At 46.1% G+C, this 59,386-nt stretch overlaps 1 protein-coding gene across 7 annotated transcripts; it reads left to right on the top strand.

Annotated features, from left to right (window-relative positions):
• The first annotated feature begins 1,517 nt into the window (after positions 1–1,517).
• On the top strand, positions 1,518–50,741 carry gripap1 (GRIP1 associated protein 1). Of its 7 annotated transcripts, XM_023957063.2 has the most exons (31): positions 1,520–1,743; positions 9,627–9,693; positions 10,634–10,695; positions 10,779–10,805; positions 10,996–11,103; positions 11,179–11,341; positions 11,557–11,717; positions 16,628–16,661; positions 18,408–18,440; positions 18,504–18,574; positions 21,218–21,265; positions 21,337–21,368; positions 22,184–22,231; positions 23,022–23,121; positions 23,244–23,321; positions 23,722–23,814; positions 24,208–24,249; positions 26,262–26,396; positions 26,681–26,776; positions 26,862–26,972; positions 27,147–27,248; positions 27,332–27,445; positions 28,480–28,557; positions 29,951–30,046; positions 32,451–32,507; positions 32,637–32,736; positions 39,268–39,398; positions 45,790–45,906; positions 46,350–46,443; positions 47,048–47,220; positions 48,605–50,741. In XM_023957063.2, the coding sequence occupies exons 1-31, from the start codon at positions 1,696–1,698 to the stop codon at positions 48,689–48,691; spliced, it is 2,706 nt and encodes a 901-aa protein (XP_023812831.1). In that variant the 5' UTR covers positions 1,520–1,695; the 3' UTR covers positions 48,692–50,741. The 7 variants fall into 7 exon arrangements, with proteins under 7 accessions (XP_023812832.1, XP_078806167.1, XP_078806168.1 ...); XM_023957064.2 differs by lacking the exon at positions 18,408–18,440 and having other exon boundaries at positions 1,518–1,743; XM_078950038.1 differs by having other exon boundaries at positions 18,408–18,574.
• Positions 50,742–59,386: the final 8,645 nt, after the last annotated feature.

Genomic DNA, 59,386 nt, shown 5'->3' with positions numbered 1-59,386 from the left:
CAGCTTCAAAGCCTTAATCTCTCCCCTTCCTTCCTACCTGTCTGCCCTCATCAGAGTGGTCACACCTTCCCGCTCCCTGAGGTCTTCATCCTCCATTCACCTGACTTTTCCTTTACCCTGCCTCAACATCATGGGAGTTGGGCTTTCAGCTGCTTAAATCCATCGGATTTAAGAAACTCTAACTCCCTTTCCCTCTTCAAATCCATACTTGAGAGGTATCTGTTCAGGAAATCATAGCTTTAACACCTCTTCACCATCTCTGTCTGTCCCATCTGTGTTGTCTGTATTTACTGTGTTTACCTGTTTTTAATTCTACAGCTGCCTTGAAAGTCCTTAAAGGGGCGTTTTAAATCAAACATTCTATAAGTTATTATTATCATTATTGTTATTATTATTGTTATTATCACAGCGGACGACACACACGTGATGCTGCAAGAAAGGGATCATTCCATCATTGCAGTCCAATGTGTGGAAACACTTTGAATTTAGCATAGACATGTTCCCTTTTGGATTCTTTGGATGTGGAAAACAACAAGGAACCTCTAGGAAACTAAAATGTGTATGGATTTGACATTCATTCTTGTTTACACATATTGCTTATCTTGCTAGAAATTCAAGAAATCTGGAAAACTTCACTGTCACTGTTCAGTGCCAGGTATTTGTTTCTGAGTCACACTGGATGAATTTTTGGCTAAAGATGTTGTAGATCGATTCTAGGTCAGTAATCAGATCAAATCAGATCGTTCAGAATGAACCGATATCGACTATGAATTGGATCATCAACCACAGATTCAGATATGAATTGAATCATTGTTAAAATGAATCCTTGTACCCCAGTATTTCCCCAAAGATTACTGTGATTTTAAAATAAAGCTGTGAAATAACTTTCCAAACATATTCTTGTGGATACAGATAAAACTTTATTGAACTATTCTCAAATTGTTGTGTTTTATTCAAATGTGTGAACATACCCCATTAATGTTGAAAACTTTTGTAAAGATAGCAAACCTGAACAAAAATGTTGCACTCTTGAGGTAACTTAGTACATTTCAGTCGTTTTATTAGAATTAACTCCAAATTTTATTGTCCACCAACACAAAAAGGCAACTTTCCTTTTTTCCAGCATCACAGGCCACTAACCCAGTCACAATGTCTCTCTGGCTCTACTTTTGCTCTGTTTCTTTGTATTTAAAATCCAGCGAATGCCACCCGTCGGTGTCTTAAAATTCACAATGTGCAAGGTGCTTTGCACAATTATTTAACAAAAAAAAAAACAATTGCAAGGGCTTCCAAATAATCTCGTCCAAATTATAAACAAAAAATGTCAATTTTCCACAAAAATCTTTTTTTAAACTTTTCTAAACCCATTCAAAACTGCAGACAAAGTAAATAATGGCTGCAGTGATTTCCAGACTAAAACCATACAAATATTCAATAGTATGAGTTTCTTTTGAGTGTGTTTATCGTCATGTTAACCCAATCCCTTGAACTAAATCCTCCCCAGCTGTCCTGTAAATGTGTCAGAGTGAAGGCTCTGGCTGTTCGTGGCTTTCTGTAGCAACGCTGTAACTTTCGGTCCTGGAATCTGTGTCAGAGTGGGATGTGTGTCTGCATTTCCATCTTTGCGGAGCTCCGCCCCGTTAGCGCTGCATTTCCACTGTTAGCCCAGCCTGGTAGCTGGCTGCCGGGGTTATCATGGCCATGTCGCAGGCTCTGTCTGAAGAGGAGTTTCACCGCATGCAGGTGAGGGGCAGCTCCGGGGCCGGGCCTTCAGTCCGGTTCACTCTCAGTTAGCTGCCAGTGCCGGAAAACTTACGGGCTCCTCGGCAGCAACACGTTAGCGCACGATGCTAACCGCTAGCTGCTCCGGGTGGGAGCGGCTAACGGTGTCCAGTGTTAGCTTGTCAGCTGTGGATGTTTACTGTTGTGGACCTGGTGTTGAATAAGGAGGAGGCAGCTGCCTTCTGCTGTGTCGGGTTTGTTCACACCTGTCCCGTACCTGTCGCGGGTGAAGAAAACGGAGCATAGCTCCGTTGCTAACCGCTATGCCTGCTCTACAGCGGGAGAGAGAGAGCTAGCGTGACGGTCGGTGGTGATGAGAGTCACGGGATGTGCGGTACTTCTGTCCGTGTGAGGAGGCCACTGCCCTTATGAATAAAAGACACCCGTTGCCATGGTAACCGCGCACCTGTCGTCACCTCGCCTGCAGGATGAGAGAAGTGCCGCTGTCCTGCCGGCTTTGATGTTTGTTTGCAGCTTGAAACAGTCTGTTCAGCTCCATGACTGGATCATCAGGGGTCTTTCCATCATTTAAGTCTGTAAAGTTTAGACTTAAAACTTTATTCCTTAAAGCTACATAAACCGGTGCAAACGAGACACAAAACAAACCAGAGCAAATGTGATTTGTGGTTGATTTGTGAGGGGACGTTTCCTTCAGCTCTTTGTTAGTACTGCTTCTCCTGAAGGTCTGTGAAGCCCTGAACAGAGAGGAACAGGGAGACCTCTACCCTTCTGGGTATCAGCACCAAGGGGGCAGAACTGGAATTTACAGGGCTGCAGCCTCTGTTTGTTTCTCTGTGTTGAGCTACATCCTCGTCACAATAAACCAGGACATCAAGCTGTGCAGTACACATATTGCAAAAATTGAGATGTATTTAATGAATTGAATAAATTCCTTTACGTTGTTGACCAATCAGATGGAGCCCTTTTATGTTAGACGCTGGCCTCCTATAGATGAGGGTCATTTGGAGTGTAGTTTAAGTTATGTTGACTCTTATTTAAATTAAAGTGTTGCAGTGAAATGGAAATGATCCATTTAGTTGTTGTTAAAGAATCCATTTGGCCTTTGTAGATGTTGACATCAGGCTTTTATTACGATAATCGGGTAACTTTTAAACTTTTGTGAGGTTTGTATCACGGGTTTTTAAACTTTCTTTAATCCCCATATTCCTGTTCATAATGGATATTTAGTTAGTGTCACCTCAAAACAAACTGAAACGTCCTTCTCTTCATTCAGTGAACTGACATAATGGCTGACATTGAGACACTTAAGTCTGAAAAGTGTCAGAAGTCGTGTTTGTAATGAGTTTGTTTGACGGTTGGGAAATCTCCGTGTCCGCCTTCCTCCTTCATTTTGCAAGTAACCGATTTCCTGAAGCTCTGTACCTGCTGTGAGTGTTGATGCCATATTTGGACCAAATAGACTGGGACTGAGCCCGTGACCTCTGTATTTACAGATGTGTACATGGCAACTGAGTTAGGCGGCGGATGTTCACGGCTGTACTTGTTTAGAAGGATGTTCATGTTTGATCTGGAGAATCAATATTTGCTCTTCTGGAAATGTGAGACTGCTGTGTGCAGAGGCTCTGCGACACTTCAATCCTTTCAGATTAAAGCCTTTATGGTAGCAGTTCAGTGAAGCACCCCTAGAGGGCTGTTGTCCCTCGTCTTCCAGCTATTAAAGGGCTCATACCATGCAAAACAAATGTTTTGAGCTGTTTTTATGTATTTAAATTGTATTCCTCATTAAAAGGAATCCCAAAGCGGTATTTTTGATCCATTCATTTATTTCTCAGTATTCCTCTAAAAACCTGCGTTCTGAGCATCGGCCCCTCCCACCTCACAAAAACGAGTGGCTTCTCACGAGCTGACGTACAGTAGGGCAAAAAAGTATTCAGTCAGCCACCAATTGTGCAAGCCTGTAATTTTCATCATAGGTAAACCTCAACTATGAGACAAAATGAGAAATAAATTCAGAAAATCTCATTCTGATTTTTTTAAGGAATTCTTTGTAAAGTATAGTAAAAAAAATTATTTGTTCAATAACAAAAGTTCAACTCAATCCTTTGTTATATACCCATTGTTGGCATTGACAGCGGTCAAACGTACTCTGTAAGTCTTCACTAGGTTTTCACAAACTGTTGCTGGTATTTTGGCCCATTCCTCCATGCAGATCTCCTCTAGAGCAGAGATTTTGTCTATGGGGTTGAGATCTGCAGACTGGCTAGGCCACTTCAGGACCTTGAAATGCTTCTTATGTAGCCACTCCTTCGTTACCCGGGCAACAGTGTCTTTAGGATGGTTGTCATGCTGAAAGACCCAGCCACAATTAATCTTCAGTGCTGATGGAAGGAGGTTTTCACTCCAAATCTGACCATACATGGCCCCATTCATTCTTTCCTTTACACAGATCAGTCGTTCTGGTCCCTTTGCTGAAAAACAGCCCCAAATCATGATGTTTCCACCCCCATGCTTTACAGTAGGACTGGTGTTCTCTGGATGCTAAAAGTTCTGTTGTGGTTTCATCTGACCATAGGACATTCTCCCAACCCTCTTCTGGATCATCCAAATGCTCTCTAGCAGACTTTAGACGGGCCTGCACATGTACTGACTTTAGCAGGGGGACACGTCTGGCCCTGCAGGGTTTGAGTCCCTGGCAGCGTCATGTGTTACTGATGGTAGCCTTTGTTACTTTGGTCCCAGCTCTCTGCAGGTCATTCTCTTGGTCCCCTGTGTGGTTCTGGGATCTTTGCTCACCGTTCTTGTGATCATTGTGACCCCACAGGGTGAGATCTTGGGGGGAGCCCCAGATGGAGGGAGATTATCAGTGGTCTTGCATGTCTTCCATTTCCTAATGATTGCTCCCACAGGTGATTTCTTCACACCAAGCTGCTTATGTTGCAGATTCAGTCTTCCAGTCTGGTGCAAGTCAAGGAAATGTTGTTTGAATCCAGGCAAAACCTTTACCAGGGCATTTGGGTCATGAAATATGAAAGGGGAAAAAAGGAACTCCTCTTTTTGGTTTCTTTTCCCCTCACACTATCTGCATTTTCAGTGTTGTTCATTACTTTTTTGGGCTTTTGATGAAGAGAGAAATGTAAAGCTACAAGAGCATCATAAAAACCAGAAGGGTTTGTCTGTGTCCCACTCTGGCTTTGTGTTCGGTCATAAACACTCAGGGAAACCTTTTCAGGATTTGTTTCAGGAAAGAGAAGAGGCCAGTTTGAAGGTGTAAAACAGAAACACACTCCTGAGGCACAAAAAGTAATCACAAACCACCCCCACGTCAGCGGGGCCACACCTTGGACTTTGGCATTTCTCACAGCCTCTTCCACATAATTTCCTGGTCATAATGAGTTCTCAGCCTTGGTCCAGGGTTCAGGTCACAGTATCAACTGGTCTTCAGCTGAACTTTTGCCCCAGCTTTGTTTGTCTCTTGTTTCATAAATCAAGCTTCCTCCACCCTGGTTCTCCAGACTAGCAGTCTCTGTTTTGTTTAATAGTCGGGTCAGATGAATCCAGGTTTTGGTTGAGGAAACACACCTGATCTAGCAGTTATTGGAGCAGGGGCCACCTGAAATCGGCCAGTTAGATCTCCAGGACTCTGTCATGGACGGTATGAGCTTTCCTGCTTCTGCTCCACCTGCTGGGGTTTCTAGACTCTGCTGTACTTTAAAACTGGAAATGCACTAGGTCCCTGATCTGGATAAATGACACAACATGCCCCCTCAGGCTGCACTGCAGACAAGTGCAGAAAGGACAAACAGCCTTAGGGAGGGGGTTAAAGCGCTGCTACATGCTGACATATTCTCAGATCATCAATTTTTATCACAGTGTTTGGGGGGGGGGGGGGGGGGGGCTTGCTTATGTGATTACATCTTAAGTCTTGAACATTATCGTTCTGCACAAACCCATCACAGACGGCTTCACAAACACAGCCAGTCTACCAGTTGACCACGATCTCACGGTCAACACAAGACAATAATGGTTGTGTTTTTCTGTCCTAGAAAAAGACAACCAGTGTCATTTTCTAGGACATAGTTTCTGCAGAGCGGCAGGAGTTCATTACAAATTCATCTGAGGGTTTGGGACTGTTGGCGTGTAGCAACCCTACTACCCATCACCCATCTGTGGACCCACTCTCCTGCTGGCTTACAGCCCTTCACATGGCCAACCTAACATTAGCGGTGTAACAAAGACTGCAAACAATCCGTTCGTCCAGTTTAGATCCAGATTCCATGTCAGCGAGGGAAAGAAAGCCGTTCCTGGATCTATCTGTCTGACAGTGGATGCATCAGAATGGAGCAGAGCAGGGAGCTTATGGCCTGCTGTATGGAAGCGATTTTGTAGCATTAATAAAAAGCAAAGTCAAAACCAGAAATGCTTTTTCATTTTCAAAATGAAGCTTCATTTTTTGACTAAAAAATAAAATGAAAAAGCAATCCACCAAAATGCTTTTCCATTTCCTTCCTCAACACAGCTTATTCTGTCACTTAATTAAAATTAAAATTAAAATGGTATTTGACATTTCATTTTCAAAACGTTCCATGGTAAATGTGTAGCATAATTCATTTAGAAATGTCTAATTTGACATTTAAAATGGATTAATAGAAATGCTTTTTAATTTTCAAAATGAAGCTGCATTTTTTGACTCAAAATTAAAAAGAAAAAGCAATACTTCAAAATGCTTTATCATTTCCTTCCTCAACACAGCTTTTTCTGTCACTTAATTAAAATGATAAAAAAAATGGTATTTGACATTTCATTTTCAAAAAGGTCCACGGTAAATGTGTAGCAAAATTCATTTAGAAATGTCTTATTTGACAATTAAAATGGATTAACAGAAATACTTTTTAATTTTCAAAATGTAGCTGCATCAAATGCCTCAAAATTCAAATGAAAAAGCAATATTTCAACATGCCTTTTCATTTTATACTTAAAACCGCTCATTCTGTGTCATAATTAAAACGAAAATGCAAAGAGGGGATTGCATTTGCAATTTCAAATCCACCCTGCAAAACTTGGAGCAATATTCATTTAGAAAAAGCATTAGCAGAGGGGAGGCGGGGCGATGACGTCACTGCTTTCTCCGTGTGTCCGGCCGCTGACACACACACACACACGCACCAGGAGCAGACTGTGTTAGCGGCAGAGAAGACGGCTTTGAGTTGGTTGTGAACTTCTGATGAGTTTGCACAGCTTCTCAGGACTACATAGCAGCATGTCCGCCTTCTGCGGTCCTCCTCCTGACGCACCGCGGACAAGATTTTTTCTGCGGACCGTCAGCTGCCTTCGCAGAGCGGAGCGCGAAGCTCCGATGATCGCTGAAGGCGGAAATGCTGCTGCGATCTGAGAAACCATCATATGAATTTGTGTTTCCAGTGGTGTCCAGAACAAAATAAAGACTCATGTAATTTCCACATATTTACACATTTATTTGCAGCTTCGCGCTGAATTTGCTGTTTGATGACAGGTGGAGCCCCATCAACAGACAGCAGATTTCACCGTACTAAACGTTGCTGCTTGGACCAAAAACACTCACTCAGCGCGAAGCTGCAGGAGACTATCTTCATAATGTGCTTTTATTACTGTCATGATTATTATTAAGGGCCTGCTCTGCTCGATCATATGTTTTTAAATACGTGCGGTCAGACGACGCTGAAGAAGTTTGGTTGCGATTCACAGCTTCTGATTCACGAGGGAGCTAAGGAACATTCTGCTGCATTTCTCGCATTAAGATCCAGGAATCCAGGTTTGAGCAGGCCAGGTCCAGCGGTTTGTGAACAGGACCCGGTTTTAGGTGATCTTAATGCGAACACAGACATACCAGGTCTCTCAGCGACAGCTGCCGGACACACGGAGAAAGCAGTGACGTCATCGCCCCGCCTCCCCTCTGCTAATGCTTTTTCTAAATGAATATTGCTCCAAGGTGCGCGGGGTGGATGTTAAAATGCAAATGCAATCCCCTCTTTGCATTTTCGTTTTAATTATGACACAGAATGAGCGGTTTTAAGTATAAAATGAAAAAGCATTTTGAAATATTGCTTTTCCATGTGAATTTTGAGGCATTTGATGCAGCTACATTTTGAAAATTAAAAAGTATTTCTGTTAATCCATTTTAATTGTCAAATGAGACATTTCTAAATGAATTTTGCTACACATTTACCGTGGACCTTTTTGAAAATGAATTGTCAAATACCATTTTTTTATCATTTTAATTAAGTGACAGAATAAGCAGTGTTGAGGAAGGAAATGATAAAGCATTTTGAAATATTGCTTTTTCTTTTTAATTTTGAGTCAAAAAATGCAGCTTCATTTTGAAAATTAAAAAGCATTTCTATTAATCCATTTTAAATGTCAAATTAGACATTTCTAAATGAATTATGCTACACATTTACCATGGAACGTTTTGAAAATGAAATGTCAAATACCATTTTTTTTATCATTTTAATTAAGTGACAGAATAAGCTGTGTTGAGGAAGGAAAAGAAAAAGCATTTTGGTGGATTGCTTTTTCATTTTATTTTTTAGTCAAAAAATGCAGCTTCATTTTGAAAATGAAAAAGCATTTTTGGTTTTGACTTTGCTTTTTATTAATGCTACAGAATTGCTTCCATACTGCTGTAGTAGCTTTTGTCACTGCTAAAAGCTTTGTTTTCATCTGCTCCTGATTCACCACAATCTGAGTAAAGAAATACTCAGAAATGCAGTTTGAAGTAGAGCCCTGCGCGGGACTATTTTCTTCATCCCGCTCCCGCTGAATTTCTGACCAATCCCGCCCGCTCCCGCAACGTATGCGTTACACTCCCGCCCGCACCCGCAATATGTATGTCCTCTCCCGCCCGCACCCGCAAAACTCATAGAATTTAGTCCCGCACAGTAATAGAGATGCACTGATTTTGTATCGTCTCCCGTCCCGCAGGAAAAAAACACGTATTTGTATTGATATTATTAAAGAGATTCATGACCTCCAGCCTCATCTTTTCATGCATTCCTCTTTTGTGTAATGTGCAACTTAAATATTAAATATATTTTCACAAATCCTGTTCGGTTAAAAGTGTGCGTATGTGCGCGCGCAGACAGACGGCCTGAAGCCCGCTCTTAGTAAGAGGCGGGGCGGGGCGTTGCACACCCCCAACAACAGGTTAGATGACAGAGGCCATTGGGCGTCTCTACCTGGTGCCTTCACGGGCCGTCAGTACACAAGAATCCAACAGCCGCACAGCCTAACGTAGTCCGCTAATATATATTCATGAGATATTCATGGTAGCACTGATCCCGCGGGTTTTTTTTTTTTTGCCGCCCAATCCCGCGAGATGCAACCCCAATGCAGCCCTCTAGTTTGAAGCTGAATTTTCTTCACACATGTCCTCCATCATAAGAAAAATGCCACAAGAACATGTTAGAAACACCAAACAGACCATTTTCATTGGAGTTCATCTTTAATAGAACTTTTTTCCAAACTTACATGTTTGAATGAAGCTCTTGATGAGTCTTGACTCGTTTTCCAAACCAACTGTGCACAAAGTTCAGAGATCTTTTCTAGAAAAAGATGGTGGCTGTTTACTTTTTTTACATAACTGCAAAACAGTGAAACTGTGTTGGACAGTTATTGATCTGAATAAGTCCAACACACATCCGTTTAGTCTCTGCCTTCCTCTGTGGGGGAACCAATGCCTCCATAGATGTGGGGGAGCATCCTGATGTTGGAGCCCCTCCAGTGAAGCTTGTGTGCAGCAACAACTATCTGTGTGTTTCAGCTGAACATTCTCAGTGCTGCTGTACTGATCTTCACAGTAATGTGTCATGGACGTGTGTGTGTGTGTGTGTGTGTGTGTTTGTGTGCAGGCTCAGCTGTTGGAGCTTCGAACGCAGAACTACCAGCTGTCGGATGATCTCCGCAAGAACACTGCAGGTAAAACACAAAATATTTGAGAAAAAGGGAAGCTTTTTGGAGAAGGACAACATCATTATCATTGAGTTTTCACGTTGCCTGGATGTGTCAAAGCAAAAGTAAAAAAAGTGAAGAGAAAAGTTGCTCTTCCTGCAAAAAACGGATGTGAGAAAGCTGAAGCTGACGCCACTTAATCCAGATGCAGTCTGTTTGTCTCTGTCTTTTAAAATATTTATCTTTAAATTAAAATGTTACATTTTGATTCACCTTAAAAAAACTAGTTTATGTAAAACGGGACACGACCAGTAAAAGCTACATGTTTAAATAATGAAAGTTAAATTAAGCAAACTCCAAAAATGTAAAAAAAAAAATCCAGATCAAATGGGAGTCACAGCAGACGGCGCTGTGAGGTGAGCAGCAAAAGCCAAACATGCTTCAAAAAAATGAAAGGTGAAAGTAGGGGAATTTTTTTAAAGTTTACTTTGCTTTAAAACTATCAAAATAGATAAAAATAAGTAAAAAAAAGGTTAAGGTTAAATAAGGTTAAAAAAAGATACAAAACACTTAGAAATTCCTTTATAATGATAAACTGCAATTAAGTGTAAACCAACAAAAAAATAGTTTGAAGTTCTTGGCGCTCAAAGAATTCAATGTTTTGTAAAGAGGTTTTGAAGCATTTCCAATCCATTTAATAGGAAAAAAGACTTGCATCTTCCGATATTGAAATAGTTGAAATAGCTGAAAACCGCTCCACCAAATAAAGGACTGGAAGAGGATCCCAGGACTGTGAACGTTGTGGTGCTTTTGCTGTAGGAGCTCTGTGAAGGAGGCAGAGTTGGTACATTCAGTCATGTGACTGTCCTGTTAGCTTCCTGACAGCAGGTCACTGCAGTGAAAGCAGATTTCCTTGTTTCTGGATCTCCTGATCTGACCGAGCCTCTCGTTCACGTCTGTGTTTCAGAGCTGGGCGCGCTCCGGCAGAAAAATGGCCTTCTGGAGAGAGATTTGGTCAAAGCGCAGAAGGTGTGGCCGTAGATTTCCTTTTCTGATGATCAGCCCTCATGTTTGTCAAAACTAAAGTCCACCTTTTTCCTGTTTCTCCTCAGGCTTTGAATAAAAGCAAAAAAGCTCAGGTAACTTTTGCTTCTCTTTCAGTTGTCGTGGTAACTTTAGGACGTAGTTGCACTCTGGCTCGTGCACATTCTTTCAGTTTCTTGTTTTCAGTGTGTGTCCTGTTGTGAAGGAGCTTTCACTGAGGCTCCATGACTCTTCGTGGCGTGTGAACCCTGTCGGCGTGCTGAGCTCTGTTCTGTATGACTGCAGGAAGTGGACGCGCTGCTGAGCGAGAATGAGATGCTTCAGGGGAAACTCCACAGCCAGGAAGATGACTTCCGGCTACAGAACAGCACGCTGATGACGGAGCTGTCCAAGGTGGGTAAGGGGGTCTGCAGCCGCTCTGTCAGCTAAACCCGCACGCACCGCAACGCTGCTGCTCTGCTCTTCCAGCTCTGCACGCAGATCGAGCAGCTAGAGAAGGAGAACCGAGATCTAAAGCAAGAAGGAGGAGCTTCTATATCCAGCCCACCACCTAACTCCGCCTCCAGCCCCATGGATGGAGAATTGCTCCGTCTCCAGGCAGAGAACTCCGCCCTGCAGAAGAAAATGAAAGGTGAAGCATTCAAATAGAATATCTGAGTGTCCTGTACTCAAGAGCCGTAGGTATGTAGGTACCCCCCCCCCCCCCCCCATTTAAGCCTCGAGTGGGGAGGCGTCTTCGTTATGACCTCTCTGTGGAGTTGAACCCACAGTCCCCCAGTCTTAGGCGGACACTCTACCACTACTGTGAGTGTTTGGGTGGTGTGGACTCATGTGATTCTCCTGCAGCTCTCCAGGAGCACTTTGACAGGGAGCTGCAGAGGCAGACGGTCGCCCACGACAACCAGCAGGACGCCACAGAGTCTGATGGATCAGCCGGTGCCAATGGAGAGTCTGAAGTGAGCGGGGAGGGGTCGGTGGGCGACAGTGCCGGTGAGAGGGGGGAGAAGGTGAGAAAAGCCCCGACTCCCCAACAGAGTCAGTCCTGGTTGTTCTTAATAGCAGTAATTGCATCTGCAAAATAATTCCCCTATAATGACATTCTCTGATCATAAGACTGCCTCTGTGTTCTGGTCACATGACATAAAAGACATAAAGAGAAAGTGCTGCTTTAACTGTCTACAGTGGACAGCATCTCTTTTTGTTACTGATTGCAGGCTTCAGTCCTGAAGCGGACGTCTTTCTGCCATTTTGCTTTAAACCTTTTGTTTTCAGTGCACATCAAAATTTCTTCAGACTGATAACAAAATCAAGGCAGCAGACCATTTTCTAACAAGTATTCAGAGTATTTCTCCTTGGCGTGTTGTTGCTTCTGCTGCAAGGCAGCGGTTGTTGTGGCGTGATGCACGCTCTGAACACATTACCAGCTGCTGATGTGACATATTTTTAGAGCTTCTGTGTGTTTGCTGCCCACCTGAAGCCCTTTTCAAGCTCCAACCACATTCATGACCCTGCTGAGTGCTCCCCCCAGAATCAGTAGCCACAGTTCTCAGCTTAGAGTCCGGCTGTCATCTGACACACCCAGGGTTGGGGGTTGTATTCTTGGCTCCTCTTGTCGGATGTTCTTTTCTGAACATGCAGTAATCTCCTTCATTCTGATGTCAACATGATCTGCTTCTTCAGTAGAATTCCTTCTTGAACCTTTTGCTATTGCTAACATTTAAACATTAAAATCTGAATCTGTCATAGGCTCACTCTTAAAATGAATAAATCCGATTTTTAAAACTGGTGGTGGTCCATGGTCTGGAGTTGGGCTCCCCTTCCTTAGTGCAGTGTTTTTCAACCAGTGTGCCGTGGGAGATGGTCAGGTGTACCGTGGGAAATTATCCATTTTCACTGATCTAAAAACATTTCCCATCTCCAGGATATCAGGTGTGTGTTCATCCAAACAGGCCCTGATAAAACACTGAGTAGTTTGAAATATGTAAAATCATAAAATACTTTTTGCTTTGTGTTCATTTCATTCCATTAAAGACATTTTGATAAGAATGACGATACCACAATATAGCCGCAGGTTCAGCCCTGTTTACGGAGAAGTCCCGCCCCTTTAACTGTCTCTGCCAATCATTCTTGGAGGCTTATTCATTCATCAAGTGGTTAAAGTTTTAATTTCCTTGTTCTGATTCTGCTCATAAAGTCTCTCAGTTCCAACAAAAATACCAGCTAAAGCTCGTCTTTAGCGGTTTAGCTAGTTCTTTCCACAGAATCCGGGATCAGACCGTGGAACAAGTGAACAAAACAATGAAGCTCAGAGACGTGAGTCTGTCTGCCATCTACGGCAGTTATAGCACTACATCTCCCATGATGCATTGGGTTAAAGTGACACTGTCTCAGCGCACAATGAGTCTTCCCTGTTAAACGTCTTGAAACCAAAAGAACACACAGTTTTAAATCTTCTTGATGAAATCAGAAGTCAACAGTTTAGTTCTCCTTCAAGGTTTTTCTGTTTCTTAACAGCCAAACATCCCAGTTTGGTCCAAGTCATCTTTCTAACTGAAACACTTTTCTAATAACGTCTGGATTATTCTATATGTTAAACTTAAGAAGAAGTAATAACAACATTTAAGAAACAGGATGAAGGTGAAAAAAAGCCAACAGACACAATTAAACTAAATTCAAACAATTTAATCATCTAAAAAGAAAAAAACATTTTTGTTCAAGTCTTCAAAGACTTCTTCTTTGATTAAGACAAAAGAAAAAGTAATAAAAGTTCAACATGCTTACTTTTTGTGTAGCTACAGAAAACATAAATATAATGTTACTTTTTTGTGTAAGATTTATCAAACAATTCGTGATCATATTGTTCAAAAAATTCCAGTTGCCTTTGCACCAACATTGAAATAAATATAAACAAAATAAATCACTATTTAGAAAGAATATATTTGTTTTTTGTGAGGTTGCATAAAACTACATGTTAATAAACTGGAGGAAAAAACATTTACCAGGGTAAAATGTCAAATAATTTAGTTTAAAATTATTATGGAAAACTAACTTAACTTTTATCACAACTTTTAGAAAAAAACAGCTGCAACTTCCAGCTTTTTTTGCCACCATTATCAGAAAAATGCATGTGAGATCATGGAGGGACTGTAGATCAATACAGACTATAGAGTTTTCCCTTTTCTAATGTTTGGATGCTGGTGTGCCGCAGGATTGAAAAACACTGTTTTTGAGCATGCTGCTCATCTGCTGAAGGGGGGGGGGGGGGGTGCTGAATGTTATATTCTTTGAGCACGTAGACCTGTTGATGACGTACCAAACATGCAGGTTTTGCATTCAGCTCCGTGAAAAAATAAAACTGTCCATTTCTCCTGTAAAGCTTAGCACTTCACTTCAACCTTTTTTTTCTTTCTGACAACATTTTGGTCATTATGGTGTTACTACTGATCATTCTCAAAGCATCATAACAGCAGTGAGAATCTAAGGAGAACCAAACTGCATCTTTCCCAGTCAGAGCTGTTAGGTTTGGCTTTTAGCACGTGCAGAGATGAGCTGTTTTACCTGTTCTGCTTTTCCTTTGCTCCCCCTAGTGGTGGAATTGCGCATTTTGGTTATTTCTTTAAAAAAACATGTCACCACAGGAATGGACTAGAAATGTGCTTTTTTTTAAACATCTTTATAAATTTTACTCTTCATGAGTGGGCCGGGTGACACGTATGTTTGACACCCCTTATCTAGGGTCTTCTGATGTCAGTTGCTCACAGACTTATTGCAGCAGAGGACTGTCAACAACATGTTGAGTTATCTACTTTAATCAATTTCCTTCATTTCTGTTCCAGTGGTTTTGCTGACTTGTAAAACCAGTCAGGCTCCATTGTGATCTTCATTTTCTGACGTCAAACATCAATTTTTTTCAGTTCACAGCAAAAACAAAGCAGTTGGACTCACTGTCCAAGTACTTTAGGAACAAACGGTCAGACTTTAAGTTAGTTCAGCCAGTGTCCATCCGTCCGTCCGTCCGTCCGTCCGTCCGTCCGTCCGTCCGTCCGTCCATCCATCCATCCATCCATCCATCCATCCATCCGGTTTCCTGGGCCCGGCGGTGCTCTCTCCACGCAGGGAGAGGGTTCACATTACACCTGAGCCGGGGGTGTCCGTATCCCTGTTGGGTGGGTTCTGGTCCTTGTCCCTGAGTGCTGGGCCCCGCCAAGTCTCCAACTGTGGCCGAGCCTGGTCGGGCCATGTTCACAACACCCCTTGTGGGCCCCCCTTTTCCCCGAGGTGCTCCCCTCCTGGGCGGGGGCGGCTGGCCCCTGCCTTGCTCCTTCCTGGACCAACCGTGGGCTGGGTGGGCGGCTGCCTGAAGTGCGGAGCGGGTCTCCCTTGGGGGGTCCTGGCTTATACCTGGGGTTGGGGCAGGGGGATGCCCAGAACTCCTGGGTGGTGATGGGGTGCTCGTCTGGGGCTGTGGGCACCCCTCTCGGGTGGGGCCCTGCGTTGGGCCCTCCCGGCGCGGCGGGGGGGCTGCTCTCCTGGTTGGGCTGGGGTGGCATTCTCTTTCCCCCCGTGCCTCCCTGCACTCGGGCTCTGGGGTGGTTGTTCTCTGCCTGCTGCCGTGTGGCGTTTGGGGGTTCCGGCTGCCGCTGCTGCTGCGGCGGGGGTCTTTGTGTGGGGACGGCTGGGCACTCTCCCTCCTTCTTTTCACATTCCACCATCCATTTTAGAAGAACATAAACACTCACCTGAGCACAGGTGTTAGCTCACCTTTGCACTAATAGTTTGCATGATTGAATGAATGAAAACTCTCACACTACTTGGTTTAAAGGCATAGGTATGTGCGTGTGTGAACACCATCTGTTTTGTGTGCATTTTTGCAGCTAACATGTGTGTTGATAACATTGGAGTGTGTGTGTGAACAGGCCCCGCCCTTTTTGTACTACATTTGAACCTTACTGTAATGATAAACATCCAGTAAACCTGTCTGCTTTATGCTGCTTCATGGTCTTATCCCCCCCCCCCCCCCCCCCCCCCCCCCCTATAACATCCGTCTCTCTTCTTCCCCTCTTTCCTTTTCCGTCCGGTCCAACACCAAAGATTTACAAACATGATTGAAATTAATAAAGTTTGGCCTCAATTCCAAAAGGGATTTATTCAGACATACCTTTGGTTTGTCTGAAGATGAATAACCCCTCTTGTTAAAGTAAAATATGTCCAACACAAGAGGCCCTCAGCTCTCATCTGCCTGCCCAGCTGTTGGACAGGACAAGTTAAAAAAAAAAAAAAAGAACTGCCACCTTAGCGCGTTGAAGGCGTTTGAGAGCTCGAGTGATCCCATGAGCTAAGCTGTCTGGTAGGGTCTCCCATTGAAGACAGGTACTGGGTGACAAACTAGACAAAGAGTGGGTCAGAACCTCTTCATGAGCCACAAAGATCAAGACTCTGTTACACTGCCCTGATTGGCGTCACTAGTGCCCCGCCCTAGAGCCAGACCTGGGGTTGAGGCCTGCGGGTGAGCGCTTGTTGGCTGGGGCTTTTTCTTTGGGGCCCGGTGGGGTCCAGCTTGTAGGAATGAAGTGGGATAACTCCCCAGTGGGCCCAGCACCTGCAGCAGAGCTTAAGAGGGGCCTGTGCAGTCAAAGGCAGGTGCCTCGGAGGCCCAAACCCCCGTCTAGGAAATTGGCTTTTGGGATCTTTGGACTTTAGTTGAGTTTTTTACAATTATCATTTCTCTTTATAGTTAATTGATGCATTTAGCAATTAACTATAAAAACTAGCCAGATATTTCAGCTATCTTAGTTTTTTAATTCTTGATGACATTAATGACACACGGTAGCATCTTAAGGTGTCGGCTCATGCGTATTTTCACAGGAATTTTAACGTTTTTTGGGTCTTGTGTTCTTTTCTGTCTTTGTAAACTCAGATCCAGCTTCAGCACAGAGACAAAGAGCTGCACGGTGAGTTTGTTCTCCTCTTCTGCTTTACAAATCACTCTGCTTTTGACAGGAGTGGAACACAAACCAACAAAAAAGAAGCCAGTCTGAGCGGAAATATTAGGGTCACGTTCACATTTTCTTCCTTTATGGTTTTAGCAGGTATTTTTGAAATTCAACAACTAGAGTTTTTACAGGCTATTTTCAAAATGTTGTATTTACAATCTTAGATTTTCAAATTTTCTTTATTGAAACGATTGAAAATCCTCTTTTAACTTTTATCTCCTGTTTATAACTGTGCAAACAGGAGAACTTGGACAACTAACATACAATTCAAACTTGGCAATAAAGATTCCAGAAAGTTTTCCAAAAACAAACTTTTTAAAGATTCATATTCTTATGTTTTATTGCTCTGCCCTAATATTTCCACATGTATTGTGTATAAACTTAGGGTTCGTTTCCTTTCTTTGTGTGTGTTTCACTCCTTTACTTTCTTCTTTGCCTTTAGAGGGATAAACTCCTGTTTTCCCTGTAGATGTTTACGCTCAAAACAGATGACTTTTTTTTAGTTGAGTATGTTTGTGGTGAAACGGCTTTTCTGCTCATCAGAGACGGTTTTACCAGGGGTTTCACGCAGAAAAACAGGATTTCTCTGTGCCTCTGCTTCCTGCTCTTGAGTTTTCTTCCTTGAATAATAAACTATGGTCAACGTTTTAATGTAGCTTTAAGATCAGGGAAACCAAGAGGTCTAAACTCTGCTGCTCGGACCCCCCCTACTGCATGCTTTCCCCATGTTTCCATGCAAACACGCGTGTTTCAGCTCGTCATGGAGCTCTGTAAAGACCAGATGATGAGTGTCATCAAAGTAGGAGTGTTTAAGCAGGGAAACATGGGAAACCAGCAGTAGTGGGGGTGCTGTGAACCACAGATGAGACACTATGATGTAAATGTGAGTTTTGAAGTGTTCAATGATGTTTACGGTTAAAATGTCAGCTGAGGAAAACCTCTGGTTACACTTAAATCTGGTGGTTTCATGTAAAAAAGAGCAGCAAATCACCTGGGGTAAATATGTGAGTGAACCGCCGTTCCCCAGAGCTAAAAGCTGCTTTTCATCAGCCCTCAAATGGACCAAACTTTGAGTTTTGGGGGACCAAACCTGGGGTTCCCCGTTTAAAGCTTGCTAATCAAAGCAGTATTATAGTACTTGGTCTGGAGGCAGACACCAGGCCATGTTTGAGAATCGGCGCTGAAGCAGCAGCTTGTCTTGTTCAGATGTAGATGAGCTGGCTGAGGGCAAACACACTCCACAGGCTGCAGACCATCAGATTCCACCAGATGCCATCCTCTGTGAATCTGACCGGAGAATCCACCCCTCTGCTTTGACGGGGGGTCCTCCAATGGACAGGAATACGATTTAATGTCATTTTGATGCTGTAAAACATGAAGTCCAAATCCACTCAATTAACATAAAAAATAGAAGGTTCAGTCAGAAAAGTTAAACTTTAAAACTCATTCAATTGCTGTAAATCACTGATAAATGTTCAAAATAATGTTCAGCTAATGGACAGCTTTCCTGCTGCTGGTTAGTTAATGGCTCCTTAATGTGAGGAAAACATCGCTCATCAGATGAAGGAGCTGTTATTGAATGCTCCAAAGGGGATGTTTGACTGCAGATCTGTGTGAAAAGCCTGGTCTCTGATCAGTTCTGCAGCATTGTAGTGTGTGTCTGGCCTAACAGACTGCCCCTGCTGTGTGCGGCGCCCTCTTTAGGCCTGTCAGAGAAGAGCATAGAGAGGAGTGTAGGTAAGCAGGCAGCGCTAGGCTGGTCGGCTGCACTCTGTCCAATAACTCACTGCTTTGGACCAGAACTGGAGATGGCACTGAACACCGAGCAGGAGGAGAAGAGGCTGCTGAAGGAGCAGATCCACAGTCTGGAGGTACACACACACACACACACACTCTCACACAGTCACACACCAGGGTGAAAATGACATGGGGCTGTGCTGACTGATCCTGGCTGTTGATGACATTCATACATTCACCCACTCTGATGAAAATGGTGTTTTTGACGTGTTTGTCTGAAGATGGAGAACATTTATAAAGAACATTAGACTAAAAATTGCATTTCTGGTATTTCTTTATTCAAATCTTTGTGAATCAGAAGCAGATGAAAAAATTCAGTTGGTAAAAGAGCTTTTATATGACTTAGAAAATACTCTTTTTTTTTTTTCCCCAGCTCGTAGAATCAGTGTTTCTATGAGTGAGCTTGTTGGAAGTCTGCACCCCTTCCACTGAAAGCGGTAGAATCTCAAACGGTTTGAACGTTGGAGGTGGGGGCCAGCAGGCACCACATGCTTTTATTGAGACATCTGATTAAGCATCATGAAAAACATTAGGATGAGCAAAAACATGATAAGAAAATATCAGATCAAGAATGGTTCTTCTGACCAATAGAAGTCTATGGGATTTTGGCTTCTTGGAGCCAGCAGGTACTTCCTGTTTGGATCGCCAGGGGGCGGGGTCACTCAGTCCAGATCTTGTATGCAGCCAATGGCCCCAACTCCCTGCTCTGCCCCATTCTCATGCATCCACCGTCAGACAAATAGATCCCTGAACGTCTTTGTTTTTCCTGGTCTGAGCTGGAATCTGGATCAGAACTGTGCAGCTGCAAAGCTACCATATTGCTTTGCCTTTTTTGCACCGGTAATGTTTGGGTGGGAGTGTGAGGGGATGTAAGCTAGCAGGAGAGCACGTAAACGGAAAGCCACCAGTAACAGCGAGGGGGGAGGGGGCGGTGTTGTTCCATGCCAGCGGTCACGCCCACAACTTGGAGGTGAATTTCTAATGAGCTCCTGCTGCCCTGCAGAAACTATGTCCTAGAAAACCACACCCTTTTTTTGATTTGGTCTAAAAACAGCATCATCATAATTAGAAGTCCATTGGGAACGATTTAAAGATGTTTAGAGTGGGACTTTAAAACAGCTCCATGTTCTCCATTGGATGCTGTGGTATTATTGTTGTAGTGATGCATTCATGGTTCTGTTTTTCCACTTTTTAGCACCGTCCTGTTTCACATCTTCCTTTGTTTTTCCATTTTACAGTCTATAGTTTCCCAATAAAACAAACTTTTTCCTTGTCATGTGACCATCGGTTAAGATGTGGTGGGACACAGATGACCTGCGTGTGAAGCTGAGAAGAAATTTAAGTGGGACCATTCAATACACAAAGAAGGCTTGGAGGCAAATAAACCAAATTAGGTTTTCATTCAACTTAGTGCTTGAATTTTCCAAGGAATTGTCTCAGCAATCGATGTTACATTCCTGCAACTAAACGGTCAACAAATTCCAGACGTGCTCAAAAACTGTCATGACTCCGGCCTGTCACTAAGGCTGCAGCCGACATCTTACTGTGACATTAAAAACGTTTTATTGTACTAAAATCCTTTTTGTATGCCAGTATCCCATTAGAAGAATCTTTAAGCTAACATTTAGCTATTGACAGAAACAGACACTCCCTTTAAGGGTGTAAACCCAGACATCCGGGCCTCATGGTCAAAGGAGCCTTATGAATCTGTGAAATGTTCCTTTCAGGCAGAACGGATGATGGGCTTCTACCAGTACTGGTGTACTTTCCTAACAACAATAAAATAATTCACATAAATGCTGGCCATCCTAATATATTAAAGCAAAGATGCAGGAGAAGTTTCAGCTCAGAAACCTCAAGTGTGAACTGAAGAAACCAGAACCACTGAACAGATGGTCCAACCTGTATCCAAACTGTTTTTAGTTTCCTCTCATGTCCTACGATCAGATAAAGATTGGTTTATTTTTCTGTCAGAGAGGCTGAGTCAGCATAACACTGGTTTCTGTGGAAGCACAGAAACCTCATGGCTGAACCCACTATTGATTGTTTAAATGGTTTATACAGCGCTGCCTTTGTGTTTTGCCGGGGTTGACTTGTGAAATAACCTGTGAGAGGTGAAGTCATAAAGTAGGGTTACAGATGTTTTAATGCTGTGAAACTCCTCACTACACACTTTTCTCAGACAAATGGGATTTCCCCCCCCTTTTCTCCCTTGTTTAAAGTCTCAAAGTTCAGATCTTCACATACAAATGAGTCCAATATTATAGACTAAAATCAAAGATCTGATTGCGATTTCCAGTCCCAGTCCCATTCACCCATGCACACACACAACCACACACCGACAGTGGCTCTGCTGCCGTTCATGCCTGACCTTTAACCAATGTCGTGGTCACCGTCTTGTCCAAGGGCACTTGACCCATGGGCAATGGGGGATGTTCATCACCTCACGCTGTTGGCTCAGGGTCAGACTCCCAGCATGCACCCTCACTCCCCTTTCAGAGGTGTCTATGGTGCCTTAGGTTTGTGGCATAACCACATGGGGATTAATCATCACTTTCAAGTGTCTGCAGTTCAGACACCTCACACCTTTGGCCCGCTGCGCCTTCTGTCTTTTACCCACCCAGATGCCTGACATGTGAGGCACTGGCACAAAGCTCCAAACAACAACCGCTTGAGCTGATGAAGGTGGTCTGAACTGCTCTCATGTCCTCTCACAGGCGTCCAAACAGGCCGAAGTCGCCAAACTCCAGGAAGAGATGATGAAGGTAAAGGGAACCTTAACAATCCACCAACCAACTCTTGCTTCTCGAGCCTGACCTGTCTGTCTGTGTTTCAGCTGTCTGACAAGTTGAAGAAGAAGCAGGAGAGGTGAGATGTTCATTACTTCACCATAACACCTTCAGTCTGAGGTTCAGCACATCATAATGGGAATCACCTGGTCCTAACCTCAGCTGAAAACGTGAACTCTTCTCTAAAATACCTCAGCTGTGTTCGTACTGAACGGCATTTGCACGGCAGAGGTTCCAATGTTGAGTCAATGCACAGACGAGATGAGAGGTCCTGTGGCGCGATTTAAGCCTTGACGCTCTGGGGCTGACACAAAAACACCCTCCACTCAAGCAGCAGTGAAGGCTCGCTGTACAGTGTTTCCAGAGTACAAGTATCTGAGCGTCAACCAACAAGGTACTCTGCATAGACCATTGACATGATGATGATGTGATCAGCGGGTGGAGTTTCTCTGCTAGCATGGAGACGATAATAAAAAGGTTATTTAATTTAATATCTACCCTCCTGGGACCAATGAGGGACAGCAAATGGTCAAACTGGATCCCAGAGAGACAGAAGAACTGCTGAAAGTAGCTTTCATTCAGATGCAGCTCCTGCAGTGGAGGAGGAAGCTCACCGTACCGGGAGAGTCTGAATGAAATCATGAACCCAGACATGGAGACGTGATTACCGATGCGTTTGTAGAGCTCTTTAAAATGTCAAAACAATGTGGAGGTGTGAACAAAGGATTAGTATCACACTTAAACCAAGGCAGAATGCAGAAGCAGAATAGACAAAAACACGCTTCCACCTGCTCATTTTGGAAGATTTAAATGGATTGTTTAGAAAAACCTCAATCTGATCTTCTGCTTTCACTCCAGTGTCACAGAAACTGTGATTAACATGTTTGTGTTCAGTTTTCAGCGCCTGCAGGCGGAGAAGGAGGTCCTGTATAACGACAGCAGGTCAGAACTAAACCTCTACTACACCTTAGCGCTCAGCAGCTGCTCCATTTTCCTCATCTCAGCTCCCACCTGCTGCACCCGCTCTGTGCTTCAGCTTCATTTGCAGCTGCTGCCTCCTCTTTGTAAATCACCTCAGGTCTCAGTTGCTTTGATTGTTGAGGAAAAACACATCATAGTTGAAGAAAACCTGTAAGTCTCAGGTTGAGTTTTGTTTTGTTGAATTGAAGGGAGAGGAGCCTTTCACCTTCACCTGTTCAATCAGCACTTGATAGGGGAGCTCCTTCTGATTGTCTTCTGGATGGTTGCATAAACTCCTCCAGCAGATGTGTTCAGAGGTTTCACCCCATCCTAAAGCAGGTTTTATCACAATGCAGAATTCTGCTGTGTTCTGGCATCATCGTTAGATCCTGATGAGGCTCCTGGACACCTCCAAGGCATCGTCTGACTACTTTAACACCCCTGTATCTCCAGCAGTCCATTTACCTCTAAGCTTTTCCTGGAATTCTAATTCACATTTCCCATAATGCCATTTAAAACGTGATCTTCATCTGCAAGGTTCAGTTCATTGAATCCTTGCATGGATTTACCTTTAAAGCCATTTCTTGTGTCTCTCCAAGCAAAACCAGCTTTTCTATTAGTGGTTTATGTAAAAATTCCTAACTTTTCTGGATCTAAATTCTTCCTTTGTGGGCTAAGTTCCTCTGCATTCAGTCTACATCACCTGTTCCTGTTCTTCATCAGGACCTCCATCTTTGGCTGATGTCAATGTCCTGTGTCATTTGTGTTGCAGGACCAAGATTGATGAGATCAACCAGAGGAAAGAAGAGGAGCTGAAGGCTCTGAACACATGCATGCAGAAGCTGCAGACAGACCTGACGGGGGCCAATCGGGTGAGCCTTCCACAGCACAGACTGCAATGGACCACAGTCAGCTTCAGAGAACCAGAAAAAGCTCAAAGCTGTCTGTAGAACATCCATTAACCTGTGAAGTGACTGAATCTGTTTGTGATTAGACCACAGTGGAGCTGAGAGAGCAGCTGCAGAGCAGAGACCGGGAGCACCAGGAGGCTCTGCACAACCTGAAGGACCAGGTAACACGCATGCATGCTCTTGTACACATTCACACACCACAGACTGGCACAACTGCACACGCATGCATTCACACACTCACAGCAAAAATAAGGATAGCTGTGGGAGCCTGAACCCCTCCGACCTCTGCGTGAATCCACAGCTGGGTAAAACATCTGCAGTGAACCCTGAGTTTCCTGACTTTGACTGAAAGATTAAAGAAAAAAAAAAGATCTTTCAGTCTTGTCAGTCTTAATGCAAAGAGTGTTTTCCAGCCTTCTCACTGAACTGTTGCATTCTCTTTTCAAGCTCTGCTCCTTCTTGAGCTTCACCGCTGTTTTATCTCTACGTTTTTTCTGAATTTTCCTCTCCTTCCTCGTCACCTCTCTGCTGCCCCCTGCCTGTGATGTGGCGACACTGCAGGCGGCCACACAGAGCGCAGTCAGTCAGGAGCAGGTGGAGAACATTCTGCAGGAGAACGATGCTCTGAGGACTAATCTAGCTGCTCTAGAACAGGTAATAAAACTTGCAGCATCTGGTGGAGTCATGTCATGCTGACAGAATGTGTCTGATGGATGCAAAACATTCAGCCCATCATGTCTCACTGCTTGGTATAACACTTGGAGATGAATCTAAGAACTTCAATCAGAAAGGATCAGTGACTTTCTGTTCAATACTTAGAAACATCAAATAAACCCGTTTCATGTCAAATCCTTTTATGTATATTCATAGTTGTTTATGAAATAATTAGATCAGAATGAAGGAGCTTTAGGAGCTTGTCCACCAATAGTACAACACCAGAACCATGACAAAGGAGAAGCAGCAGCTGGAACCTCTAAAGTGTTGGTATTGCACGTCTGCAGTTCCACAGTGATCCTATAGGTGTCAGAATTGTAATCTATCTTTCAGGAGAAATCTTGTCTGAGGGCTGAACTGTCTGCTCTTCAGCAGGTAATTATCTAGAATCCTAACTTGTCCAGAACCTTAACCCTGGACTCATGTACTGTAACAGTTTAGTTCTGCTAGAAATAGATTAAAAATAACAGAACTTACCCGGAACCTTTCGAGGGATTTTCCAATTAATTTAAGTTTCTGAAAAGGCTTTGCTGATGGGGTCCTAACATTAGAGCAGTGTTCTGCCACCATCAACGGCGCAACACTCAGAACCACTGGTTTTAGCTTTTGCTGTAGAGACGACTCTGTGACTAACCTGTGTGCTCTGGAACAGGTAACACTCTCAGGTAGAACCTGTGCTGTAGAAAACTCCCTCTGCTTGCTGGAAGCTGCTGGAACCCTTTAGCAGAATAAAATGAATGCAGCCGGCATGAAAACTCTTCCAAGATCTACAACTGAATGGTTGTCATCAATTTTTGAGACCTTTAAAATGAAAAAATGAAAGAACACATCAGTTCTTCTTAGATGTGAATTCATTTGCAGATCATTTGACTAAAATGTGATTTGGGATTCACCAACTGCAGTCCACTTCTTGTCTTTCATGGTTGCATTTAGTTTATAAAATAAAACATAGACGTTTTTTTCTTTGAGGAACAGAGATGAGGAAAATCTGCCGATTCTCATCACTGCTTCCCATTTCTAGAGTAGGACTCAATTCCAGGAATGGGCAGAGTCTATCTCTATGCCAGTATGGTGGTCTAGTGCAGTGTTTTTCAACCAGCGTGCCGTGGGAAATTGCCCTCATTAACTGATCTAAAAACATTTTCCATCTCCAGGGTTTCAGCTGTCTGTTCATCCAAACAGGCCCTGATAAAACACTGAGTAGTTAAGAATATGAAAGATCATAAAATACTTTTTTCTTTGTGTTTATTTGATTCTATTAAAGACATTTTGATAAGAATGACGGTACCGCGGTTTAGCTGCAGCTATAATTGTTTTAGGAAAAGTCCCGCCCCTTTAACTGTCTCCGCCAATCATTCTTGGAGGCTTAATCACATGTCATCAGTCTGACCAATCAGAAGTGGTTAAAGTCTTCACTTCCTTGTTTCGATTTAGCTCGTAAAGTCGCTCAGTGGTGTAGCTTTCCACAGAATCCGTTATCAGACCGTGGAACAAGTGAACAAAACCATGAAGCTCAGAGACGCTAGTCTTTCTGCCCTTTTGCGGCAGGTTTCACACTACATCTCCCATGATGCATTGAGTTAAAGGGACAGTGTCTCACAATGAGTTGTCCTTGTTAAACGTCTTGAAACCACAACGAACACACATCAAACAGTTTTTAAATCTTCTAACTCAACTTTTATTTCATCTTTTAGAAAAAAAGAGCTGCAACAGCATTTAAAAGCAGAAACCTGGGCCTCTCATCACGCAGCTCTGCTGCAGGACTTCTCTGAAGGAGCTTGATGCTCAAGAGAGGACGAGCATAGAAAACTGACCCAACAAGCATCAGTTCATCTTTATAGTTTCTATGCCAACATCCACTTTTCACAGAGCTGCTGATTCAAACCGATCAGAGGTGGAACTTTTCTAAACAAAAACAAACCTCCTTAAATGACAAAAACGTTGTGGTTTTTAAAAATGGGGAAAATATGGCTTTTAGGGAAAATCACTTTAATAATCAGCGTCACATTTTTTAAAGTGCTGAAACTTAAGAACCTCCTAAAGAAAGTGTTAGTTCTTTAAAATCCTGCAGAAAAAGCGGTGCTGAAACCTAACATGCAGGTGAAGCATCACTGGTTGGGTTTCTGTGGTGAGGAGAAAGTCACAGCTTCTGTTTGTTGTTTTTATCTCTGCATTCATGACACAAAACACTCTTGACTGTCAGAGATGTCTCTGTTGCCAACTATCCTAGCAAGAGGCCGCTTCCTTTCCCTGACGCCGCCTGTCACTGCTGCCCCCCAGAGCTGCTTGCCTGTGCTTCTAGATCCATGTCTGTGTGAGAATCTGCTCTTCCACTGTCGAGCTCTAGCCTGGGGTAATTGCTCTAACTGTCATCTAACTGTGTTCAGATCCAGACGGTGAAAACGCAAGAGATGAACCTCCTTCGAGAGCAGCAGGAGGCGCTGACGGCCGAGCTGCAGCAGCGGCGAGCCGAGCAGGAGGCTCTGATGGCGCAGAAAGATGACCTTAACTCTCAGCTGCAGGTCAGAGCGGAGAAACTGTCAAACATGGCTGCCAAAGTGCTGTCAACCCTCACCAAATCTTTTCTTTCTTACTTGTGGTTGACCTCCTTTTCTTGAACATCTTCAAAGCCGTCTTCTCTCGATCTTGTTCTGACTGTTATACTTTCCTTCCACACATGCATGAGCTCCACACAGGCCTGTCTTTCAGCCATTTGTTTTTTGCTGTATTTCTCTAATGATGCCCAAACTCCTGTTGGGTGTAGGAGGTATGTTCATTCTGAGGGTTCATGCATCTTTTCCTGCAGGAGATGAGCTTTGCCAACAGAAAGCTGTTGGAGCAGTTAACAGAAGAAGGACTGGAAAAGGAGAGGCTGCTGAGAGAACTCGATGAGGCCAAGAAGGTTAAACACACAGACGTGCACAGCGTCACATCTGTGCATGTGTGCAGCTCCTAACATCACCATGAATGTGTGTGCATGTGAGCAGACTGCGGAGAAGCGGAAGGCCATGCTGGATGACATGGCCATCCAGCTGAATCAGGAGAAGTCTGACCACAAGGAGGCGCTGTCTGACCTGAAACTGCAGCATGAAAAGGAGGTGAGCTGCTCCATTCAGGTGTGCTTCAATCTGTCCAGCTTTTCATTGAAGTGAAGTCTCTCATTAACGTTATTTTGATGTTATAAGCAAAGAGGGGAAGGAGTGAAAACTGACCTTTTTTTTCTCTTCGGAGTGTCTGGTTGCTGGTTCTCATCCTGCCTTCTGCACTTTCAGGTTCTTGCTGTTAGAGGTCGCTACGAGAAGGAGCTCAGGGGGCTTCATGAAGACAAGAACCGCTCTGAGGAGGAGATCCGACAGCAGCTTCGAGATGAAAAGGTAAAGGAGAGCAATGGGAGAATCCAAGGGGTCCTACCTATGCCTCATTTGACAAACAACCTCTGTGTGTGTCGTGTGACCAGGCTCGGACGAAAGAACTGGAAGGTGTGCAGCAAAGGGTGGAGGAACTGCAGGCTCAGCTTCAGTCAATGGAGGGGACCAGAGGATGGTATGAGAGACGGCTGAAGGAGGTGGAGGTGAGACTGTCAGGTTGTTATACACCTGTCTAACAGCCAGAGACCCCTGATGTCCTTTAACCAACACAGCATGAATCTTCTCTGAACCCTTCTGGAATGTCTCCAACATCTCTGCTGCATCTCCTCCTCAGCCCGTCTTCAGTTCAGTCCAAACAGCAGCGTCTCCTAATGTCCACTCAAAGGATGTAAAAATGCAGACCGATCAGCAACACTAGTGATGACTGCCTCCTGACATGTCCTCCAGAACGGTGCTTGTCTGAGTTACTGCACATCATCCATCAGACCGGACCAACAGGAACAGGACAGATCTGAGATTTGAAGGCTCCTTTGAACAGTTTTCAGTTGAAACACTGATTAACCCTTTAGTTTAGACGGAGTCTGATTCTGTTCTTCCTTCTAGTAAAGGTGTGAATGCTGAGATACATTCACACTTCTCAGTCTCTTTACTGATTTTCTAAAACTATCAAAACCCTGGTTGGGATTCCTGCTTTTATTTTATGGCTTCAAAACACAAAGCTAACTTTTACCAAAAATACAAAAAACCAGAAGCTTACTATTTTCAAGTGTTTTGCTCTTTGAGGTCTACAATTCATGTTGGTCATTCAGATTCTACAGTTTTGCAGGTGTCTGCTTTTTTCTGGTATATACTAGATCACACTCTCTGGTCACTGTGTCAGGCCCACCTTACTAGTGCAGAGTTGGACGCCTTTAGCCTTCAGGACTGCCTGGAATCATTCCTTAGAGTTTGGTCCACGTTGACATGACGGCATCACACAGTCGCTGCACATCCATGAAGCTGTTCTCCCGTTCCACCACATCCCAAAGGTTCTCTATTGGGTTGAGATCTGGTGACTGTGGAGGCCGTTTGAGTCCAGAGAATTTCTGAAACACTCGGACCAACAACCAATAAAGAAAAGCGAGAATTCAAGCGGTCAGACTCCTTCACAGCAGCCGTGCTAAAGAATTTCAAACACTAAAGGAGGAGTGGGTGCAGCTCTGACCTTTACCACTGATCTGCTTTTATCTGTGAACAGGAAAACATGGAGAAGGCGGCTCTGCAGCACCAACAGGAGGAGGAGGAGCTGCGTAAAAATCACATACTACAGCTGGAGGTACACACATGCGCACACGCAGCCTCTTTAGATTTGACTGCTGAGTGCAGCTGAGGAACATGAGAAAGCGGAAGCGTCCTGCAGGAACATCTGCGTGGAACAGGAAGTCTACGAGGAAGTCCATCAGAGCTGATTCCTGCACCTTCAGAGCTGATGGGGGACAAATGAATGACAGAGAACAGGTGTATGAGCAAGTTGTCCAATGACTGAAAGGTCGGCGGTTCGATTCCCGCTCCCCCCAGTCAACCGTCACTGTGTGACTTGGGCAATACACTTCACCCTCCCTGCCTCCAGTGTGGCTCCACTGAAGTGTGTGAATGTGCATGAATCATCCCGGTGATGGTCAGAGGGGCCGTGGGCGTGAACTGACAGCCACGCCTCTGTCATTCTGCCCCAGGGCAGCTGTGGTACATCAGTAGTTACCATCACCAAGTATGAATGAATGATGGACACACTGGAAGCACTTTGAGGGTCTGGACAAGCAGATAAATCCAATCCATTATCATTAATATCCTTTTGTAATGAGACGTGGCATAAAAACACCAGTGAACTTTGACCCTGAAGCTTGCAGCCTAATCATCAGTAAGGTGATGAGAAGTGAGGCGGTGTCTTCGCTCAGCCTGTGGGATGAGGTAGGAGACGGTGAAAGGGGGCCTGTGCTGGTCTGCTGCTTCACTGAGCCGGGGAAGTTAATTAATGATGGAGGAGATGTAATTAGCTGCAGGTCTGCTGCTCCGTCACTCTGCTCCTGGTTTCACGGGCTGGATTCTCAGGCAGAGCAGCTTTTCCTGAGGGTTAGTGTACGAGTTCATGTCTCAACGTACGGGTCCCCCAAAAGTGTAGTTACACAAACCAATAGCTAATGTTTTTAGATCTGGTCAGCCTGATATCTATTTTAGTGGGCGTGTCTGTCTATGACTGACACTGCGGTTACTGCTGACAGGAGAACATGTCACATGTTTCTGTTCCAGTTGAGCCTCTTCAGACCTTAGTTCCTCTTGCTTGTGCCTTTCTTCAGCTCTAAAAAGCAGTTTAATAGCTCCTGGTTAAATTCTTACATATTTGTTGTTATTTATATAAATATAATCTGTTTTTCAAATTCATGGCCTTTTAAAGCAGGGAGGCTTTTGTCTTGGTGGCAGATGATGTCCCTGCTCAGCTTTTTTAAGTGTCTGCGATTGAAGTGTGTGACTTCCAGGGAATTATCAGACGCAGGAACACGCAGCCATCTTTAATGATGATCCTAGTCAAATTAATTAGCAGCAGATTAGAGAGGAGTTCATTTATTTTAGTCGTCTGGATGAAGGGCTGGAGGGATGGAAGCTTTTGGAAGATGCTGGTGTTCCTGTCAATGTGGAGCTGGTTCTAAGCTAAGTGTTTGCGTGTTCTTCAGGAGAAGCAGTCAGAGATGGAGGAAGTGAAGCAGCAAATGGAGGAGGTGAAGAAGCAGAGGGATGAAAACTGCAACATCATCGGGACGCTCAGACAGGTGACTTATCCTGAAAATAAACATCAACAGCAACTATTGAGGAAGTCATCACCATCATGTGAAAAAGTTCATGGTATTTCCACTCACACCTGACGAGTCTGAAGCCTTAAAGGATTTAATTTCTGCTGAAACGTGTGAGGCTGACGGACATCTCCAAAGTCTGACGTGATCAGCAGATGAAAAGTAGAAATAAAAAACTTTCTCAGAACTTTATTGTCTTGGGCTATGGGTTGTATCTGATTAGATGTATAAAATGAAGTTCATTAAAGGACATCTGTCACCCTGTGACTTTTATGAGGCTCTTCTGTTCTACTTCATTCTGTCTTTCACTATGGGACTCACCTCTTTCATCACCACCAATGCCATTACTTCTGTGTCTGTGGTACTAGGAACCCACCTCTCATCCTGACTGCATGACTGCGGTCCTACTTCATTTCAGGAACTATGAGTGCTTCTTCAGTACATTAAGGCTAACTAGATGGCTGTCAAACAGTCACAGTTTTCCTTTAGGCTTATGTTAAACTGGGCCATAAGACAAGCCTTTATTTATCGTACAGAGGGGAACATTTCCAGGTGTCCAGTTTTTATTAAGAGCAAAATTGCATTAATGCCATCATGGCCCACGCTGTCCTCGCCTTGACCCTACGGAGCTTCTTCCTCTGCTGGGCTTTTGTGAGGGGCGGTATGGACGGTGGAGGGAGAGGAGCATGGGAATTTTACAGACGGATAAAAATATAGCAGGACTTGGGCTTTTAGTGATAAATACACTTGAGGCTAGTTAGCCGAAAGGCGTGTGCGATGTTTTCATTAAGGCCAATGGCCAAACCCCGTACTTCCGTCTTTGAATGGCCCTAAGAGAACTGCCAAACACCAAGTTGGAGGGTCAGTCAACTAAATTATTATGAGGGGTGAGCCCCCTTGTACCACGTGTCTGTTCATGGACCTGATTCCTGTTCCTGAGGCAAATCCCAAAGGGAAACACCTCACCCTCTCATCAAAGAAGCAGGAATTAAGAGGTTCATTCTTTGGATATGACAATTTTTTGTCCAGTTTTTCTTTGTCCAGAGTCAAAGTACAAGAGGTGCAAACAAGAGTAGCATAGCAAAAACCGGGACTTTGGGCCAAGTATTACTAATGTCCATTTGTGAATAACACTTTAGTTGTTGGGTAGTACTTTTGGGCCTGTTCCTGTCCACAACAAGTGAATGTTTCCCCCTCTATCCAGCTTTTATCAGAAGTGTACAAAACATCATAAACATAGAGCTGATGTACTATTCTTCAGAAATGAGGCTTTGTCAGAAAACAATGACAGAATACGGAGAATGTGTTTAAGTTGTTTACTTAACAGCCTGCCCGACAACCTCAATGCATTCTACACCCGCTTTGAGACGTCCACCCCCCACACAGAGGGACCAATACACTCTTGCACAAGTGCACCCCCCTCACCCCCACCAGTCGTCTCATCAGCCCAGGTTAACAAAGCTCTGAGGAGGATCAACCCCTGCAAGGCGGCAGGACCAGACAACATTCCTGGACGAGCCGTCAGAGCATCTGCTAACCAGCTGACAGACGTCCTCACCTCCATATTCAACCTCTCTGTCAGCCAGAGAACCGCCCCCTCCTGCTTCAAGACCACTACCATCGTTCCCCTCCCCAGGAAGAGCCCTCCCACCTGCCTGAATGACTACAGACCAGTAGCACTCACTCCAATCATTATGAAGTGCTTTGATAGAGTGATGCTGACCCACATCCAGAGCAGCATCCCAGACACACTAGACCCCCTGCAGTACGCATACCGGCCCCGCAGGTCCACCTCAGATGCCATTGCCGCAGCACTGCACGTCTCCCTCTCACATCTGGAGAATAAAAACTCCTACATCAGGATGCTCTTTATCGACTACAGTTCTGCATTCAGCACGGTCGTTCCCCACAAACTGTTCTCCCTTGGAATACACCCCATCATCTGTGACTGTCTCCTGGACTTTCTGACTGGCAAAGAACAGGCCGTCCTCAGTCTGTCGGAACAGGACTTCAGCCAGCATCATCACAAACATTGGCACACCACAGGGCTGTGTTCTCAGCCCCATCCTCTCATAAGGACAACATCATCCTGAAGTTCGCTGACCACACCGCCGTGATAGGATGCATCACTGGCGGGGTCGAAGCAACCTACAGGAGAGTCTGGAACAACCAACTGCACATTGCACATCCCCATTGTTCGCTACTGTTTGTTATCACTGTTTTTGCACATTTAGAACTTGCACGACATCTTGTGGTTTATTTTTGTGTGTGTGTGTATGTTTTGTGTGAATTTTCAATTTCCTGTATACTTTTTTTGGCAGTGAAACCCGTTTCTTACCGTGCATATAACAATCAACCCTTTGAATCTCTTTGTGACCTGCAGGAGATAAAAGACACGGTGGACGGTCAGAGGATCCTGGAGAAAAAGGGAAGTGCAGCGGTGAGTTCAGGGTCCTCTGTTTCACGCCAGAGTCACAGAGAATCTTTCACTTTAAGGAGTAATTTAAAAGTAGCCATGCATGAAAATGGTTATTGAAAAATTAATCTGTGTATATGTGTGCGTGCACAGCTGAAGGATCTGAAGCGGCAACTGCAGCTGGAAAGGAAGAGAGCAGACAAACTGCAGGAGAGACTCCAGGAGATCCTGACCAACAGCAAGACCAGGACAGGTACTGCCTCTGGTCAGAGCATCATGACAGCTTACTGCTGTCAAAAATCCTTTACACCAATGTTTCATCCTGTCCTTGAAGAGAGGATGAAACAGCGTTCATTCCTTTGCTCTGGGTCTTTTGTTTCTGTTCACACTGTGATTATGTCTCTGCGGTTTTCCAGCAATAATCGCCTTTTTTGTTTGAAATCAATCAGATGAATGGGTCTGTGACGTGTGCTAAAAAATGTAGCAAACATAACAAGCATCATAACAACATTCTGGTGTTGAGGCAGGCGTACCGCGGTGAGGCGGGCATACTGCGGTGAGGCGGGCATACTGCTGTGTGGCAGGCGTACCGCCGTGAGGCGGGCGTACCCCGCTGAGGCTGGCGTACCGTGCTGAGGCTGGCGTACCCCGCTGAGGCGGGCGTACTGCGCTGAAGAAAATTGGACCCAAAAGTTAGTCAAGACCTGTTTGGAAGAAGAACGGCTTTCAGAACAACTGGAACGGATCTTCAGGTGTAGGAGACGATTTAAGGAGGCTAGAAAACCCAGCTGAACCCACCTGAGGAGGACTGTCAGAAGTGAGGAGCAGTGATGAATGCAGTTATAGGTTCTGATGAGGATCACCTGTGTGTGAGGGGATCAGGTCACACAGGTGCCTCATATATCCTTACCTGTGGGGTTAGCTAGGAATTAACATCATGGGATGTAATTCCCTGCCGGGCCCTGGACTGCTTTTGAACACTGTGTGCGTGTGTGTGTGGGTGTGTGTGTGTGTGTTAAGACGAGTTGACTCAGCATGACGGACAGACCAGTAATCAGGGGTTCTTGCTCTGTGCCAAACTTGTGCTGACTTTGTCATGTAGAGTTTTGGTTGGGTCAGGGGCGTCTGGTGTTGGATGTTTGTGTGTGCTGATGCAACACACGCACACACACACACGCACACAGTAACTGCACACAACTGAGTTCCTGTGCATCTAACCCGTTTCAGTTGAAACTTTCTGCCTCTTTGCGTCTGAACACCTCAAAGGTCTGCTGTCTTTGTAAACATGCTGTCCAATTTTCTTTTACGCACACATGCACACCACCGTGCACATGCATGTGCAGGCAGAGCGTCATGCAAAATTCAGGAGCAATGCTGAATGTTTAAAAGGCTTCTCTGCAGAAGGCTGAGAATCGGACATTTTAAAGCAGCCTGCGAACGCTGCGCCTGCCTTTTAAAGGGACGCTTCACAGCCTTAACTCTGCTTAAAGGGCAGTTTTCTGCTCCAGCAAGGATTTTCTGCTGTCCATAGAGAACAGTTGTCTGCAGACTCTAAAAAGATGCTCTGCTGTTCTGTAGACACACACTGCATCTGTATTCAGTTTTTACAGTTCAGGTCATTTTAAATGATCAAGTAAATGGTAAATGGCGTATACTTATTTAGCGCTTTCTATCTTCTTTCGAAGGCCCAAAGTGCTTTACAGTCACAGTCCCATTCACCCATGCACACACACATTCACACACTGATGGCGGCTCCGCTGCTAAACACTGGCGCCAACCTCCCACCAGAGGCAAGGTGGGGTCTTGCCCAAGGACACTTCGACACATGGGCTTGCAAGGTGGGAATCGAATCTGCAATATTACGATCATGGGTCGACCGCCCTACCGCTGCTCCTTGGCCGCCCGAAGTAGATGAACATATAATAATAATAATAATAATAATAATAATAATAATAATAATGGATTGGATTTATATGCGCTTTTCCAGACACTCAAAGCGCTTACATTGTGTCCATTATTCATTCACTCCTCATTCATACTTGGTGATGGTAGCTACTGTTGTAGCCACAGCTGCCCTGGGGCAGACTGACAGAGGCGTGGCTGCCAGTTCGCGCCTATGGCCCCTCTGACCATCACCGGGATCATTTATACACATTCACACACCAGTGGAGCCACACTGGAGGCAAGGAGGGTGAAGTGTCTTGCCCAAGGACACAACAACACTTGGCTGGTGGGAGCGGGGATCGAACCGCCAACCCTTCGATCAAAGGACGACCCGCTCAACCACCTGATATGACAGAATTCTAAAAGGAAAAACCAACCAACCCAGACTGCTTGACCTGCTTGGATTGAAATATTATAGTTGCAGGTTAATCAGACTGTACAGACTCCCACCTATCAGTCTGTCAGACAGACATGAGGTTTTATGCTTGCCCCCCCCCCCCCATGGTGAATTAACATACTCTTATCTTGGATCTAAAATCAGATCTAAATTTAATAATAATAATCTATATCTATCTATATCTAATAATCTAAAATCAATCTAATCTGTATAGATAGATAGATAGATAGATAGATGACTTTATTAATCCCACAATGGGGAAATTTCATTTATCTGTGGCAGCAACACGACATTCAGAAATAATCTATATAATATAACATCAATAAAGGACATCACAAATTACATTTAAATTAGATAATTAAAAATATTACTAAAATTATTATGAAAAATTATTATCAAAAATGAGATTCTTATTAAATAAAGAAATAAATATTAAATAAATACAGCTGCAAAAGTGTAAAAAAACATGCGGTCTGCAAAACATGTAAACTGTAAAAAAACATTACAAATTTTTTCAAAATACAGAAATAACTAATGAAGTTCACACCAAAAACAAACAACTGTTCAAGAACAAAAAACAATTTAAAATTGAAAAACAACAACTACAACAAAAGTAAATGAATCACTGACTAAACAGAAAAACACCCCTGGGACCGTGGAGTGTCACTTTGACACGGTGTTGTACAGTCTGATGGCTGTGGGGAGGAATGACCTGCAGTAGCGCTCCTTCTTACACTGAGGGTGCAACAGTCTTGTGCTGAAGGAGCTGGTCAGCGCCTCTACAGTTTGGTGTAGGGGGTGGGAGGGGTTATCCATGATGGATGTCAGCTTAGCTAACATCCGTCTGTCCGCCACCTCCTCGATGGACTCAAGTGTGCAGCCCAGGACAGAGCCGGCCCTCCTAACCAGTTTGTTAAGCCTCTTCAAGTCTCTGCCTGCACTGCCCCCCGCCCAGCACACAACTCCATAAAGGACCACTGAGGCCACCACAGTGTCGTAAAAGGTCCTCAGCAGCTGTCTGCACACGCCAAACGACCTCAGTCTCCTCAGCAGGTGAAGGTGACTCTGGCCCCTCCTGTACAGAGCATCCGTGTTGTTGGACCAGTCCAGTCTGTTGTTCAGGTGAACACCCAGATATTTAAATGTGTCCACGACCTCAATGTCTGAACCCTGGATGTTCACCGGTGACTGTGATGGTGAGGACCTCTTGAAGTCCAGGATCAGCTCCTTTGTCTTGCTGGTGTTAAGCAGCAGGTGGTTAACTTCACACCAGCTAACAAAGTCAGTGATGACCCCCCCTGTACTCCTGCTCATCCCCCCCTGATACACAGCCCACAATGGCACTGTCATCTGAGAACTTCTGCAGATGACAGTGGTGGGAGTCGTAGGTGAAGTCTGATGTGTACAGGGTAAACAGGAATGGGGAGAGCACAGTCCCTTGAGGTGCCCCCGTGCTACAGGCCACCACATCAGACACACAGTCACGCAGCCTCACAAACTGTGGCCTGTCTGTGAGGTAGTTGATGGTCCAAGCAACCAGATGTTGGTCCACACCTGCAACCTCCAGCTTCCTCCTCAGCAGTGATGGCTGAATTGTGTTGAAAGCACTGGAGAAATCAAAAAACATGACTCTCACAGTGCTCCCAGGGGCCTCCAGGTGAGACAGGGCCCGATGCTGCAGGTAGATGATGGCGTCATCCACCCCGATGCCTGGTCGATATGCAAACTGCAGCGGGTCCAGTGCTGAGCTCACCTGAGTGCGGAGATGGCTGAGGATGATCCTCTCCATAGCCTTCATCAGGTGGGAAGTCAAGGCGACAGGTCTGAAGTGGTTCGGTTCCGTAGGACGAGGTACCTTTGGAACCGGAACCAGGCAGAAAGTCCTCCAGAGGACTGGTACCTTCTCCAGTCTGAGGCTCATATTAAATATGAACAGCATCACCACACAGAGCTGGTCTGCACACTCCCTGAGGAGCCTGGAGGTGATGCTGTCAGGGCCTGTTGCCTTCCTGGCCTTTGTTCTCCTTAACTCCATCCTAACCTGATTCAGGGTGAGGCAGAGGGGGGTTGGAGGATGGGTGGGCGGTGGCTGGTCTGGTGCTGTGAGTCGTTGGGGGGGTCCCTTAGCTTCTGTTGGAAGAAGGGGAGAGTGGACTGTTTGGTGCTGAGGTGGTAACAGCTGCAGCTGGGAGGAGAAGCCTGAGCTGGAAAGGTGTGAAGAGGGGGCCGAGTGGGTGGAGACTGGGGGCTGGGCAGAATCAAATCTGTTAAAGAACAGGTTCAGTTCATTTGCCCAGGCTTGGTCACCTGTGACCTGGCGACCATTTCCAGCCTCAGCATGTCCTGAGATGTGTTTTAGACCCCTCCACACATCACGGATGTTGTTCTGTTCCAGGCGCTGCTCCAGCTTCTTCCTGTAGCAGTCCTTGCACTTCCTGATCTTATATTTCAGGTCCCTCTGTACTCTGCGTAGCTCCTCCTTGTCCCCAGAGAGAAAAGCCCTCTTCTTCTCATTTAGGAGGGTCTTCAGCTCAGGAGTGACCCAGGGCTTGTTGTTGGAAAAACACTGCACTGATTTTGTTTGCACTGTGTTTTCCACACAAAAATTCACATAGTCCGTGATGCAGTCAGTAAGACTGTCAATGCCCCCCCCCCGTGTGGACTGCAGAGAACGTCCCAGTCTGTGGTGCTAAAACAGTCCCTTAGTCGCTCTGTTACCTCCTCAGTCCAGATCTTCACCGTTTTAATCTGTGGTTTCTGCTGTTTCACCACTGGAGTGTACGCAGAGGACAGATGGACCAGGCTGTGATCAGAGCGTCCTAAAGGGGGGAGGGGGGCAGAAGCATATGCATTCTTGATGTTAGCATAGAAAAGGTCCAGAGTTTTTCTGTCCCTCGTATGACAGTTCACATACTGGGTGAAGTTGGACAGGGTGGCGGAGAGGGGGGTGCATGCATGGTTAAAGCCCCCAGAAATCAGGATCAGGGCCTGCGGGTGTTGTGTCTGCAGCTGGGACACGGTGCTGTGCACGCGCTCACAAGCGACAGCAGCGTCAGCCGACGGAGGGACGTAAACAGTCCCCACCAGCACATGGGAGAACTCCCGTGGAAGGTAGTACGGCCGAACGCTGACTGCCACCAGTTCAATGTCCTTGCTGCAGTGCTGTTCTTTCACAGTGATGTGGTTCGGGTTACACCACCTGTCATTCACGAACACCGCCAGACCACCGCCTTTCTTCTTTCCGCTCTGCGCCGCACTCCGGTCTGCCCGCACCAGCGTGAATCCAGTAACTGAGACCACGGAGTTTGTCATGTCCTGGTGGAGCCACGTCTCGGTGAAACACAGCAGGCTGCTCTCACGGTACACCCGCTGCAGACGCATGAGCGCTGTTAACTCGTCCAGCTTGTTAGAGAGCGCGCAGACGTTTCCCATAGCAACGGATGGTAAACATGGCTTGTACCTCCGTCTTCTCTCCCGGCGTTTAACTCCAGCTCTGCAGCCTCGTCGTTTCCTCCGTATTTCAGCTGGAACATCTGGCTTTCCAGCGAGGAGAATCTCAACTCGTCCAAGAGCTAACAGCTGATCTCGAGTGTAAACAATGGAGCTGCATCCTAACGGATCCCCCGAGGCCGGTTCAAAAAGTTGAGAAAAAATAAAAAAGCAAAAGTAATGATGTTCCTGTCCTTTGTCGCAGAACTTTGTAATAGTTGTTGAAAAATACAAAAAACACAAATAAGTTGGAGGAAAATATTAAAAAACTCAAAGTAAGGAACACAAAAAGGTAGAGCTGCACAGATAAGCTGCCACACACGCGGCGCCATGGTATAGTACTCCACATAGATTACAAAAAGCCTGAAATGCACTAAAAATCCTTTTGTGACATAATAATTAAATAAATTATAAATACAAAGAAAACAGTCCACTTTTTGTGAAATAGAAACGACTTTACTGTCATTCATTCATGTTCTAAACCCGTTTTGTCCCTTTTGGGGTCATGGGGCTGCTGGAGCCTATCCTGACCGCTCGTGGGCGACTTTATTGTCATTGTTACAGAAAAGGCAAAGTGTAACACAGATCTAAAAGGAAGAGAATTTTTAATTAACTTTTAAAAGCAGATGGAAATTCAACTGATAAAATCTCTCTGCACCGTTTCCGACCTTTATATTTTTTTGTTTTTTTGCTCTGAGATCACATCAACAGTTGTGTTCATTCTACTCTCAAAGAGCGAGAAAGCGCTGATCAGCCAGAGGGAGGAGGTGGTGGGGCTTTATATGTGAACCTGTTAGTTTATCTTTTACGTGTTAAAAATTACGATATCTATTTTGAATCTAAATTATGCATTTTAAAGGTTTTGCTAGGATTTTACAGCGATTTTACAGCGATAGCCACAGTACATTTAGTATTAACCTATTTTGCTAATAGAACCAATGGTTCTGCCTCCAGGTCTCGAAGAACTGGTTCTGTCGGAGATCAGCAGTCCCAGTCGGACCCAGCAGACCGGAGACTCGTCCTCTGTGTCGTCCTTCTCCTACAAGGATATGATGAAGGAAACCCAATCCTCCAGCCAGAACAAGGTAAGAGAGCTTCAGGCTGCAAGTCCTGACATTGTATTTGGGTCTTCATGACCGCCATCCCTGAATCTGTTCAGAACCTGGGCTCTATGTCATGTAGTTCACCCAGATCATCAAGCAGCCCAAACATTTTTAAAGCTCTGAAGAAACACAAAAGATAATTTTGTGAGATTATGCAGACAGCAGCTCGCTCTGACCCGCCTTATACCTGCCTCTGACCCACCTTATACCTGCCTCTGACCCACCTTATACCTGCCTCTGACCCGCCTTGTACCTGCCTCTGACCCACCTTATACCTGCCTCTGACCCACCTTATACCTGCCTCTGACCCACCTTATACCTGCCTCTGACCCGCCTTGTACCTGCCTCTGACCCACCTTATACCTGCCTCTGACCCACCTTATACCTGCCTCTGACCCGCCTTGTACCTGCCTCTGACCCGCCTTGTACCTGCCTCTGACCCACCTTATACCTGCCTCTGACCCACCTTATACCTGCCTCTGACCCGCCTTGTACCTGCCTCTGACCCACCTTATACCTGCCTCTGACCCACCTTATACCTGCCTCTGACCCGCCTTGTACCTGCCTCTGACCCGCCTTGTACCTGCCTCTGACCCGCCTTGTACCTGCCTCTGACCCGCCTTATACCTGCCTCTGACCCGCCTTGTACCTGCCTCTGACCCACCTTATACCTGCCTCTGACACGCCACTGACCCGCTTTGTTCCTGCCTCTGACCCGCCTTATACCTGCCTCTGACCCGCCTTATACCTGCCTCTGACCCGCTTTGTTCCTGCCTCTGACCCGCCTTATACCTGCCTCTGACCCGCCTTATACCTGCCTCTGACCCGCCTTATACCCGCCACTGACCCGCTTTGTTCCTGCCTCTGACCCGCCTTATACCTGCCTCTGACCCGCTTTATACCTGCCTCTGACCCGCCTTATACCTGCCTCTGACCCGCTTTGTTCCTGCCTCTGACCCGCCTTATACCTGCCTCTGACCCGCCTTATACCTGCCTCTGACCCGCCTTATACCCGCCACTGACCCGCTTTGTTCCTGCCTCTGACCCGCCTTATACCTGCCTCTGACCCGCTTTGTTCCTGCCTCTGACCCGCCTTATACCTGCCTCTGACCCACCTTATACCCGCCACTGACCCGCTTTGTTCCTGCCTCTGACCCGCCTTATACCTGCCTCTGACCCGCTTTATACCTGCCTCTGACCCGCCTTATACCTGCCTTTGACCCGCCACTGACCCGCTTTGTTCCTGCCTCTGACCCGCCTTATACCTGCCTCTGACCCGCCTTATACCTGCCTCTGACCCGCCTTATACCTGCCTCTGACCCGCCACTGACCCGCTTTGTTCCTGCCTCTGACCCGCCTTGTACCTGCCTCTGACCCACCTTATACCTGCCTCTGACCCGCCACTGACCCGCTTTGTTCCTGCCTCTGACCCGCCTTATACCTGCCTCTGACCCGCCTTATACCTGCCTCTGACCCGCCTAATACCTGCCTCTGACCCGCCTTGTACCTGCCACTGACCCGCTTTGTTCCTGCCTCTGACCAGCCTTATACCTACCTCTGACCCGCCTTATACCTGCCTCTGACCCGCCTAATACCTGCCTCTGACCCGCCTTGTACCTGCCACTGACCCGCTTTGTTCCTGCCTCTGACCCGCCTTATACCTGCCTCTGACCCGCCACTGACCCGCTTTGTTCCTGCCTCTGACCCGCCTTGTACCTGCCTCTGACCCACCTTATACCTGCCTCTGACCCACCTTATACCTGCCTCTGACCCGCCTTGTACCTGCCTCTGACCCACCTTATACCTGCCTCTGACCCACCTTATACCTGCCTCTGACACGCCACTGACCCGCTTTGTTCCTGCCTCTGACCCGCCTTATACCTGCCTCTGACCCGCCTTATACCTGCCTCTGACCCGCTTTGTTCCTGCCTCTGACCCGCCTTATACCTGCCTCTGACCCGCCTTATACCTGCCTCTGACCCGCCTTATACCCGCCACTGACCCGCTTTGTTCCTGCCTCTGACCCGCCTTATACCTGCCTCTGACCCGCTTTATACCTGCCTCTGACCCGCCTTATACCTGCCTCTGACCCGCTTTGTTCCTGCCTCTGACCCGCCTTATACCTGCCTCTGACCCGCCTTATACCTGCCTCTGACCCGCCTTATACCCGCCACTGACCCGCTTTGTTCCTGCCTCTGACCCGCCTTATACCTGCCTCTGACCCGCCTTATACCTGCCTCTGACCCGCTTTGTTCCTGCCTCTGACCCGCCTTATACCTGCCTCTGACCCACCTTATACTCGCCACTGACCCGCTTTGTTCCTGCCTCTGACCCGCCTTATACCTGCCTCTGACCCGCTTTATACCTGCCTCTGACCCGCCTTATACCTGCCTCTGACCCGCCACTGACCCGCTTTGTTCCTGCCTCTGACCCGCCTTATACCTGCCTCTGACCCGCCTTATACCTGCCTCTGACCCGCCTTATACCTGCCTCTGACCCGCCACTGACCCGCTTTGTTCCTGCCTCTGACCCGCCTTGTACCTGCCTCTGACCCACCTTATACCTGCCTCTGACCCGCCACTGACCCGCTTTGTTCCTGCCTCTGACCCGCCTTATACCTGCCTCTGACCCGCCTTATACCTGCCTCTGACCCGCCTAATACCTGCCTCTGACCCGCCTTGTACCTGCCACTGACCCGCTTAGTTCCTGCCTCTGACCAGCCTTATACCTACCTCTGACCCGCCTTATACCTGCCTCTGACCCGCCTAATACCTGCCTCTGACCCGCCTTGTACCTGCCACTGACCCGCTTTGTTCCTGCCTCTGACCCGCCTTATACCTGCCTCTGACCCGCCACTGACCCGCTTTGTTCCTGCCTCTGACCCGCCTTGTACCTGCCTCTGACCCACCTTATACCTGCCTCTGACCCACCTTATACCTGCCTCTGACCCGCCTTGTACCTGCCTCTGACCCACCTTATACCTGCCTCTGACCCACCTTATACCTGCCTCTGACCCGCCACTGACCCGCTTTGTTCCTGCCTCTGACCCGCCTTATACCTGCCTCTGACCCGCCTTATACCTGCCTCTGACCCGCCTTATACCTGCCTCTGACCCGCCACTGACCCGCTTTGTTCCTGCCTCTGACCCGCCTTATACCTGCCTCTGACCCGCCTTATACCTGCCTCTGACCCGCCACTGACCCGCTTTGTTCCTGCCTCTGACCCGCCTTGTACCTGCCTCTGACCCACCTTATACCTGCCTCTGACCCGCCACTGACCCGCTTTGTTCCTGCCTCTGACCCGCCTTATACCTGCCTCTGACCCGCCTAATACCTGCCTCTGACCCACCTTGTACCTGCCACTGACCCGCTTTGTTCCTGCCTCTGACCAGCCTTATACCTACCTCTGACCCGCCTTATACCTGCCTCTGACCCGCCTATGCCTGCCTCTGACCCGCCTTGTACCTGCCACTGACCCGCTTTGTTCCTGCCTCTGACCAGCCTTGTACCTGCCTCTGACCCGCCTTATACCTGCCTCTGACCCACCTTATACCTGCCTCTGACCCGCCTTATACCTGCCTCTGACCCACCTTATACCTGCCTCTGACCCACCTTATACCTGCCTCTGACCCACCTTATACCTGCCTCTGACCCGCCTTATACCTGCCTCTGACCCGCCTTATACCTGCCTCTGACCCGCCTTATACCTGCCTCTGACCCACCTTATACCTGCCTCTGACCCACCTAATACCTGCCTCTGACCCACCTTATACCTGCCTCTGACCCGCCTTGTACCTGCCTCTGACCCACCTTATACCTGCCTCTGACCCACCTTATACCTGCCTCTGACCCACCTTATACCTGCCTCTGACCCGCCTTGTACCTGCCTCTGACCCGCCTTGTACCTGCCTCTGACCCACCTTATACCTGCCTCTGACCCACCTTATACCTGCCTCTGACCCACCTTATACCTGCCTCTGACCCGCCTTGTACCTGCCTCTGACCCACCTTGTACCTGCCTCTGACCCACCTTATACCTGCCTCTGACCCGCCTTATACCTGCCTCTGACCCACCTTATACCCGCCACTGACCCACCTTATACCTGCCTCTGACCCGCCTTATACCTGCCTCTGACCCGCCTTATACCTGCGTCTGACCCGCCACTGACCCGCTTTGTTCCTGCCTCTGACCCGCCTTGTACCTGCCTCTGACCCACCTTATACCTGCCTCTGACCCGCCACTGACCCGCTTTGTTCCTGCCTCTGACCAGCCTTATACCTACCTCTGACCCGCCTTATACCTGCCTCTGACCCGCCTAATACCTGCCTCTGACCCGCCTTGTACCTGCCACTGACCCGCTTTGTTCCTGCCTCTGACCCGCCTTATACCTGCCTCTGACCCGCCACTGACCCGCTTTGTTCCTGCCTCTGACCCGCCTTGTACCTGCCTCTGACCCACCTTATACCTGCCTCTGACCCACCTTATACCTGCCTCTGACCCGCCTTGTACCTGCCTCTGACCCGCCTTATACCTGCCTCTGACCCGCCTTATACCTGCCTCTGACCCGCCACTGACCCGCTTTGTTCCTGCCTCTGACCCGCCTTATACCTGCCTCTGACCCGCCTTATACCTGCCTCTGACCCGCCACTGACCCGCTTTGTTCCTGCCTCTGACCCGCCTTGTACCTGCCTCTGACCCACCTTATACCTGCCTCTGACCCGCCACTGACCCGCTTTGTTCCTGCCTCTGACCCGCCTTATACCTGCCTCTGACCCGCCTAATACCTGCCTCTGACCCGCCTTGTACCTGCCACTGACCCGCTTTGTTCCTGCCTCTGACCAGCCTTGTACCTGCCTCTGACCCGCCTTATACCTGCCTCTGACCCACCTTATACCTGCCTCTGACCCGCCTTATACCTGCCTCTGACCCACCTTATACCTGCCTCTGACCCACCTTATACCTGCCTCTGACCCACCTTATACCTGCCTCTGACCCGCCACTGACCCGCCTTGTACCTGCCTCTGACCAGCCTTATACCTACCTCTGACCCGCCTTATACCTGCCTCTGACCCGCCTAATACCTGCCTCTGACCCGCCTTGTACCTGCCACTGACCCGCTTTGTTCCTGCCTCTGACCAGCCTTATACCTGCCTCTGACCCGCCTTATACCTGCCTCTGACCCACCTTATACCTGCCTCTGACCCGCCTTATACCTGCCTCTGACCCACCTTATACCTGCCTCTGACCCACCTAATACCTGCCTCTGACCCACCTTATACCTGCCTCTGACCCGCCTTGTACCTGCCTCTGACCCACCTTATACCTGCCTCTGACCCACCTTATACCTGCCTCTGACCCGCCTTGTACCTGCCTCTGACCCACCTTATACCTGCCTCTGACCCACCTTATACCTGCCTCTGACCCGCCACCGACCCGCTTTGTTCCTGCCTCTGACCCGCCTTGTTCCTGCCTCTGACCCGCCTTGTACCTGCCTCTGACGTCCTGCACAGAGCTTCTCGTGCGTTAAAAGACCAGGAAGTGTCTGAACCTGACTGTGATGAAGAGCTGCTTGTAGTGTCTGCAGGTTGAGCATGAGCTCTGCACTGACAGCTCAACGCTGAAGGGAGAGGCTGCCTGGCAGAAATCGATGTTCAGCTGCTTCATTTTTAAAGTGATGCTGAGAGTTTAGCCTGTTTGACAGGCCTGAGCTCAGTGTTGGATCAGCTGACAGGCTGACGCTCTAGGAGAAATCCAAGCTTTACCTCTGTGTGCTGATCCATGTGTGTGTTAGGGCTGATAGATGTGGCCTCAAAATAAAATTCAATTTTTTTTCTTCCTCTCTTTTACCTTTTTCAACAAAAATGACAAATGACATATTTAACAAAAACTCTTATTTTAGCATTTCCTTTGAGTCCTGAAAAGTGCAACCAACCAAACAGGAGCTGTAGAAATGCTTTCAATGAAATGGATGAGGTGTTGTGTGAGCTGCATCCTGTAGGGGGCAGCACTTTTCCTTCTCTACAGAGTTCCTCTGTTGAAAAAACGTGTTGTTCTCCCACCTTTGGTAGCAACAGTCTTCAAAGAGATTTCAGACAGTTTGTGTCTTCATACTTGAAAACTGAACCAGTTCCAAAGAACTGAAGAAGCTCTGCTAATTCCCATTTGAATGTCTGCTGAGAAACCAGCGGGCTGACTTTGCTCCAAACAACATAAGCTCAAGAGAGCAGGATGCTCTCAAAAATTCAAATTGATCAATAGAGTTGATATATCGCCCAGGCCTTGTGTGTGCTCATGTGTCTCTGAATGTCCCGTGTGTTTTGTGTGTTCGTGTTGGTTCTTCCTCTCTGACCCGTTCTGTCTGCGGTTCTGTCAGTCCGGAGGTGGCAGTCCTCAGTCCCAGCGTCCCGCAGAACTCTCTGATGACGAGGTGGGCGAGCTGTTCCAGCGGCTCGCTGAGGTGCAGCAGGAGAAGTGGATGCTGGAGGAGAAGGTGAGTCTGTCCTTCTGTTACCGTGACAACCAAGTACTCCCTATGTTGCCCTCATCTGTTCGTCTACCCCTCAGCCCTGAGCTGAAAGAGGGTCAAAGGTTAAAGTACAGCAACAAGATTTTGGACTATTATGACTTCCAGATGTGCTCTGAAGGTTCCTGCATGAAGACATAAATCTTCAGGTTATCACAGGTGACCCTGGTTGGCTCATAAGATCATGACTAAATGATTTATGACAGTAAAGTGAAGAACACCGCTTTTATGTTTCTCATTATCCACTAAAAGTGTTTAAAATGTATTTTGGGTCCTTAGAAATTCAAATCCTCGAGCTTCTGTTAAAAGGTCAAATATGTGGAAATGTTGGCAAAGCTAAAATAAATTCTGGGCTCCAAAGGTCAGAACTGAGTAGATGACAAAGCTGGATCTCTGCTCCGCCCCATCAGGTGAAACACCTGGAGGTGAGCTGCTCCTCTATGGCGGAGGATATCTGCAGGAAGAGCGCCATCATCGAGACATATGTGATGGACAGCCGCAGAGGTGAGGCCTTTATCCTGTGAAGGTCTGAGCCCTCCAGGGCTGACTCTGCATCTCCTCAGCAGGAGTCAGGAGGTTGGGGAGTCCTGTGCATGTGGCTCCTTTTATATCTGGTTGAATGCTATGTCATCCAATCCATTGATTTCCTGTTTCTTTTTCTTCATTATAAAATCTTCCACCATGTTTTCGCAGCTTTACTCTGTCTACAATTTTTCTGCTGTTTCAACCATTCAAGTATTAAAATGTTCAGCTCTTTCAGCTTTTTCCAGCTATGACTTTTGGTCCTTGAACTTTATAAGATATTCCAGGATTTTTGCCTCCATTGAAAAACACGGGAATCCCTGGTGCAGAAGCTCGCTGGTTCAAGCTCTGGCTCTGGCTTTTTGTTATTGCGCTGTTGTTACTTTATTTATGCTCAACTTTGACCTTCATTTATTGTTAATTATTACCCTTTAAGTGTCAATTCCATTCGACCTGCATTTTCTTTTGGATGCAGCTCCTCCCTCCTGGTTTGGTTCTTCTCTCCCGTCAGCGGTGGTGATGCTGAAACCCTGAAAGGGATCACAGGAAACAGTTTTTGTCACTGACTCCTCCTTCATCTCCTCAGACGTGTCCAGCAGTGCAGTGGGAGGACATGGAGGCTCTCAGGGAGACAGAGGAGGTCTGGGTTCGGTCCTCAGAGATCTGGTGAAACCGGGAGATGAGAATCTGAGAGAGATGAACAAGAAACTGCAGAACATGCTGGAGGAGCAGCTGACCAAGAACATGCACCTGCAGAAGGTCACAGCACACACACACGTGCACACACCTGTGCTCATGCACGCACTGTTCAGTTTTCTACATTTAAAACAGTTCAAACTCTCTGAAATGTGGAATCCCTCCTAACTATGTTTGTTCAGCTGTTTTTACTAAATGTGACTGATTGACCTAAAGTTTTTGGATATTTGCTAACGTGAAGTAGAGGACAGATCATCAGACGTTCATCCAGTTTTGAGCTAAAAGGCAAAACAAAAGTTAGTTTTTAATGAAGACTTGAATGAAGGAACTTCATCTGAAAGTGACTCTTAATGTTATTTGTTTGTTTGTTTGTGAGGAAGTGGGGGACGGGTTGGATCTTTGCTTCCTTCAGTCTTCTGTTCCAAAGGCGAGCTGTTTCCATGACGACTAGCAGCAGGGCTGCTGCTCCTTGTGAGGAAATGTAGAAAGAATGTTTTAAAGTTTTACCTGAGGAGGAACCACGATCGATGGGTTGTTCTGGAGGAGAGTTATTGTTGTTTTCTGGGGAAGAGTGAGGAGAAACCTGATTGATCTCCTGATGGAGGAGAGAAGAGGGAGGTTAGCTGTAAAGACGGAGCTGTGGTTCATGAAAATGGATGTCAACTTTGTGGAAAATGTTTACCTTGATGTGAAGAGGAGGGGACCCTGGACAGAGCTGTGGGGGACACCTGAAGGGACGAATGAGGCCTGGGATCCGAGCTTAGAGGAGGATAAACTGAGAACCATCATAGAAATACAAATGAACCACTGTTCATGGGGGGGAGGGGGGGAGTCCAAATCTGACTGAGGAGAGAAAAAGGGATCAAATGAAAATGAGGAGATTCAACCCAGACTGTTGGAAGGGGGGGTCGAGCTGACGGGGAGAAATGTTTGGTTTCAGAGGTCTGCAGATATTGGAGTCTTGGCAAAATAGAGGAGGAGGTTTGGATGCAGAGGGAGGTGTGGGGACAGAGCAGGCGGAGGACTGTCATGTGATCTGAGTAAAGACATTTTTAGTCAATTTGACAGCAAACTGGCAGCAAAGCTTGATGTAGGTCAGAGCTGCTGACAGCTGCTGTGTGTGAGGCTGTCCTCCTGGAGGGGCCTGGACTATGACCTGAGGAGGTTCTGCACCTTTCTCACCATCCGGATCCATCTGGGGGGTGGGAGTCATGGAGCCAGGCTTATGTTGGTCGTCATGCCAACCGCAGAGGACTATTGTCAGCTGCAGAGAGCATCTTTTAAATGCTTCCTTTATGTTTTAAGGTCACAGAGAGCAAAAACATCAAGCAACGTCAAAGATCAAAACAAACTGATGAAACATTCTAAAAGAAGGTTACAACTGTATCTACACAGACACACACACTCACACACTGATGCTGTGATTGTGTTTTGTCCCCCTCTTTAGGACCTGGAGCTCTTGTCCCAGGAGTTAGTCAGACTCAGTAAGGGCAGCGGTCCTGGAGGCAGCGGCAGCACAGCCGGCTCTGGATGAGACTATCTCCTGGATCCATTTCATCTTGTTTTTCTATCTAAGCACTCCCACTCCCTGCATTCATCTGCTGTTGTGGGGTCAGTCTACTACCTGAAGCTGATCTGCTTTCACTGCTTCAGTCTAACATTTGGATGTGACAAACTGACTCCGACTCAAAGATGTGAAACATCTCGGTGTCGCTCTGTGGAGAGGATTCTGGAGGTGCAGGGGCAGGATGTCTCTCATTCATGTGATGATGTTGAATGTACTGTACGTAGACTGCACCGTTCTAGGATCTAGAAACTTCTCATGACTGACTTAACTCCTCGCTTTGTCTTAAAATGTTGTCTGTTGGACCTGGCTATGTCCTGAAGTGTGTTGCCTGTGTTCTTTCTGCAGCAGATTCTCAGGGTGTGTCCATGACCCAGATTGGCACTTGGCGCGTAGACCTGAACTCTTGCGCCTGTCACTGCATTAAACAGAAAACACTATTGCATGGTTACTATGGAAACGGTTAACTTACCATGTGACCAAAACTAGAGATTATTGTTAGAAGTGAAATTCTTTTCCATGTTGACCTGCTGTGTGTTTTAGTGCTTCACAGATGTTGACTGAATGGGTTTTAAAGGCAGGACTAACCTCTGCTGACGGGACGGCTGTGATCAAACTGACCCGATGCTCGGGTACCTGCTTACAGTCAGCGGCTTCATTGGGCCTCCGGTGTTTTCAGGTTTCCTCCATGCTGCCACAGCTGTGGCTCTGACATGCCCAAATCAGAAAAGAAAAAACCCTCTCAAGAGCAACGTTTTAAGGGAAACACAATGATGCAGGACTGGAACTGGATGATCCGGTTCTGTTAGCAGTCACGGCAGCTTCCTCTCACCACTGTGGTCCAGAGGATTCCACAGAACCGGATGTCTAGAACGTGTGTTCCCTAAAGGAGAGGACAGAGGTACAACTCATGTAGTATGGGATGTCACAGAGCCAGTCGAGGGAATCCAGCCCAGTCCTGCTGCCTTGGGCTTCACCTGAGCTGTGGCTGCTGTCATCCAGACAGGTTTGGGCTCTGCAGCTCCACCTCTGACTTAGTTCCTAAAAACCCTTTTACAGGCCCACGGGATCTGCTGGTGTAAGCCTGTACCCGTCCCGCCGCAGTTCTGAGTCATGAACATGCGGAACAGAGATGAGCTTCAGTCATGTTGATGATCTCCAGATGTGTGTTGGGGTTTCTCACATGTTTAGTGCTAAAGATGAACATTGTTGTCCGTGTGTGTCGGGCCATGTCTATATCCCGGAATCCACCGGTCTTCCATGATGTCTGCGTCTAACTTCAGCGAGGCTCAGACCGTCATCCGGCTCCAGACGGCCTCCTCCGTGTTTGCGCATCAGGATTGTGGAAGCTCCTGAAAGTCTGTGTCTTACATGACGCATGTCTGCAGTCTTCCTGTCCTTCAGACATTTTCCCATCCTGCTGAGAGAAGCAGCTGACCTGATACAGAACGGCTTCATAAACCTGTCAATCATCTGGCTTACAGTCAAGCAGCTCAGTGCTGGGCTCTGTCTAAACCTTGGGTTTCAGGAACTCTAAATGCACTACTTGATGTATTTGAACACTTTCAATGTTCTGGAGAGAGACGGCAAAGAGGATAAGCAGCTTTCAGCTGCAGAGCTTCAGCTCCACTCCAGCTCTACTTCCTGCGTGAAGAAGCTGAACTGACCCGTGACCATCCTTCTGCCTGCTCTGCCTTTGTTCACGGACCTCTCTGTGGTCTCAGACTTGGACGCCTTGGACTTAATGCCTGTAACAGCCGTGTTTGGAGTTTGCACCCCCTGCTTTGTTTTTCTGTTTATGGACCAATCCGCTGTTCAGAAAAAAAATATTTTACACAAAATGTTTTATTTAAAAACTCTGACCTCTGCAGTGGTGAGGAGCTGTCTCTGTTTTATTGTTCATGTCTGTACATGCTGTGAGATGACTTGTAAATGTGCAAAGAATCCCTCCTATATTTATGTCTGACAAAATGACGCTAATTATTGGAACTGAAAAATATAAAGTGCTGTCTAAGACTGATTTCTCTGCTCTGTTTCTCATCTGATCTAAAAATCTTTTCAAATTTCAAATCTTCCACTGGACATGTCCTATAAAACTGCAGGAGTTACTGCCCCCCAGTGGTGGAGTGAGAGATAGCAGACCATCACACCGTCAGTGATGACCTGTGAAATCCTAACACGTGCACATACGTCTCTCATGCACGATGCTGCCCCTAAAGGTCACCCTCCCCCCCCTTTGAGGCCTTCTACAGTTTCACTAAAAGTTGCAGTTAAAGTCTTCAGTCTGGCTGAATTCACCTCAACACTGAGATTGGAACTTGGTAAAGTGCTAAACAGCATCAATGCTGACCCAGCAGAAACATCACTTTAATGCTGTTTGATCTCCTCTCTGCTTTTGATTCGGGGACCATGAAGACCTTTATTGACGGGCTGGAAAAGTGGGTGGGGTTTATCCGGTGGAGTCCACAGAAATACGCAGACGACTCAGCTTTTTGTAGCTCTGTCACCAAAATCCAAGCATCAAATTAGAAACGTTGTCATGATTTACAGCCGAGTTTAAGCCTTAAATTACAGCTACAACTACAGTAACTTTTTAACTCATCATCCTGATGGACAGTTATTTGATTTGTTACATTAAATTGGGGGTTTTTATCCAAATGGGTAATGGTGAGACATGAAAATATGCTTTGCTGTCTTGAGGTAACACTATGAAGTAGAGGCTTAACATGTCAAATGGAGACCCAGACGTTTCTTCTTCAGACCTTCATCTTCTTCAGGCCTTCATCTTCTTCAGGCCTTCATCTTCTTCAGGCCTTCATCTCCTTCAGACCTTCATCTTCTTCAGGCCTTCATCTTCTTCAGACCTTCATCTTCTTCAGGCCTTCATCTTCTTCAGGCCTTCATCTTCTTCAGGCCTTCATCTCCTTCAGACCTTCATCTTCTTCAGGCCTTCATCTTCTTCAGGCCTTCATCTCCTTCAGGCCGTCATCTTCTTCAGGCCGTCATCTTCTTCAGGCCTTCATCTTCTTCAGACCTTCATCTTCTTCAGGCCGTCATCTTCTTCAGGCCTTCATCTTCTTCAGGCCTTCATCTCCTTCAGACCTTCATCTTCTTCAGGCCTTCATCTTCTTCAGACCTTCATCTTCTTCAGACCTTCATCTTCTTCAGGCCTTCATCTTCTTCAGGCCTTCATCTTCTTCAGACCTTCATCTTCTTCAGGCCTTCATCTGGACGAACCACAGCACAGAGACGGCCTTGTTAAAAATTGTTAATGATCTCAGGTGTGCCTTGGATTCAGGTCAGATCTCAGTACTAGTTCTGTTAGATCTAAGTGCAGCTTTTGATACTGTTGATCACCTGATCCTTGTAAACAGACTTAAAAGTCTTGGCCTTTCAGGGACTGTTCTCAAGTGGTTCGAGTCGTATCTCATGGAGAGAAGCTTTATGGTAAGCATGGACACATATTTTTCTGGGGTCCATGAAATTAATTGTGGTGTGCCTCAAGGTTCCATCCTGGGCCCCTTGCTTTTTAACATTTACATGCTTCCTTTGGGGAATGTCATCAGGAGCCACAACATCAGTTTTCATAGCTATGCTGATGATACCCAGCTGTACATAGCTATGTCTCCTGATGACACAAGACCAATAGAAGCACTTTTTAACTGTATTTTAGATGTAAAATTATGGATGGCAAATAATTTTCTGCAGCTCAACCAGGAAAAAACTGAAATTTTAGTTATTGGTCCTGAAGCCAAGAGGGAGAAACAGTTTCTGAAGCTACAGGAACTTTCCTTAAGTCATTCGGAAGCAGTCAGAAACCTGGGTGTTATTTTTGACTCTAAGCTAACTTTTATCCCCCATATAAAACAGGTGGTTAAAACTGGTTTTTATCATCTCAAAAATCTGGCTAGAGTCCGCCCACTACTCTCTCTTGCTAATATGGAGATGCTAATGCATGCTTTTATCATGAGTAAAATTGATTACTGTAACGCCCTGCTTGCTGGTCTTCCAAAAACAAATATTAGGAACCTTCAGCTTCTCCAGAATTCTGCTGCACGAGTTCTTACAAAGACCAGGAGGCGGGCTCACATCACCCCAATTTTAAAATCCCTGCATTGGCTCCCCATGTGCTTCAGGATTGATTTTAAGATACTTTTAACAGTTTTTAAATGTCTTAACGGTCTTGTGCCTTCTTATTTATCAGATCTTTTAGTAAGATATGAACCCTCGCGGACCCTGAGATCCTCTGGCACTGGTCTGTTAACCATTCCAACTGTAAAAACTAAAACCTATGGAGAAGCTGCATTTCAGCACTATGGCCCCCGCTTATGGAACAGTCTGCCAGAGGGCCTGAGAGCCGCAGAGGGCATTGATACTTTTAAGAAAAGGCTCAAGACCCATCTTTTTAACCTGGCTTTTAGCTAATTTTTATTTATTATTTATTTATTTTACTACTTTTATTTATTTATTGTTATTTATCTATATGTATTTTCTATTTTTATTTTATTTCTTTATCCATTTTATCTTGTTTTATGAACTTGAACCTGATTTTTAACGTGTTATTTTAATTTACCTTATTTCAATGTTTTATCGTTTTTTTCAATATGTTTACTTTTTGATTCTCAATTTTTATTCATTTTTATTTCCGGTGCTTCCTCAGCTGGAACCCCTCCCTCTGGGACGGCTGCTGTTCAGCCACTGCGGCTCTGGGTGGGGACCTGCATCACCGCTTAGCTGTGGTGGAGCGGTCCCCGCCTGTGATGTTGCATTTGGCTGTCTATGCGGCTGTTCACAGGGGGGGAGGTTCCAATTATTAGCGTTTCCCGCATCATGTTTTTGTGCTCAGCATATGTTTTACAGCCTATTTTTCATTGTCATTTTCCATCAGTTAGAGAGTGGGAGGTGTGAAAGGCGTGGGGGGCTAGGTACGGGGAGGGGGGCCCTATTATTTATTTATTTATTTATTAATGCTTGCTTGTTTTTATATTTTGTTGTTTTAATGTAAAGCACTTTGTGTTATATTTTTATATGAAAAGTGCTTTATAAATAAAGTTTGATTTGATTTGATTTGATTTGATCTCCTTCAGGCCTTCATCTTCTTCAGGCCTTCATCTTCTTCAGGCCTTCATCTCCTTCAGGCCGTCATCTTCTTCAGGCCGTCATCTTCTTCAGGCCTTCATCTTCTTCAGGCCTTCATCTTCTTCAGGCCTTCATCTTCTTCAGGCCTTCATCTCCTTCAGACCTTCATCTTCTTCAGGCCTTCATCTCCTTCAGACCTTCATCTTCTTCAGGCCGTCATCTTCTTCAGACCTTCATCTTCTTCAGGCCTTCATCTTCTTCAGGCCGTCATCTTCTTCAGGCCTTCATCTCCTTCAGACCTTCATCTTCATCTTCTTCAGGCCGTCATCTTCTTCAGACCTTCATCTTCTTCAGGCCTTCATCTTCTTCAGGCCTTCATCTTCTTCAGGCCTTCATCTTCTTCAGACCTTCATCTTCTTCAGGCCTTCATCTTCTTCAGGCCTTCATCTTCTTCAGGCCTTCATCTTTTTCAGGCCTTCATCTTCTTCAGGCCTTCATCTTCTTCAGACCTTCATCTTCTTCAGGCCGTCATCTTCTTCAGACCTTCATCTTCTTCAGACCTTCATCTTCTTCAGGCCTTCATCTCCTTCAGGCCTTCATCTTCTTCAGGCCGTCATCTCCTTCAGACCTTCATCTTCTTCAGACCTTCATCTTCTTCAGGCCTTCATCTCCTTCAGGCCTTCATCTTCTTCAGACCTTCATCTTCTTCAGACCTTCATCTTCTTCAGACCTTCATCTTCTTCAGACCTTCATCTCCTTCAGGCCTTCATCTTCTTCAGGCCTTCATCTCCTGGAGTAAGGGCCTCTTCTTCTTTCACGTAATGTCAGTTACAGTTTGGATTTTGTAGCTAGTTTATGAAGCAATCATGTAAGGTGGGGAGTTACTAGAACTTGTCATGGTGATGAACCCATCAGCTTGAGATGTGCATTCAAATCACATAACCTGAGGTCAAAAGAAGAAGTCTGGGACGCTTGCAGATGTAAAATGAAGGCGGCGGTAACTGCTGGGTGAAAGTAGCAAAGATGAAGAGGAGCTGCGCTCTTCATTCCCTATTGTTGTTGGTCGATTGTGACTCAGTTGTGAGCTTTTGTGTTGCAAACATGAGTACGGCATGTGGGCATGTTCCCTGCTAATTCTTCCAGATGTTTCTGGTGGTAAAATTCAACTTCAAGCCACAGCAACTGCATGGATCTCAGTGGCTCCATGTCCTGAAGACAGACGTGTGAAGGTGGACGACAGATGCAGTTGTGGTTTGGTGATAGAAAACACTCTCTGAACATGGTGGTCATACGTCTGGAGCATGGCTCAGTCTACGTCCTGAAACTACAAGAGTTTCCATTTTCTTGGAGAAAGTTTGCTTTGCTTGCTCTCATCACAGTGGACCCCCCCCCCCCCCCCCCCCGCCCGCCCCCTTAGTCCTGTTTTTCAGGATGAAGGTGACACTGAGGTGTGATGAGGCTTTGCTTCAGGGGTGGGGGTTCTCAGGGGGGACATGCTTCCCTCTCACCCCTAATTAGCCGTTGGTCACTTCCTGTCCCACAGAGAGAGGGAGATTAGAGAGGTGACTGCTTTCTGCTGACAGGGCCGTCTTAACGAGATAGGGTCTGATTGGCTGGGGCTCTGGGTTAATTAAAGGACAGAACAGAGGATTTCTCCCACGCATACTTTTAATTACAGGAAACCTCGGGGGGGGGGGGGGGGGGGTGCTTTTCTCCAACTTTGAGTCAGTGCTGCAACTTTTACTCTTTGAGCGAAACAATAAAGCGGGGAAAATGTTCACGCTGACCTTTCAGACGGAGACGCTGAATGGCTGCTTTGACCGGTTTGATGGTTTACGATGGGCAGTCACATTGGTGCAACAGACTCTGAGGAAGAAGATGGGGAGAACATTTCTGACCAGGACCTCCTCTGAATACATTGTTTTAAAATGAAAGTTGTTCAAATATTCAGATGCCCAGTCTGACGCAAACGCTGACGCCCAACCAGGCAGAAGACCCAACGTTTGAATCCTGACGACAGGCGATCAAATCAAGCTGCTTCCTTTAAAACTCTGAAAAAAATGTTTACTGTAAGAAGAAAGAAATGTGTTTTGAACAGAAATACAAACAACACAAAGCTTTTGTGTTCTTCAAAGGAACTTTGGTTTATTGTGATATGTATGCATGCGCTTCAGATTATCATCACTGCTTATGAACCAACATGTAGTCCAGGAACTTGTGTAAGTTAGTTTTGGGGGGGCCTCATGTAATGCCAGCTCCCACATATGACAGGCTGATTATTGTCACAGGCTGTGGGGCATTTGGAGCCCTAAAAAAAGCAAAAACCAAAAAACCTACCAAAGTCACATAACTAGGTGAGACAGACACGACGGTCACAAGATCCGTGGAGGTTGAACGAAACGCCCAGATGTGGTCAGAGCTGAACCCAGGAGAGAAGTGGTCCGAGGACGGATCCCTGCTGAACACCAGGGGACAGGAACTGGACTCCTGCCAGGATAGTTTTACACTTTTATCGTTTGTTTCAATCCAGAGTTCTGCTGCAAATAAAAAGTAGAATTTGGTGATTTACAGAAACAAAAATGGTTCAAAGAGATTTGGAATTCTCCAGAGACCAGATGTTTCCAGGATTCCCATGAAAACCTGAGTTTCCCAGCGAGGATTTTATGACCTGTTTATTTATGACCTTCTCTCCTTCTGAAACATCCATGGATGAGTTGTCGCCATATATTTCTGGTAGAGCTTCAGCGTTTAGAAGATCCTCACCTGGTTCAGTCTGCAAAGACAAAAATGAACAGAGACCATCAAAAATGTTTGTTGCTGTTAATCAAACATTCAGATCTTTGTATGCAGCAATATTTGACAAGATGAGCAGATATACAACGGCGTATACTTGTATGTAAATCTATTTGAATCTGTCCGAGTTCAGCTGTAGTTGTTATGAGCTTTCATAACGTTGATTTAGACATATATTTTAGTTAAATTTGGTCTGTTTATGAAAGTGGGAAATCCTTCGATTCTTCATTACAGAAAATAGGTCACCAAATCTTTCCAGATCTTGGTCCAGCAAAGAAGAACCTGAAGGACTCCAGGCCCGTCAGGAAGGAGTGCAGCTCCTCTGCCTGAAGCTGTCCCCTGTCTGTCCCCTGGGAGACTGGACGTGCACCAAACTTTGTGCTCTCTGGTAAACCTGAGCACGTTCCGTCACCACATTTATAGCACAAGTATAAAAGACAATCAGACAATTACTCTGCTAGATAAAAAAAGCAGATTGTATGTCATCTCCAAACACCTCTGGTTTAAAACCAGAAGCTTCAGACGGTCTGGAGGAGCTGCGGCTCCACGGAAAGCTGCGTGAGGAGGTGCTCCCAGGAGGGAAAATAGAATCTGAAGGGCAGGAGGAGATGGAAAGAAGATACAGATGAGGTGAAATAAAAGAAGGAAACAGGAAAGAGGAGGAAGACGAGTGAAAGGTGAGGAGGACAGGTTCATTTGGTTCTTGCTCATCCATGTGATCAGATGATAACTCTGCCTTGTTTCATCTACTGTGTCTAACATTAGTGACTGTGTTTGTGTTAACTTCACATGTTGAGAAAACAAGAAGAGCAGTCAGCAGAAACCCTCAGCTGCTCCTGAGCAAAAGGCTTTTTAAAAGACCTGTTTAAGGGAACCAAGCTTCTTCTAATCCAACAGTCCAGGATGAGTCTGGCACCTTTCTCATAGTTTGACTTTCATGAAGGGGGAATTTTGGAGCTCTGGTGTGGCGTCATGGAGATCCCCGCGTCTGCTGAAGGGGAAGGCGTGGAGGTTGCAGGAGGAAGTCGAGTTCCAGACTTTAAAAGATTAAAGAGTTCTCTGCTGCAGCGGGCTAAAAATAGTGCATGAGTTCACGTGTAACACGTGTGGTTGGATCTGTTTACATGGCACAGCGGCGAGGCCCGTCGGGCCGGAAAGACTTCCTCATCTAACGGAAACGTGAAGACGTCATGGGGGGTGACGGGGAATTATACGAGTGTCTGACACTCAGGTGGTCCGGCGTTCCACAATCACCGTAGATCAGGACCGCTGCTGTCCAGGAAAAAAAAACCCCAAAAGAAACCAACGTAGCACCTGATGCTTTCTGGGAATCCACAACAAGAGGACAGTGAACGCATCACACAGGAAAACACAACAAGGGGATTTGGTAAATCCATCCATCCATCCGTTGTTGCTTACCTCAGGTGCCTTTGTCATGCCAGAAACAGCCCCCCCCCCCCCCCCCCCCCCCACCCACCCACACACACACACACACTTGTTTTAATTGTTTTTGGATAGCGTGGCGTCAGACACCCTTTCTAAATATTCTAAATATTCTCTCTTAAACTTAAGCAAAGAGTAATTTGATTCCAGAACAAAGCAATAAAAACCAATTCAAACATTCTGCCGCCTGTGGTAGTCTTCAGTTGTGAAACTGTATCACGATGTGTTTGTAGTTTCTTTGAACAACGATGCTAAGAACGGAAGATAACATGATGATGATGATGTTGCTGAAATAAACACAGAGACTCAGAGAAAATCAGATATTAACATTGCAATCAACCAAAGCATGTGCAAACACTGCCATGGTGTCCTGTCCTCGCACTGCATGCTGGGAAGGTTGCATGGTGTGTGTGGGTGAGTGAGACCCAGAGTTTGAACGTTTTCTTTCTAGTGGAAGTTTGAGCGATTTAGTGGTTTGTGTGCTGTTCAGTCTGCAGTGACGTCACTGATCATGTGCCGGGTTTGAGAGATCTCTTAGGGTCTGTTACTTGCTCTTATGCTTCTTGGATGAACAGTGGCGTTGTAGCGTTCTATGAAGAGTTAGTGAGTGATGTCACAAAAGGGGGCGGAGTTCTTCCTGCATTGGGATTTACAGAGCAAAGGTGGGTGAAGGTTGTGCACAGAACAGTAAGTCAAAGAAAAACCTTCAGACTCTCTGCTTCACTCGCCCAAACTCTACCTTTCAGCATCAAGTGTAAAGAAAGAAAGAGTGAGTTTTAAAAAACAAATCCCATCTGATCCTCTCATTGATCAGAAACAGTCAGATCCCTCACAAAAGACTTCTTCCACAGGCGTCTGCAGCATCCTAACGGACTGTATTCCTGTTAGTGCAGCCAGCTCAGTAATGGGCATCTTTCAGGCAGACAGCATTTCTCAGTTTGGACCTCATAGTAACAGAAGTCTGTGAAACGAGGTTCCTGCCCGAGGTTCCTCGAACAGCCAAACACATTCCAGACGACGGTACCGTTTCTCCACTGCAGAGCAGGGGCCTCATTTATAAACGTTGCGTACGCACAAAAGAAGGCGTACGCCACTCTCTACGCAATAGTTGATATTTATAAAAAGCAAACTTGACGGGAAAATGTGCGGTCCTTCACGCAAGCTCTGACCCAGGCGTACGCACAAAAACGGGTGAAATGAGAAACGGCGACACCGTCGGCAGATGGAAGAAACACGTGAAAGTGAAAATGACAATACTGCCTCTCAGAAATAACATGAAGACTTCACAAAGAAAGTCTTACAAATAACAGCCTACACGAACACCCGTTTGATCGATCAGCAGTGAAACAA

The sequence above is a fragment of the Oryzias latipes genome, chromosome 7 (genome assembly GCF_053564925.1).
Source record: "Oryzias latipes strain Hd-rR chromosome 7, Olatipes_Hd-rR_3.1".
Lineage (NCBI taxonomy): Eukaryota > Metazoa > Chordata > Actinopteri > Beloniformes > Adrianichthyidae > Oryzias > Oryzias latipes.
This window is presented reverse-complemented; position numbering and strand designations above follow the sequence as displayed.

What these genes read in the sequence shown, in the direction of transcription:
- gripap1 (XM_078950038.1), top strand. Translation starts at nt 1,696, where the DNA reads ATGGCCATGTCGCAGGCTCTGTCTGAAGAGGAGTTTCACCGCATGCAG. An exon ending in AACTCGATGAGGCCAAGAAG is followed by an intron (nt 26,777 to 26,861) that starts GTTAAACACACA and finishes GCATGTGAGCAG; the next exon opens with ACTGCGGAGAAGCGGAAGGC. An exon ending in CAACAGCAAGACCAGGACAG is followed by an intron (nt 32,737 to 39,267) that starts GTACTGCCTCTG and finishes TTCTGCCTCCAG; the next exon opens with GTCTCGAAGAACTGGTTCTG.